Source organism: Amborella trichopoda, chromosome 9 (assembly GCF_054954075.1).
Source record: "Amborella trichopoda isolate Santa Cruz 75 chromosome 9, AtrichopodaSantaCruz75HAP2 v2.0, whole genome shotgun sequence".
Taxonomy (NCBI): Eukaryota; Viridiplantae; Streptophyta; class Magnoliopsida; order Amborellales; family Amborellaceae; genus Amborella; species Amborella trichopoda.
The window spans coordinates 28203654-28275742 of NC_142344.1; the positions used below are offsets into that span (position 1 = coordinate 28203654).

The 72089-nt window shown below is 35.2% G+C and overlaps 3 protein-coding genes across 18 annotated transcripts in view; 1 reads left to right on the top strand and 2 right to left on the bottom strand.

Annotated features, from left to right (window-relative positions):
* Positions 1–2026: 2026 nt before the first annotated feature.
* Positions 2027–52151, bottom strand: LOC18430406 (ATP binding microtubule motor family protein). 16 transcript variants are annotated; one of them, XM_088848462.1, is made up of 19 exons: positions 51967–52009; positions 51558–51649; positions 51259–51412; positions 51061–51163; positions 50850–50893; positions 48871–48900; positions 48595–48717; positions 48480–48505; positions 48193–48274; positions 47885–47926; positions 47723–47756; positions 47525–47591; positions 35369–35514; positions 35162–35223; positions 34481–34572; positions 34268–34397; positions 33238–33420; positions 3688–3781; positions 2027–2588 (listed from the first exon to the last, which is right to left on the bottom strand). In XM_088848462.1, coding segments are annotated over exons 2-19 (1575 nt in total). In that variant the 5' UTR covers positions 51560–51649; positions 51967–52009; the 3' UTR covers positions 2027–2427. The 16 variants fall into 16 exon arrangements, 9 of the variants coding, with proteins under 9 accessions (XP_088704588.1, XP_088704589.1, XP_020520650.1 ...); XR_016041704.1 differs by lacking the exons at positions 51558–51649; positions 51967–52009 and adding an exon at positions 52017–52151 and having other exon boundaries at positions 47525–47598; XR_016041701.1 differs by lacking the exons at positions 51558–51649; positions 51967–52009 and adding an exon at positions 52017–52145 and having other exon boundaries at positions 34481–34609; positions 35182–35223.
* Positions 52152–67978: 15827 nt separating this feature from the next.
* The window catches only part of LOC18430405 (tubulin beta-7 chain), a 4740-nt gene continuing 629 nt past the window's right edge, over positions 67979–72089 (top strand). The window contains exons 1-3 of the mRNA XM_006840560.4: positions 67979–68842; positions 70117–70386; positions 71759–72089. The exon at positions 71759–72089 is cut by the window's right edge and continues 629 nt beyond it. Of these exons, the coding sequence (XP_006840623.1) occupies positions 68449–68842; positions 70117–70386; positions 71759–72089 (995 nt within the window). The 5' untranslated portion in view covers positions 67979–68448. The remainder of the gene's footprint in view (positions 68843–70116; positions 70387–71758) is intronic.
* LOC18430404 (pentatricopeptide repeat-containing protein At3g16610) overlaps positions 71635–72089 on the bottom strand; it is a 4563-nt gene continuing 4108 nt past the window's right edge. The window contains exon 1 of the mRNA XM_006840559.4: positions 71635–72089. This exon is cut by the window's right edge and continues 4108 nt beyond it. The gene's annotated coding sequence lies outside the window, so the exon portion shown is untranslated.

Here is a 72089-nt window from a genome sequence, read left to right on the forward strand (position 1 = left end):
CAAAAAAAGCAAAAAACAAAAAATTCAATCATGGATTACAAAAAAAAAAACAAACATTTCGATCATGGATTACAAAAAAAAAACAAACATTTCGATCATGTATTACAAAACATTCGATCATGGATTACAAAAAATTCTATCATGGGTTACAAAAAAAAAAACAAAAAAACAAAAAAAGCGATCATGGATTACAAGAAAAGAAAACAAACATTTCGATCATGGATTACAAAAAATTCTATTATGGGTTACAAAAAACCAAAAAATTCGATCATGGATTACAAAAAAACAAAAACAATTCGATCATGGATTACAAAAAAATCGATCAAGTATTACAAAAAAATCTATCATGGATTACAAAAAAAAAAAAAAAAAAAATCCGTACGACTCGCCGATTCACTGTTCGGACTCGCCGATTCACTGTTCGGACTCGCCGATTCCGTACAGTGAATCGGCGAGTCACTGTGCGGAATCGCCCGGTTCTCTCTAGAACCGCACGATTTCCGATTTTTCAACCGATCCGGTCCCTTTTCGCGAATTCCGAGTCGAACCGGGCGAGTCCGGTTCGACTCGGCGTATTTTAAAACGCTGATTTAAACTTAGCAAGTCATTTCAAATTTGCGTGGTAATCGGGTAAAATGCTACTAGACTTGCCTAACTACTGTACAGGGTAGAATAACATGGTCCCAAATAATATTATTTTACAGCTTTAGTGCTTGCTTAAAGAGTTCGAATCTGTTTATCTTACAAAATCGTTGTTTGGGAGACAAAAAGTAATGGAGTGTTTACAGTAAAATCTGCATATCAAAGGGACCCGGTGTTAAAAGAGATTTGGAAGCGGCTAATTCTGTAAACATTCAAGCTTTTCTTTAGGTAGCTATTTAAAGTAAAGTTTTCACTATTGATAATTTGAAGAAGATACGAAATATTTTGTTGATCGTGTGCTTAATGTGCAAGGAGGATAAAGAAATAGGAGATCATCTTTTGTTGTTGAATACTATTTTGCTTCTCAACTTTGGAAATGACCATTCATTAAGATAGGTTGTTCCTTGATGCTTCCAAGTAGTCATAAATATATTTGCAGCATCTACATATTTCAGTACATAATACAGGTGTTGTTATTTGGAAGATTTACCAAACTGCAATCCTTTGAGAGATATAGAAAAAGAGGAATGGGCGACTTTTGATGAGATGCAATTGGATGTCGAGAGAGTAAGAGCCAAAATCACTCATTCTTTGTGGATGAAGTTATCTGATACAAAGGGATGGAAAATTTCTCATTCTAAAATTGTTTGTGATCTGAAAGACATTTTTATTTAGTATTGCCATAAAAGCAAAGCAGTTGGAAGGCAGTTTCCACCATCAATGGGTAATGTTTAGCTTAGTTGATGGGAGTTCTCTAAGCATCCCTGGTCCAGCAGGTATTGGCAGCACTCTAAGGGATGATAAAAGATTTGAGAATTTTAGTTATGCCGGCCTTTGTGGGGTAAATACAACTAATATTGCCAAGCTTAAGGCTCTTTTACAGGTCTACTGATTATCCAAGAGAAGGAAACCACCGAATTGCTGATGGTGGAAGGGAATTATATGAATGTTATTAGATGGTGCAATAATGAGCAAGATGTGCCTTGGAATTTAAAGTTTTAGTGGCTGCACATAATGAATCTTAGCTCTTCTTCTCTTGTACTTGTTTCACATGTATATAAAGAGGTAAACTTTGTGGCAGGTGGGTTAGCGAAAAGGGGGTGTCTCTACTTGCCTTATTGCTTCTGATGTTTCTCTCTTTGATCCGTAAAATGTAACTCCCTGACCATCATTACTAAAAACTTTTAACATGTCAAAAAAAAATACCATAGACACTCAAACTACCAATTTTCTTTTTTGTAAAAAAAAAAAAAAGAAGTTCAAAAGGCTAAACCAATAATACGGATTGGACCGCCTATTGAGCTAGTAACGGTTTTAGTCCAGTCAAAACAAGTCAACCGCCACTTGGACTGAATTTTAGAGAAAAGAAAAATAAAAGTAGTTAGAATATTTAAATAACATAATTCTACCAACTTCGTTTAGCTCATCGAACAAGCTAGAACCGACTGGGCCAACCGCCCAAAATCAGTCATTGATTTTGTCCAACTTTTTACCAAATGAGTTTTTTGCTTTGGACCAAACCAAACCAGTCAATAGTCTGACCATCCGATATTAATAACTATGGGCTGAACTTGCTAAACACAAAGGAGACCTTCAAGGAAAAATAGAAAAGAAAAGCCAATTTCAAAAGAAAATAAGGAAAGCAAGGCTACATGAGAACCATCAACTAACAGACTATGGTCCTACATAACAATTGAGCAGAAGAACCTACAACGATCGTCAGCCCTGAAAATGATATTTATTTATTTACATCAAATCCAGGAGATGACATTGATGCCCTTTTCATCACGCAAAGAGGAGCCAAAATCTAGTGGGAGCAATGCATCGCCGCCATAATGCAATCAACTTCCACACCACCATGCGCCAAATATATATCCCATTAGAAACAAGTCCTCCAATCCTCAATATAGAAACACTGAATTTGTTTCCCCTCTCCATATTAGAATCTGCAAAAGTGAATCTAACACTCAAATTTAAGATTCGCAAGAGAAAAGAGGAAAAAGGAAAAAAAAACAAAACTTATCTTAGTAATTTAGATGTTTGAAGACAATTTCTATGAGTCCTCGGACTCAGAAATGCGGCCCCCATTAGTAATCTACTCTCGATATAGATTTTGACCCTAATTTTTAAGGAACATTGAATTCCTAACATGGAAATCAGTCATGGTTAAAAATATTAAATTTTAAGAACTTAAATAATATTTTTGAAGGAATTTATTTAAACATTGATTGTTAACTCTCTTTCTTTTTTTTTGAGCAACATCATTTACATCCATCTTTGGATGAATGGTTTATGCCTCAGGTGGAAGTAAATGTAGGAATGCATCCCCCAACGCATATAACACTTTTCCTTTTACAGGAAGGGCATACACTGAGACATTAGAACTCCAGAAAAGACCAAAACATCAGGGATGTCAACAAGCCAACCAGCTCACAGGGGGCTTCGGCTTGGCTCATGATGAACCAAGCATAAGCAATACTCTTCATTCTATAAGATAGGCGAAGCATAGCTCACTAGCTCATTTATTAAACAATTCACCTCTCAAGTTTAGAAAAGCTCCGAAGCTTGTCTAGGATATATTATACATAAAGCGAATTATCCATCTACGTCTATTTTATTAGCCTCTACTCAAATTTAATTTAATACTTTTTTTGTGCTTGACTTCTTGATAGAGTTGCAATTCAGCATTTTTACAGCTTGATGGGGTTCATTCATGAGTTTTTTAAGTAAAATGAGTCAAGCCAATCGAAGCTCAGGCTTGAAGGTTCAAGCTCAAGCTAGTCCACCCATGCAAGCCAAATTTGAATATGTCCATGTTGGACACAGCTCACCTAGTTGACAGTTGACACCCCTACCAAAAGAAGCAATATCATTCTACTCAAGAGAGAGAGAGATTGTTTGTAGGGGATTTTGATTCTTTTTTAGAAAACCGGGCTACTTTTGTGCCTTGATCACCCTTCTGTAATATCAGATTGTATTTCTAAATCATTATTTGAATCTCTCTGCAATTACTATGACCTCAAAATCAGTGGCACCAATCAATACCTGAGCAATGCAAATTTGATGAACCGATAGCATTTGCCTTCAAATAAGTAGTGGTATACACTTTGCTCTTGAGAGCTATGTTCTCCATTGTCAACTGCAACCATGGGCATCAGAAAACAAAGGGAAAAAAACAATAATCACAGATTAGCAGTCCTACATGAAAATGCAGGACCAAAATTCCACAAGTGAAAAGTCCAAGGACAATGCGCAATAAATAAATCAGTTACACAGTTTGTTCATATATGTATCATGGACAGGTAATCAACCAGTCACTTTTAAGCTATGTAACAATAACACATGTATTGTATGCTTTTTCAACATGCCAACCCACTAGACATGTTTCCACATACAAGACACACAGGAAATCCTTGTTCACATGAATATTCAGAATTTTCATTATTTGGATTTGCAGATAAGACATATCTACTTTGGATTCACAAATGCAACTTATCTGCTCTATGGATACATAGGTCCACAGATTAGGCACGCAACACAGTTTCTCCGTTTTATAAAACATGCGTGTCCTAATTGTAAGACAAGCATGTCCTTTCACAAGACACTGTGCCCACACCATCAGGCATACATGTATATGATTTACCCACATGGTTAATAAAAAATCACAGAGTATATATACGTGAGGGTTGATTCCATGCAATGGTTTACAGAAATACAATGAAAGACACCTTCAAAATCATGTTAGGAGTATTTGTTTGACATCAATTTTTAAACACGCACTTTGCATTCTAATATACAATTTCAAAAAATAAAATTTGATAGCAAAAAAACTGTTTTTTTCCCTTAATGAACATAACCCATCCATTTGATGGGGCAATTAGATCTAATAAGCCTTAAAAGGAACTTTTTTGTTTATTAAAATTTTTATAGATGGCCATCGTCATTAGATGAACTTTAAGGAATAAAATTTTACTTAATGGCCAAGACCTCAATATCTACAAATGGATGGCCCAGATTTAACGTTTGAGGGGGAGTCATTTGACTTTTTCTAAGGTGAACAATCATTTTTTATTGTTGAGATGAAAGTGGTCATACAAATGCAACAAACTTGGTTTTTTAAACGAACGGTTTCATGATATTATTGAAGTGCCAACACTAAAGCACTCCCCTAAAAGAGGATCAAAATTCAAACAGTAACATACACTCTAAGTCTCAATTGTCCAAAGATCTTATGATTAGGAATATAACTGAAATTACAATCATTTTGGGTGACAATCTAGCGGTAGCTTTTTTGATGTGTGTAATGTTCAGACTTGTCGTACTAGAGTTGGCAACATATAGGTAGGTGAGTCAGATTCTTTGAATCCAAATTAGACATGCATCTTATATCAATAGCTTTTAATGTCAAACAAAATTTATTATCTAATATGTAACAGAGACTAAACATTACTTGTAATAAACAGTTAATAAATGGCTAGATTTGTTAGACCATTGAGCAGTAGTAATTCAACCATAGTACCTCATATTGTGGTAAAAGCAAAACACAATAACCTTGCTTGACTAACTACAGAAACACCTCATCAAAGTCGCTATCTCCAATTTATGAAACAATAATTCATATTTCTATTATAGTACAATACAAGAATAAAAAATGGAAACACTAGAACTCCCTGATATACCAATGCTAGGATCATGTCTCATCACCTCTAGCCTCAATGTATGTGGAAATATTCGAGAGACCCTTGTGGGAATATTAGAACCAAGTGCAAACTAACTAGGGCTCCTGTTACAAAAAAAGTTTCTTGCTTTCCGAAACCAATTAGAATCAATGTTCAAAAAGGCAGAGGTAGCAGCCTAGGGGGACTCCCCCAGGGAAGGTGGAGGGTGGAGGCATATGCAACTGTGCAAGGCCTTACATCAAACAGGTAAAGGTCATCTTCTTTTTTCTTATCTTATAAATGGAGTGTGAGAGAGCATTGTTTTAAAATGCAGCTGCATAATGCGCTAGGTGCCCCAAAGTGCATCGCATACAAACACTTATGCGCTTTGGTGGGATACACCCACATATACGTCGCATCCCACCGCAATATGCGATCGCATAGCGCATATGCACCGCATAGCTCATAGCCAAAAAATTATCAATTTGTTCTAGGTGTTGGTTGGGTTTTTTATTGGGATTAGCTTGGGCAATGTTTTGAAGAAGTTTGAGCAAAGATTCGTCAACGTACCGAGGGTTTCAAGGCCCGATAAGACGTCTTCTAAGTTCTAATGTGATGTGTTTTCAGATGTTTATGAATTATGATAATTTGATTTTTTCTAAGTTCTAATGTCTTTTATAAAGTTAGTTTCAAGCTTCTTGTTTTTACTTTCTATTTCAAATATCTTCTATCGGGGGATTCAGAATCTCCAACTGCTGATAATACTGGAGTTAATGAAGAAATTAAATACCTACTATCACATAAATTACCTCCATATATTTTTCCATACCTTAACCTATTTGTTGATATTTTTTTGAATTCTTTTATATTTATTGACTGCATTGGAATGATGCACCCACATTTGGACCGTATAGAGCCGATCGTCATCCCCCGTTATCGCATTGGGACTGCATCCTGCATTTTATAACATTGTGAGAGAGAGTATATGGGCTCATATTTGAAAGTGAGGTCTCCTATCGAACACTTGGACATGTTCAACTTTGACTTCTGGGAAGGAGAGGGAGATAATATGAGTCTATGGGAGGGGGCCCTTGAATCAAACACTTGGAGGTTATCATCTCCATTTTCTTCCTCTTATATATAGAGAAAGCATATGGATCCACATGTGTGTGTGTATGTGAGAGAGAGAGAGAGAGAGCACATGTGCCCATGAGCAAGAGAAGAATGGCCTTAACTATTTTTATAGTCCTTAACTATTCTTTTATTTTTTAAGACGCATACTTTTTTAAAAAAAGGGGGGTGGCACTAGGCACATAGGGTTTGGAGGGGCTAGAATGACCCCAATTCCCCCCTTTCTAGGTGGGAAGAGTACTTTTTCTCCTTGGGCCGAGGGCGTTTTTTCTGCCCTTGCCAAGTTGCATCCAGGCTCTACCTAGGTGCCCGCCTCTTTGGTGCCTAGACAGGCTCCTAGGAGGACATCTGCCTAGGGTACCGCCAAGGCCCCGCCTTAAGGCTAAGGCCTAGGAGCACATCCGCAACACCCACCTAGGGCACGCCCAAGCGGCCGAATTTTTCAATCTTGACTACAATATCCCCGTTTAAATCTGATTCGTACAATTTATCATCCGTTAAAACAGGAGGTATTGACCTTCAATAGCTTCATGATGACAGCTTCGTTTTCAATCTCTTATCTTCATATTTTCCTCTAAATTTTTTTTACTATAAATATATGTATTTCCAATGATTTTGTTATTGATTTCAACCATAATTTTACTTTTGTCTTGACAATTGACATTTGACATGACCAAATACTTTAAGACAACGCCACTCTAAAACTCTCATGCATCAAAAACTAATTCTCTTGCATGGCCAAACTACAAAAAATTGGATCACCTGAAGGGATAGGGTTCACCAACAACTCTTATTATGGAATTTGATCTTCGTCGCATTCGAGGTTTTTATAAACCAAGCTTCAGAACGCTTTCTTTTTTTTTATAAGAAAAACTGTGCATTTCCTTTTTGATCTATGCAGCAAACACATGAACTTATAAAGATCTATTGCATCTTCTCTTACAATAAACATGGATCCCTTTAGAAATTTATTTTCAAAGCTCTGGAGAACAACACAACAGGACTTCATCCTCCTATTTCCAGATAACTAACTTTGCATTCTGAAAAATTCACATAATGACTACCAACTACAGTCAATTGAAACCTATTAGTTTCTAGTTATGCCCAAATATTTTGTCTCCATGATTTCATGTTTGAGCAAGTGATGCACCTAACTTCTCCAAATTGTTTGGTCAACTCTTCAAACCAACAATGGATTCCGAATTACAAACTTCTCAAAAGTGTGCACATAATTGATCAAACATGCTCATATATTCAGTAAATCAACATTGCAATGTTTGGAAATAAATGATATGGTTCACAGAAGAAACACTAGATTCTGCAGGGGGAACACTTTGGAACAAATCAAACAATATTGAAACTAATAGAAACTCATATCAAGAAGTCTAGTTTAATGCAACACCTAAAATATGCAAAGGGCCACCACTTCAGATTCCTTATCAAAAAAAAATAAACCTACATAGCCCTATGGAGACTAGATTGCAAGAATCATAAGTGCAATCTACCAAGATCATCAAGAACTTTTATCATCTTCTACCCTAATCTAAAAGGAAACATTTGAAAAATTCTGGATAGCAATAAGATGCCAAAGCAACTGTGTTAAGAGTTCAAACTAAGACACATACAGAACCCCATGCCTATCAACAATCATTGTATTGTTCCAACATACTCCAATAAGGTGGTACCACCCTTGGGTAGGATACAAACTACAAACAAAAGGAGATGGCATTATCTTGCTCCTACAACAAGCTGACAATGGTCCAGATTGCTCCCTTAAAAAAGGATGGTATTGGAATAGTCCAGATTGCTCCCTCAAAAGATTTGATCACTTTGATAGCAAACCAGTTTCAACTCCTTTTGATGCTCACATCAAACTCAAAAAGAAGCGCGATGGTCTTGTTTCCCAATTGCATTATGCTAGAGTCATTAGATGTATAATTTATTCAGTGTCATGTACTAGACCTGATATAGCCAAGTAAACTGAGTAGATAGACTAGTAACCTAAGTCAAGAGCATTGAAATGCGGTCTATAGGGTTCTGAGATATCTTGATAGAACTATAGACTGTGGCTTACACGATGTGGGTGAGCCGGCTCTATTGGAAGAGTACATTGAGGCAAACTAGATTACAGATTCAGATGAATCTATGTCTGCTAGCATATGGATATTCATTTCTGTTGGGGGTGTTGTTGCTTGGGGTTCTAAGAACACTAATAAATGTTGGCATTTTGTAGCCATTTAAAGGCCTTATGAGAGCATGTACTAAAAACATTATAGTAAAATGTTGGCTCCAGTGGGAGTGTAGTCCACTTTGGACTATGAGACACTGTTAGTGCCACGACTCATCTGAGCTTGGACTGGATATGGCCCATAAGTGATGTCTAAACCCGTAGTCCAGGGCATTGTGTAGGCACAACCAATGAGGGTTTCAATGTGAGATTATCCCTTGATGAGGTCGGAGTTAAGCCTAAGACAATTTGGTTAGGGGACTCGATGAGACCCCTATGTGTGATGGATGGCCGGAGAGTACAAAGGCCTAAATCCTCATCATTACCATCACACGGCATGTACACTAGATAGTCGTCTGGAAAGCGGCCCTTTTCGATAAGGGTGTATGATGGGTACATGTGCGGAAGAGATAACTCCCTATAACATTAGACTGTGTTGGAAGGACCCACAAAACATAATGCTGAAATGAGCCCGCACTTGTCATCAGGGAGGGACCTGTAATCCATGGACTAATATCGTGTCTCCTTCACTTATTGGCTGCTTTTTGACAGCCCAATCATGAACCCCTCCGAAGGATTGTGGGTCATGAGAACTATTGAGTCAATTTAAGGGTACAGTGAGATACGGTCTCTAGAAATGATGGAGTCCTCAGTATATTTGTTGTAATCATAACCCTATGGATCATATTCTCATCAAATCTCTTTGAATATGTTTTAATATGATTTAATTGTTTTTAGATAATTAACAATAAATTTTTGGACCTCTCTAGGTATTTTATTTATTGAAATATGATTTCTAGATAGAGAAAAATCAATTTCTAGATATATTTTAATCAGAAACAAAATAAATTATTTAATAACACTATAATTTTTTTTGGTTATCTGAAAATTAATTTTAATATATGGGCGGCCCATTGGATTTTATTGGACCCACCAATTAGTGGGGAGTGGGCCACATGGCCAACCATGGGGTGGGGTGTCCCACTTCCTCTTATTCTTTCCTAAATTAGTTTATTTTAACTAAGCCACATGTTAACTTGAGAATTTTAAGAAACTGTGGTCTAAAGACTTTAATTGATTTCAAACAGGGAAAGTGTAAGAATTAATTGATATTGATTTAGTACTTTCTCTACATTATATTGTGATGGGAATCGAATTATGGAAACTAAGGAATAATTGTTCCACCTCATTCATTTAATCATGATGGCTGAGCTAAGGAATGAATGGATGAGATCTCTTCATCCCACAGATCTCCAAGATCAAAGGTCAAGATTAAGTCTCACAAAGATGGAAAAACCCGAACTTTGAAAACCCTAGCCTTTATTCTATATAAACTAGCTATGGAGGCTCATTCTCAAGACACTTGATAACTCAATCTCTTTCTCTCTCTGAGCCTAGAGAGTGGCGCCCCCCTCTAATCTTTCTATCTCTCTCACTCTCTAAATTAGGGTTTAGGAAGCATAAGAAACCCTAAGGAGTGGCACACCCAAGTCACAACACCTTAGCCTTCTAGTTTTAGCCTTGTGCTCATGCGTTGAGATATGGTCTATGTTATCCCATGTCATGCTCTCTGCTGGTTTTGCCTTGGTTTCCCAAGTTGTGTGACAAGTACTTGAGCCTAGATCTCATGCACCATTGGTGGAGGTAAGGTATACTGTAATTTTCTAGTTTATGCTCTTTTGATTTAATTGCATCTTTTATGTAATTTTCAGATCTATGCTGTGAATGTAATTTTGTAACCTGAGTCCTGTTTTTTATTTGTTTCATTTATTGCACTTGGACACTTGTGAGTGATTCAGGTGGCAATACAAAAGAAAAGATAGAAAAATTATAATCGGAATTGACTTGCCCGGTCACATAGTCAACCTTTCAATAAAGAGGCTGAGTAAATAAGAAATGTATTGGTAGACACGCCAATTGCTCAAGGGCCAATGCTTGTAGTTTCAATTTATTGTGACGGTGAAGCACCAATGTACCCCAAGAGGTATGGTCAATTGAGACTGCTGCTCGAAGATGGTGCGGTTTCAACACTCCATGTACATTCTAACCAGGCCTTGGCAGATCCACTAAACAAAGGCCTTGCAACGGACCAAGTCAGGAAGATGGCTAGAGGGATGGGATTGAAGCCCATATGTAACATACCACAAGTTGATGGGAACCCTACCTAAGGACAAGGAGACTAAATCCAAGGTTCAAAGGGAAAAACAAGCCATTCATGTGATGTCTAATGTATGCATGGATCACAATATTATTGAATGAAAATTTGTAAAAAATTTGCCCCATCCCTGACTGTTTGTACAATTTATTGCAATGAATGGAGAGGTTGAGCTTTACTCTTAACGAGTCTATTTGCCTAGATGATGTGAAACCTAGGTTGGTGTGTTGTACTGATGAACATCCTCCATGAATTCACTTATATGAGTATGGAAGTGGAGGCCGCTTCCTATGAGAATTGGGCATTCTCTAGAGCACTCATGGAAACTAGGACTAGCACAGGGCCTATAAAATGCATAAGCCTTTAAAGAAAGCCACACTTTTGAAACAAAATGTGCAATATGTGGGAGGCCTATCTATAATGGACATAGTACAATGTTCGTCAACTCACTATCCTGATAAGTGTTTTGCATAACACTACGTAAAGGTTCAAGTATGAAGGACACCTTCACTTATGTATTTTCTTTTCTGATTTGCTTTATAGAGTCTAATTGTTTTGACACAAGAGAGGATTATTAGCTTTAGTTTATTTAAATGTGTTTCAAAACAACCTTTTTTGTTAATTATGGACCTTAGTGTGCATTTCCTATGATCATGAGACCCTGGAACCTATTTAGTTATGTCACCACCTTCAATAGACCATACGATTATTTTGGTCCATAAGGACCACTTTCTTTTTATCCCATCTTTTCTACCTACATTTTTTATGTGGAAAGGTAAACCATTAATAATTTCTTAAACATAGGTTGAAATGTCGCAGCCACATGTCTCACTTCATTTATTATATGAGGGCACCTTGACGCATCTCTACAATGTGTTACCTTCTCATGCATATGTGAAATACCTTGACACATCTCCTATGATGTGTTATTTTCACATGAAGTTATGGTTTGCATGTAACGATGATCTTCATGCCATATATATATTCCATCATTCCTCCGTTTGGGAAGTAAGTTCTAGTGTGAAATATGGTGTGATTGATTTAAATAGCTCTCTCTCTCTCTCTAAATGTGAGCAACCTCTCTCTACGAGAAAAGAGACATCTTACAAGCTTCGCTAGTTTGCAGCTAATAAAACGATTATCATCCAAGTACACTCGTTTCCGAAGATGAATCTGAGCTAACTTCCTATTCACCACACATTTTACTAGAAGAATTTTCTTAAATTTATTGTTTTCTCTATGTTGTGATTGGGTTTAGCTATTTCCAATCGAAGTCTATTGATGTTATGCTGATTGGAAAATAAGTTCATACATGGAGCTGTGGTTTTGGATGAGTTACTGAGAGTGCAACTCAGTAACCCAACAAGTTGTATATTGACCTGGTTGTATAATGGGAGTGTATCCACGGATACCAATTACTTTCCGAAACCTTGCAGAGTTGGGGGCGTTTAACACTTCAAAAAAAGTAAGACAATCTCGTGCCTCCAGGCGTTGCTTAATATTTTGTTTTGACTCTTATTCTCCTTAAAACCTCCCAAACGGTACAGGTTAGCAAATATTAAGAATTTCATACAACTCTAATCAAGGGGAGACTCTCTTAAATTATGTAACAAGGGGGTCTAGAGACACCCACTAAAACAAAAAATCATTGTGAAAAAACTGAACAAATCCCTCTATCACCTAAAGCAAGCCTCACAACAATGGTAAATCAAATTTTATGAGACCTTGCAAAGCCACGGATTATAATCCAATGAGGTGGACCATTGTGTGTACCTAAAGGTCAGTGGGAGTGACATTGTGTTCCTATATCCTCTGTGAATGACATTCTAATTGTCAATAATTCAATGATCCTAGTGAGGGTGAAACTTATTAAGGTTAGGTCAGCCCCCACTATTCAACTATCTCAAGCCACGTATTGCAAAAAGATATTGAAGAAGTTTTCTTGGATGGACGGGTAAGCCAATTGAAAAGATAACAAAATTAAGCTTTGACATGTGCCCTAGGACCGGAAGTGAAAAGAGAGAAATGGAGAGAACATCATATCATAGTGCCATGAGTTCTCTCATGTACACAACGTTGAGTTGAACACCGGACTTAGCTATTGCCAAAAGCTTAAATATGGCAATTCCAAAGTAACCTAGGAATGGAGCACTGGAAAGCAGTCAAGCGAATCTTAAGATATTTAAAAGGGGCGATTTATTGTGCCCTAACAAGTGTGAATGCCCCAGGATGAACTTAAGTCCACGTTGGCTCACCTATTTATCATGGATGGTGGGATTCTTTCTTGGTGCTTGAAGAAACGAACCACAAAGGCTAAAATCGACCACGAAAGCTCGCGTATGTCGCTTGTTACATGGCCTCTTACAAAAATGTATTGATTAAGAAGTTCCTAAACCGATTGAGATTTGACCCCCATTATGTGTAATTCCAAGCGGCAATCTATATGGCAAAGGCACCAAGATTCCATATCCAATACAAGCGCATTAAGGAAAAGTTTTACCATATATGCAATGAGATCGTGGATGGCAAGGTTGATCTAGCAGACATTCCTTATGAGGCAATGCATGCAAATCCCCTTACAAAGGAGCTTTGTGGCTAATATATTTTCAAAGTATGTGCATGGGATAGGCCTAGGGATTTGTCATGCTTAAGAGAGTGTGGATATGGTTTATAGGTATTGAGTGATGCAATAAGACACAATATATATATCTTAAGGCCTCAAAAGCCTATGTGGGAGTTGTTGGGATTATGTGGCCTTTCAAGGCCTTGTGACCGTGTAACTCATATGCTTTATTGATTTTGGCTCCAATGGGAGCTCGATCCCTAAAAGGGGATAATAATCATTGTGGCTCACCGGGCCAAGGCAGTCTAGGGCCTGGGAGGGAGATCTCTAAATCACGAAAAACTCTTGACCACAGGGTTTGGCTAAGGCCCGATTGTTGTGGTAAAGGTTTAAGGGCAATCCCTTAGTCAGCCAGGAAAATGGGTTCCTGGGCAGAAGAGGCCGCCTACGAGGACAAGGGTCAAATCCTTGACATGTCCTCCTCTGTGGCATGTGCATATGACAGTTGCATTATATGAGAAGCCACCTTCCTACTCGGTGAAGGATGTGCACACGTACATAAAAAGGAATCCCTGCACCCTAATTTATAAGTAAATAACATACTTGTCCTTCAAGGTGCACTTGTAGTCCACTAAGTCCTAGAATCACATTGTCTATTAGTTGACTTTGATGGGCCAATCATGAGCCTCTGTCAAAGACTGTTGGTCACATAATTGTTGGAAACGTCTGAGATTCCGAATCGTTTTACGAATTAGAATCACAGAATAGCATCTAGCTAAAAGATTCTTATTTTCAGGATCGACAGTTATGCAAGGGGAATTGTGGGAAACGAGACTTCTACATTATAGGAATCAGGATTCGACCCAAATGAAATCGAGATCCTTAGAAATATGGAATTCAGATTCTTTCCTCTTTGGAATCGAGTTTCTAACCTATTTGGAATCTACCCATATGGAATCGAGATTCTTTCATATATGGAATTGGGATTTTAATAGCTTTAGAATCGAGTTTCTAGTTTGATGTTTCTCATAGGTTCTGAATTGTTTATTTTCTAGTTCATGGCCCTATGTTTATGTTTCTAATTTGATGGAGAGAGTATCATTATATGTGGAATCCAGATTCAAGAAATATAAAATTGAGATTCACCAATTGCAGAATCAAGAATCTATAAATATTAGAAATATTTTATAAGTATTGGAATTCGAGATTCCTAATTTATGGAAATGAATTCCGTAAAAACTCCTTGTAAGAATCGCTGAATCAGGATTACGTAATCGAAATCATGACCTTGGGTAAAAGATTATGGTATTGTGGTGGGTCATAGGTCCCGTTAGGTTGATATGAGAAAACGGTAGTGGGTATCGAGGTGATCCAAGTGCAGTGCCATAATTCAGTGATTCCAAACCCAAGGTGCCTAATTCCCTTTGATGATTTTTCTAGGAGCCCAAAACTATTAAATTTTGTTAACTCTAAAGAAAAATGATTTTTAATACTTTTTTAAAAAATTGAGAAATTTTTAGAGAGAAAAACCAGCCATAAGTGACAAATTCAAGGGTGACACAAAAGAGCCAAGCATGTGGAAAACATGGCACATGTCGAGTCCAAATGGCCAATGAATTTTACATAGACCTTTGGGGCCTACACATGGCCCCTAAGTGGATCCACATGGGGTTGACGTGATTGCCTAGCAAAGCCTTAGGCCTTCTTGGCCATGCTTGCACTTGTTGCGGACCAATATAGTAATATGCATTTTAGTTATATATGATGGGATTTGAGGGGCAACTTCTTGGTCATTTGTTTCTTAGGTGAAAGGACATCTTAGGCTTTGGTTAAAGGCCCATCTTATGCGTAAAGTTACTTACATGCTCCATTTTGATTTCCCACATATGTGAGGTGGTTAAAGGTAAAAAGGAAAATAACATGGAATCCTTTCTCTCTCCTCTCATGTGAACAGAGAAAGGGGGAGAGAGAGAGAGAGAAAAGGCCTCCCTATGTAGCAGGCCCCTCATTTCTCTTTCTACCTTTTTGATTTTCATGGACTCATTGCATAATTAAACTAGTATAGTGTATGGTCTGAAATCAAAGGAAATTAGGTCATGGAAACCTAGGGGATAAGGAGTTATATCCCAATCTTATGATAGCTCATCAGTGGATGGATGGCTTAGATGAAGCTGCTGTTAGATTTCCTAGATCAATGGCCCACAATTGTCCATCTTAAGAAGAAGCTTGTAGGCCCTTATGAGACTGCTCTCCATCTATAAATAGAGGCCATGAGAAAATTCATTTTCTATCAAGTTTTGAGATAGTGTTATGCTGCCAAAATTTTATGAGAATGTATAACTAGCTTTCATTCTCTCCTTGTGTAGAGAAAGCGCCATAGCTTTGCACCTTGTGCTCCATAACCGCACAACACATTACTCCTACACCACTGGACCAATGCCCTTAGCTTCTTCTAGGTCTCCAACGAACCTATCTTGGACTGCAATCAGCACCATTAGAAACCCAAAAAAGCCACCAATCATGACCATTTGATCATTCATAGGCACTCATGCTTAAGGCCACATTTTGGTGGTGCATTGTTTAGTGCAAAGCACATTGTCTAGACCATTTTGGAGTGCCTTTGGAGCATTTTTCTCACTGATTTATAGCAGCCTTTCTTGCTTCATATCAGGCCCCATTTCATCCTTTTTGGTGAGAATTCAAAGCTTCTTTAGTTTCCCAAATGTGGGAGATCGATGGGCCTCATACCTTGTTGCTATCAATGGTGGAAATCCAGCATGGGGTCTGCTAGTCCCTTGAGCTAATCTTAGGCAACTTCTGACTTATGATGTTAAGGCTTCCAATGGTCCATTTATGCTCTATTTGACTTCAAAGACATATAACATGATTTTTATGATAATGGTGATTTCCTTCTAAGTATTTGTATTGGTGTTTGTGTAAGAATCGTGCATTGTTTTTGTCATACTTGTGCAGAATTTTGTTTAAGGGTTAATTTTTTTGTCATTGCCAATCTCATATTCAAGAGAAGACTTCAGACTTTTTTTATTTAATATAAAAAATTAGATATATATATATATATATATAATGAAAAAATTATAATAAAAATTGCAGAAAAATAAAAAAACTACTTATATATAAATATTTATTTGCCCGAATTGGCCCAAAGCGGCCCGAATCTGACCATAGCAGCAGCACCAGGCTTCACTTCGCTTTGGTCTAGGCCTAAAATCGAGCGAATTTGACAACACTGATTTTTACAGTCAAAGTTAGGCTATTAAAAGACTTTTGGGGTGATTTTGAACTTGTTAGACATCCAAAACATTGAAGATTACAAATTGAGCAAAAAGGTTGTTAAACAATCTTATATTGGAGATTTCTTTCCAAGATTCAAAATGTCTCCTTCGAGGTCTACCAAGAGTGGGGATCCAGGATGAAAATATTGTGTTAACTTGGACAAAAAGATAAAAACAAAATAGCGTGCAACTTTTGTGGTGATGCTTCAAATGTTGGGAGAATAGGTTCAAAAAATATCTTGCCATTATTAGGGGGGACGTTGACCCATGTAAAGAAATTCCTAAGCTCGTGAAGAAAGCGATTCTTGAATATTTATACATCAAAAAAATAAAAAGTAACAAAGGAGATGGACAAAGGAAATTTGGACGCAGGGGTAAATGTTTTTGTGATGATAATGAGGATGATGATGAAGGGGATGATGAGGTGGCCAGATGGCATTCTCTCAAAGTTCTACATGGGGTTTTGGTCTAAAAGAACCTCTAAGAAGGGGTCCATTTGTGCTTTTTTTTTCCACCGAACTGAGAGGCCACAATTGAGAAAGGGGAAGGCAAAGGGAATTGAAAACATATTAAAGAATGAAGACGAACATTGAGTAAATCAATTCATTAATGGTGGTTTTATCAGGATGGTATTACATTTAATATTGCTCACCTAAGCAGCTTTTATACAATGTTAAAAGCAATTCATAAATTTAAGCTAGGGTTGAAAGGCCCAACCGCATATGAACTTTAAGAGCCACTATTAAAGAAAGAGTTAGAATACACTAAGGAGTACCTCAAGCCCCATAAGGATGGGTGGTTTAGCTTGGAGAGCCCACTATGACATATTCATATAACATGAGGAGTGTCATGAACCTGGTGGTGAACTGTCCTTTAGTTACAGTATTGTTAAGATCTATTGATGCTTCTGAAGATGTTCATGATGCACATTACATTTTCTCTTTGATTGATAAGGGCATTGAGGAGGTTCGAGAAGAGCATGTAATCCAAGTTGTCACAGATAATGTTGCCCCAATTTAGTTGATGCGCAACTGCTTCCCCATAAGAGACCTCATATGTATTGGTAAACTTGCATGGCACATTGCATAAACCTCATGCTGAGGTTATTGGTAAGATTCCAAGTGTAAAAGGGACAATTCGTAATGTAGCGTTTTGTAGCCTTTATAGGCCTAGAGATCTTGTAAAAATGATATGTATAGTGAAATATGAACTTTAATGGGAATGTGTGTGTTGACTAACCATGGGTTGGACGGTTTATGGCCCTGGTCATATCCAAAACCCTTGGCCCTGAGAATGTAGCACTATCAAGAAGGGTTTGTAGTGGGGTCATCTCTTGTTGAGGTCAAAGAGAAGCCCAGGGATCATGTTTGTAGGCTAGGAGAACTTTGTGGTCTCATGTGTGCTGTTGAGGCCTGTGAGAGCAAGGTCAAATCTTCAACAAACTTTCGCACGGCATGTACACATGACAACCGTATGGGAAGCAGCCCTTTCTAGAAGGACATGTGTACATGTGCATTGAGAGAACTCCCTTTGCACTGTAGTAACAAGCACTAGACTTGCTCTTAAAGGGGGGAACTGAAATCCACATACCAGGATCACAGTCCCACTGTTTATTATCCAACTTTGACAAACCAATCATGAACCCCTGGAAAGAGACTGTGGGTCATAGGACTTTGTTGGATTGCATAAAAGAACAGTTGTTGATCATGGTTTCTGGAGCGAGTGGAGTACCCTTATTGTTGCTTATTTTGACCCAATGGTACCAGTCCATTCCTAGTATATTGTATTTTGGTATTATAAATTTTTTTTTGTTTTTAAAATATTTTTTTAGAATTTTAAAATATTATTTCTGCTGTAAATTTTCATAAAAGGGTATTTCTGAAAATTTCATAACTTCAAATAACACATGTGGGACCAAGGATCCAGCCCCACATGTAAAGCAAAAGTGGCAAGCCACTTTTTGTGGCAAAAGGAGCACGTCATATTTTAAAAGTTTAAATTTGTCATTAAAGAAAGGGGGCACGCCACTATTTAAGAGAAATAGTGGCCACAACAATTTTTAAGGAAAATAGCGGCACCCTTTTTTTACTAAAAAAAAATTAAAATGAAAAAGGAGGCCACGCCACTTTACGAGGAGAAAGGGGGCACGCCTCACTGATTTGATGTTCAATTTAAATATTATGGAAAATCCAATTGACTTTAAATTAGATTTGGTTCCCAATATTGTGAGAAATCTAGATAATATTTATCAAAATAATATTTACGTTTGATTTCAAACTTAAATGAGAAATCTAGATAAATTTTAAATTTGATTGGATTATATTCTAAATAGGAGTGGATTGGAAAGTGAGGATAAGTTTTCTAATCTTTCCAACCAAAATCATGATGGCTGATTTTTGGGATGGATGGCTCCCACAGATTTCCTATTTATCCTAAAAAGGGTTAGCTGGAAATTAATGGATGGCCTTGATTAATCTCTCATCCAACAGATTTCCTATTTATCCTAAAAAGGTTTAGCTAGAATTAGTTAAAGCAAATCGTAGTCAAACTAGAAGATAAGTTTTCTTCTAAATTACCTTCTATTTAAAGACCAAGATTGAACCTATTTGAGATTTACCACACGATCTTTTCTCTCTCTCCCAAATATCCTCTCTCTCCCTCACACACCAAATTGGGGGATCTCTCTCTCTCACGCACCAAATTGGGGGAATCTTTCTCTCTCTCCATCACGCCACTCTCTCTCCACCTTCTCTCTCGGGTCTCTCTCTCTTAACCAAAGAGAGGCATGCCACCTCTCTCTCTCTCCTCTATATTTTTGTCTTAGAAGAAAAATAGACGTGGTCTTTTCTTGGAGAAACCGTAGACAAAGGGTTTGTTGTATTTTAAGGAAGAAGAGAGAAGCTTACCTTAGAGAGAGATCAACTCCCAAGATCAGTCATATTTTGTTCACAAAGGGTTTGTATAAACCATAGTTTATTTTTAAGCTCTCTACAACCCTAGAGGAAGAAGGATATCCTACAAAGCTTCCATATCTTAGAATTTCCAATAACACCTTAAGGAGGAAAAGTGAACCATTGGTCAGGAAATCGGGTGGGTAACTTCAAGCATCTTCCAGTAAGTCTTTCCATTAGTTCTTATTTGTTTTCAATTTTATTTTCTATTTTCTGTAAATTTCTAGGAACTTATATTGTATTAAAAATTGTAATAAAAGTTAGTTTAAAGTTTCTGCATAATTTCTATTTCTCTTGACAGTAAAAATAAAGATCCTAGGTGGTATCAAGGGCATTGTTTTAATTTTTCAGCAACATATTGTGGCTAATGTAAGTGGAATTCAGATATTTGAAATAAAAGTAAAAGAAAAAATTTTGAATTTAATATTTTGAATTCCACATAACCACACCTTTCACATAAGGATGTCACAATTTCATATGCAGCCATATCATTTCTCTTAACATGATGCGCAAGTTCACAAAAAAGAGGGATCTAGTGAGGCCCGGGGTCACCATATTTACTACTGCTTATTTGCATCTACATGCATATATAACAAGAAGACCGCATTGATATCTATGTTCACTCCAAAGGGCTGGAGCAAATGCAAATGGTCTAAAGATCCCAAAGGAAAGAGGGCATGTGATAATATTCTCTCTAAGATATTTTAGCGTAGGTAAGGTACACATTAAGAGTATTTGTACCCTAAGTCAAGGTCTTGCTCTTTGTGGATAATGACAAGCCCTCTATAGGCTCTATATATGATGCTTTAGATAGAGATAAGAAAAAGAAAACAAATGATTTGGGTAATGATGGGGCAAGTATGGCCAAATTTGGGAGATTAAAGATGGAAAATGGGATAGGCAACTTCATAGACCATTACATGCAGCGGGTACTATTTGGACCCAAATTGTTTTATGCTGCCCATGAAATTGAGAGTAGAGAGACAATTATGGATGGATTTGATGAGTGCCTTGAGAGACTTGTCCTTGAGTCAAATATCCAACATATGATATCTATTGAGGAATTGATCTTGTTTAAGTGTGCATTGGAGTTATTTGGGAAGGAAATGGTGATGAGGCAAAGAACCAAAACCAATCTAGCTTATATATTTCATTTGAAAATTTTCTTTCAAGTTTCAAGTTACTTAAACCTTACAAAGTTTTTAACTTTCATAATTTCTAATTTTTAAATTTCTAAATTCAAATATATAGTTTAAATATTCTAATAGATATAGAAATGATTTATGATAGAGTTAAATTAATTTCAAGGATTGCATCCAATTTGCAACCCAACGGTGGAGTTAACATGGGAGTACTACTCCAAACCTAGGATAGCTATTCGGTTCTCGAGTTAACTAATAGCTATTACGGTTGTGACCGAAATTGGGGGTTGTTTGGGATGGTATTTTTAGTTGTTTTCTTGTTTACTAGTTACATTATTATTCTATTATAAAACATAGGAGTGGTGCTCAAAACCTTAATTTTTGGCTTATTAGAAAAAAACTCATACTTTTTCAAACCTCGTCCATACCCTTTTTTTCACTTTTCACTTTTTTTTTACCAAAATAGTCTTTCACTATAGTCGTATGACCGTGAAGGCATCACAGTACTTAAAATACCGTGATGATCATGAGAGATATCATAGTACTTAAAATACCGTGATGACCACAAGGTGTAGTATTTTAACTATCGTGATGGTCTCAATGTTTTGAGGAGGTATATTATCACGGAATTTTAACTCCTGTGATGGTCTCAAGCCATCATCGAAGGTGCATTTTATCACGGCATTTTTGAGGAGGTCTTTTATCACAGTATTTTCATGGTATTCCTATAGAGCAAAGAGTCCCTCCATTTCAAGCCCCTTTTCACCCTCCTCCATTGATGCAAGAACCACCTCCATTGGAGCCACCAAGTTATAGTCTTCCACCAATTCAAAACCCACCTGGAATTAAGGCACCATCTCCTACTTTTGCACCCCCACCTATGCAAAAACCACTTCCTATATAGGTATCATTGCTTGCTTATAGCCCTGCACCAGAGCAAAAGCCACCTTTGGTTCAGCCACCTAGTTATGCCCCACTTCCACAGTTAACCCAAAAGCCGCCTATCATTCACACACCGCAACCTATTCACAGAACCCCACCACTGCAAAGCCAGCCATCTATTTACAGCCCCCCATAAATGCAAAAACCGCCTCCTGTTCAGGCAACACCACCTATTTATGCACCCCCACCTATGCAAAATGCACCTCCAATGATAAAATACCTCCTCAAAAATACCGTGATAAAATGCACCTCTAATGATGGCTTGAGACCATCACAGTAGTTAAAATGTCGTGATAAAATACCTCCTCAAAACATTGAGACCATCACGGTAGTTAAAATACTACACCTTGTGGTCATCACGCTCTTTTAAGTACCGTGATAACTCTCATGATCATCACGGTATTTTAAATATCGTGATGCCTTCATGGCCATATGACTACCGTGAAGGCTATTATGGTCAAAAGAAGGCAAAAAGTCAAAAAAAAAAAAAGAATATGGACGAGGTTTAGAAAAGTATGGGGTTTTTTCTAATAAGCGAAAAATTAAGGTATATTTCTTACAAATTCCCTAGAATACATGGTCTTAAATAGACTTTTAAATTTTTAGTTCTCTAAATCTAAATTTAATATTCTAAATGGTTCATGTAGTAGTCATGTATGTTTTTTTCTTATATAGGTGCATAAAAAGAGAAGGAATAGGCTTGAGCCAAGGAGGCTCACTAGTTTAGTATTTATTAGATATAATTAAAGGTATAATGAGAAGTTCAACAGCTTGAGAAGAATATTATCGCCTCTAAGGATGTGGAGAATGTCAGTGAGTGGTAGTTTGGAGATGTTGGGACTGACGAGGTCTCCCCTGGGGAGGGTCTAACCTAAGATACGGTTAAAGAGACTTCAGATCCAACTTATGACATTAGGAGGGCCACAAAATCAACAACTATTATTGATACTTTACAGAGGAGGAGAAAGATAGAGGAGGAGGAGGAGACAGCTTCAAAAGAAACTAATAAGGATTAATATGTTGAAGAGGATGATAATTTCAATGATGAAGGCCTTGAGTTAGATTGAGGGGCCAGGGATGAAGATTCTAAAGAATGAAGATGATGATTGAAATTTGTAGTCAATGATAGAAAGAATTGAATATCTCCTCTTTCTTTTCTTTTGTATTGCATCATTTTGTACTGGTCATTTAGTCTTATTGAAGACCTACAGTATGAGTATGATTGTATGAAGCAGTGGTATAAAAAACGGATCGGTGCCCCGGATCGAACACCCCCAAAACCAGGGTTTGAAAACTCAACGAGATGAACCAGACTCGCCCGGTTCGACTCGAGAATCGGCAGACCCCGTGCCGGTTCCACTACAATACCGGGAATCGCCCGTGTCTAGAGAGAACTGGGCGATTCCCAATAGTGAATCACCGAGTCACTGTTGAGACTTGTCCAAGAACAAGGGCTGCACAGTGTTCTTCACAATTTTCATGGTTTTTTGTCATTTTCTTATCATTTTTCATCTTTTTCAGCTTTATAATCGAATCTTGCAGGCTTTATTTTAAATTTTTCAGTCATTTCGGTCAATAAAAGGTAGTAAAAATCATTGATTTTGATCAAAAAAAATTGGATCTGTGAAGAACTCTAAAAACGTTTTAGGGTTCCGCCATTTCTTTGATTTCAAGCAAAAAAGGGGATCATTTTTTGTAAAATCTGAGGGTTATTGATCATAAGAGTATCGTTCAGAAGTTTTTGTTCATAATTTATGAGTATTTTGGACGAATGCATATCAAATTTGAATTTGAAGCCACGGGTGCACAAAAAACAGGTAAGAACTACGTTTTTTTTTTTTTTTCCACCATTCTATAAAATTCACTCAATATTTTACAAATAATATGTTAAATTTATAGACTTTTGATTCGTTATAGTGTTGTTTATCATCACATTATTCAATTTGAGTTTGATTTTTTAGAACAAAAGACAGATGTCTATGAAGAAAAATTGGACTGCGTTTTTTTTTTTTTTTTCAGCCATTCTATCAATTTCACTCAATATTTTGCAAATAATGTGTTAAATTTATAGGGTTTTGATTCGTTATAGTGTTTTTTATCACCACATGTATTCAATTTGATTTTATTTATTCAATTTGAGCTTGATTTTTGAGAAAAAAAGACCAATATCAGTGAAGAAAACATGGACTGCGGCTTTTTTTTTTTTTTTTCTGCCATTTTATAAATTTTACTCAATATTTTACAAATAATGTGTTAAATTTATAGGGTTTTGATTCGTTATAGTGTTTTTTATTATCACATGTATTCAATTTGATTTTATTTATTCAATTTGAGCTTGATTTTAAAAAAAAAAAAACTGATGTCTATGAAGAAAAAATGGACTGGGGTTTTTTGTTTTTTTTCCGCCATTCTATAAATTTTACTCAATATTTTATAAATAATGTGTTAAATTTATAAGGTTTTGATTCATTATAGTGTTGTTTATCATCACATGTATTCAATTTGATCTGATTTATTCAATTTGAGCTTGATATTATTCAATTTATTCAATTTATTCAATTTATTCAATTTATTCAATTTGATCTGATTTATTCAATTTGATCTGATTTATTCAATCGATTTTATTTAATATTTTGATAATAATGTGTTAATATTATAGGGGTTTGATTCTTTATAGTGCTGTTTATCAAAACATGTATTCAATTTGATGTAATTTATTCAATTTGAGGCTGATTTTTAAGTTGGAATGACTGATGTTAATTGGGTCTGTGAAGAACTGCGTTTTTTTTTTTTTTTTAATTCATGATCAATTTTTTTGAAAAATCATGATTTTTCGAAAAATTGTGACAAGTTTTTTATTATCATGAGGAATTAAACAATATTTTTAATTTTTATTGTTAAATTTTTAGTTCAAAAAATTGCATGTTGATATATTAATTATGCAAAAAAATACATGTTATTATATTTTTAATGCAAAACTGTATTTTTTAATTTGTTGTTAATACAAAAAAATACATTAACAAATACGTGTTGTTAAACTGTATTATATTTTTCATGCAGTTTGCATTAAAAATGTATTTTTAAATTTTTAATGTAAAAAATGCATGTTGTTAAATTGTATCATCATGAGGAATTAAAGTGAATATCATTGTAAAAAAATCGTGGCATGTATGATAATTATATTATCCTGCATTTTTCAATTTTATTATTAAATTTCTAATACAAAAAATGTATGTTCTTGATAATTGAGTTGTAGCCATGTTTGGAGCTTGCATTTTTTATTATATTATCTTGCATATTTGTAATTGAGATGTACGACTATTTGTGATCATTTCAACTGAGTTGGGATTGTGCCCACTATATCATTGTAAATTTTATTTATAGCATTGTGAATGACTATATCATTGTAAATGTTTTTTGTGTCAAATATACGTGTAGTGGCATTACGAATGACTATGTTATTGTAATTTTTTTCTTGATTCTAGGTTTGACTTAATAAGACTTTTTTATCTTTAGTGTTGCATAAATTTTTTTTTTTCTCAGTAGGAACTAATTCATGATTGTCGAGATGAAGATTTGTGACAAGTCCATATGTATTGGCATTGTGAATTACTAGACCATTGTAAATATATTTTTTATTGATACTATATCAATGTAAATTTTTTGTTCCATATGTAGTGGCTGATATAGGCTATTTTTATCTATAATGTTGCATAAATAAATTATTTTTCCCAGTAGGAACTAAAATATTTTTATCAATAGAAATATTTTGCATTAACAACAATTATAACTTCATGAACTACCCCTACATATTATCACTATAGATGGTGATTATTTTTCATGTTAAACTGTCAAGTTAATTTTTAACCATTTACATATTAAAACAGTTGAACCACGGCAAGATCTGCGGAAGACCCTGCATGGCAACATGGGGTCAGACTTGATCCCAACAAAAAAGACAATTATTTGTAATTACTGCCAAGAGTGATAAGTAGTGGGGTACGTAGGTTCAAGCAACACTTAGCAGGGGATAAGGGAGATGTTTCTACGTGCAATAGTGTCCCCAATAATGTAAGAAAGCAGATGGCGGCATTTCTCAAGGCTACCAAACGTAAAAAAATTGTAAAGCAGAGGATGGATGAGGAGATAGCTAGTTTATATACGCCATCAAGCGAGAATGATCCAGAAGAGCAATATAATAATGATTTGGAGATGGCCACAAAAATGAGTTTACAGGAAACATGCCAAAGGGAACGCGGGTTTAGAATGCCTTGTGGTTGTGAGATGGGCATGCATGGTGGGCCTAGCTCAAACATGCATGGCGCGTCTAGCTCAAGCATGTATGGCAGGCCCAGCTCAAATATGTATGGAGGGGTTGTTGGCAATATGTATCAAGAAGAATCAGGCGTTGAAAAAATTGTTTCTAGCTTATCTAGGAGTGCTAGTATTGCAGGTCATGGTCGTATAGACCCATTTCTCTCAAACTTAAGTCAGAACAGATGACCCTCAAAGGCATGGCGAAAGGTACAAGAAACATGTTGGGCAGATATGTTGGTAAATGGTTCTACGATAAAGGGATCCCCTTTGATGCAGCCAATAGCCCATATTTTCCACCTATGGTCAACGCAATCTAGAGAGCCGGGTCGGGATAAAACCCCCTACGGCATATGAGCTCAATGGGCCAATATTGGATGAAAAGGTGGAGGAAGTTAGAAAGTGGATTGAAGAATATAAATAGAGTTGGCCAAGAACAAGTATTACTCTCATGAGTGATGGTTGGTTGAATAAAGTTAACAAAAATGAGTTTTTAAACTTCTTGGCCCATTCCCTAAAAGGTACAGCTTTTTTGTCTAGCAAAGGCATATCAGGGACAAAAAAGGATGCAAACTTCTACGTACGACTATATGATCAGATAGTAGAGGAGGTAGGAGATAAGCATGTAGTCCAGTTTATTACGGACAATGCGCGTGCATGTGTTTCTGCGGGCAGCAAGTTGATGGATAAGAGGAAGCATCTAGTATGGATCCCGTGTGCTGCACACAGCATCGATCTTATGTTAGAGGAGATCAATGAGATCAAAATTGTGAAGGAGACTCTACAGGATGCGAGGTTTGTGTCAAGATTTTATTTTTGTTCAGAGAACAGTCTAAGAAAAAAGAGATAATCAGGCCTCCCATAACCCGCTTTGCGACAGATTACTTGGTTGTGGACTCCATTCGAGAATCTGAAGGTGCAACAATGAGATTGTTTACCAGTGAAGAGTGGTTAAATGACCACCTCTCGAAGTCCAGTACCGGGCTAAAAGTGGACAACATAGTCTCAAATAAGAGGTTCTGGTCTCGATGTTTCAGTATCGTAGAGGCCACTGCCCCTTTGGTCATGGTGTTAAGAATGGTGGATGCTGAGAAGAAAGCTACCATAGGCATCCTTTATGAAGGTATCGAGAGGTCAAATCAGCTATTGGGGAGAAGTGTAGTTTTGCTAGTAAAATGATCGAGATTATAGAAAGAAGGTGGAACACCAAATTTGGACGTCCAATTCATTATGCAAGTAAATATATATTTATATCATTAGAATGTTTCATTCTAAATTATTTTTTTATGAAATTTTAAATGATATTTCTCTATCTATATATTTTCTAGGTTACTACTTCAACCCAAAATTTTTCTATTTGACACCTGAACATCCTCACAAGATTATGGAAGGGGTCAGATACATTATTGTCAAGTTGGAGAGAAGCCATCAAAACCAAGTAGCAGCAATACAAGAGGTATTATTTAATATTTGGGTAAGAACTTGATTGAATTGTTATATTTGTGAGGAATAATGCACTAAAATGAAATATTTTATTTTAGCTTGCTATGTATAGGGATGGTATAGGATCCTTCGGAACTAGACTTGCCAGAAATTCTCGAACTAAGATGGATCCAAGTTATCCCCTAACTAATATTTTATTGATTCATATATTTAATCTTATGAATTGTTCTTGCCCTTACATTGCTTTTTGCATTTTAATCCAGCTGAATAGTAGGAGATATATGGTAGTGATGCACCTCACCTAAAGAGGATAGCAATTAAGGTCCTCTCCCAAACATGTTCTGCTACTGGCTGTGAGCGAAACTGGAGTACATTCCTATGTATTATTTTTCTTATAATTGTAAATAAGATTTTTTAAATTTGATGACATTACATGATATTTTAGATTTGTTCTTATCTGTATAGTAAAATAATTATAAAATATGAACAACAATTTCAATTTCATTACATAATATTTTTAATATCATAACATTGTGAATTATATTTAATTGATTGTCAATTTATAATTATCATGTGAAAATAACTTGTATTGTTCAACTTTCTTGTCAATTATTTGATGCAAATACATAATGTAAAATTTTAGGGTTCTTTGACTAATTAAATTTTAAAACAATTTGTTGATAAAAACTGTGAATTAATCTCCTGTGCCCAGCAATTTAGATGATTTGTTCCTAGATTGAGTCAATGAATTGTCACGCGAATTCAATCAATGGCACAAGCGTGACCAAGATGAAGAATAACATCGTCTTTTATTTTAGTATTAGGTCATATTTTACTAATTATATGCTTTATTGTAGTCCATATATTATTATATACTTCATCCATGATAATTCTATGTTTCTCCTTTTGTATGATGTAAATTTAATGGTTAACAATAGTTCATATAGGGAAAGAACATCTCAATATTCGCATATTGATGCAAAAAAAATGAAAATTATTAATGTAGTACCCTTATTTCGTATTGGATTTCTAAAAAGCAACATTTATACTGATTTTTAATAATTTTTTAGATTTTTTTAAAGGCCGAATTCTACCGATTTGGTCGATTCTCAATCCGAAACACCGATTCGCAAATCCGGATGGGTTTTTGGGGTGCCCGATCAGGGGCACCGATCCGTTTTTTAAACCACTGGTTTCAACATTAAGTTAGAATACATACAAATGTATATATACATATTTGACACATATATGTGTGTTTGGGCAGCACATATATGCATATATGTGTATATTTGACACCTCAAGGTGCCTAAGGTTCTAGGTGCCAGCCCAGGCACTGGGAGCCCTAGGCACCCTCAGGCCCTAGGGCCTACTAGCATTTCTTGGAACCTTGTATGTCCATGTTGTCGCGTGTTATAACCAGCATATCCTTGTATTCCACGTGCTGTGAATCGACCGCTCCCACTTCCACAATTGTTTTTTCCTCTTTCACGGCCTTTACTAGCCATATTGGTGTTTTAAGAGTCAACATTTAAGATATCATGAACATGTTCTTTCAACGAGTTTTCTTATACAAAACTTCATGCTGCAATAGGAGAGGGCAAAGTTCATTGAAGCCAACTGTAAAAGAACTAAACATGACTGATGTGATGAGCATTTCATATTCTTCACCTAATCCCCAAACAGGTAGAGCACTTTATCATCATCAATGACCAATAGTAATGGAAGGCAAAATTATTCTTATTTTTTATTTTTATTCAATTTCAAATGACATATATTATAGTTTTAGTTTTAGAGTTTATTTCTAAGATTTTTTTAAGTTTTTAGGGTTCTAAGGATTTTATTTTATTATTTATTTCATGAGAATTATTCACAATTACTGTTCAAGAGTATTGTTCATAGAGGTAAAACTTTCATTACAAATTTTAAGTTAAGTTAGGATGTATAGGTCAATGTATTATTTGTTTAGATACTTTTTGTAGTTGAAACATTAAATTATAATATCTAAGAGCTGTGTGGGGCCTTGAGGGGGGTCATTCCACATAATTTTAGAACTTGAAAGAGAAAGAAAAGCTCAAGATTTTGGAACCCTAACTTGGGTGTAGAGAAGAAACCCTAAGTTTATATGAATTGTGCTTGTACTTGGCTTTTGTTCTTGTTGTTTTTATTGTTTCTCAAAGTTCTCTACATCAAATTGGTATCAGAGCCTGCGACCTACATAGAAGGGGCTGTAGCAGTGTATGAAAGTACCGTAGCACTTACGGAAGTTATTGTAACGTCAATTTGTGGTGCCCTAGATCAACAACAAAGAACAAGAAAGTTGAAGAAGGTGGTTTTGATGCTGAATTCATCTTGGGAAACTTTGAAACTCGAGGACGAGATTTTTCCAACCAGGGGAGAATGATGGAGAGCAAAATTATTCTTATTTTTATTTTTATTTTTTATTTTTTATTTTTTATTTTTACTTAATTTCAAAGGATGTATATTATAGTTTTAATTTTAAGATTTATATCTAGGGGTTTTTAGTTTTTTAAGAATTCTTAGTTTTTTGCTTATTTATTTCATGAGTACTATTCATAATTACTGTTTATGGGTATTGTTCATAAGGGTAAAACTGTCATTATGAATTTTAAGTTAGGATTTATGGGTCAATGTATCATTTGTTTGGACATTTTTTGTATTTGGAACATTAAATTACAATATATAAGAGGTGTGAGGGGCCTTGAGAGGGTCATTCCACATGATTTTTAGAAACCTAAGTTTCTTTGAATTGTGTGTGTGTTTGGCTTTTGTTCTTGTTGTTCTTATTGTTTCTCAAAGTTCTCTACATCAAGGAGCCACTAACTTTTCGCAAAGTCCTTTCACTTTAATTTAAGACACTCACTAATGGAAGTGCTCTCTTGCACCACTGGAGATGATGAATATGCATTAAACTAGCCTTAGATGTTGAAAGTAAGCTCCTGAAGAAGATCCCACAATTCTTTGGCCAAACAAGAGATACAATGGAAAGCGTGGAATTGCGAAGCCTAATAATGGCTGGTTTATGACAAGTTCTCATATTAAAAAATGAAGACTAGCTTCATCTCATATATGCCCTCTTTGAGGTTAATCTCTTTCTCAATAAGTTTTAGAGGAGGAGATTAGGTTCCATCAAGATATCCCATCAATCTTAAGAGGATATAGGATTGGACCAACTTGACTTTCCATATTATGAAGTGCGCAAAGTCCAATAATAAAGATCATATGTAGGAGCATGTTAGGAGTCAAAGGAACGCCTATAGATGAGGAAGCCATGTAAGGAGGAATGAAGAGAAAATAGGATTCACAAGATTTTTCAGATTTGAAGCACAATTTTCGGAGGTTTTTGGGTTCCGAGATCATCAGAAATTAGTGTTCAAAACTTTAGAACCCTAAATATGAAACTTGCAGAAAAAAAATACGATCAAATCTAAACATTCAGATCTGATTTTAGGGTTTTAGATCTGATTTTAAGGCTCATACAGAAATTGTTTTAGAGGTTCAGATCTGATTTTAGGGTTCAGCCAGATCTGTTTTGAAATTTTGGGTCCGATTTAAGAAAGAAGGGAAGATTTCTGATATGATTTTTTAAGAGAGGAGAGAGAAGAATATTGATTGAGAGAAGAAAGAGGTTAAGATCAGCTATGCAAGATTAGGGTTTATAGTGAAAGAAAGAGTTGGAATCAAGAAGGACAAGAAATAGAATTAGGGTTCAGATCCGAGAGGGTTTGTAGGGAACAAAAGAATTAGGGCTTAGATTTGAGAGGGTTATAGTGAAAGAAAGTGTTAGGGTTTAGATTTGAGAAGAGAAAAGGTCAGAATCAAAAAGGGAAAGAATAGAATTAGGGTTAAATGTCATCTTTCGATGAGCCTCGTAGACTGATTTGCAACCATCAAGTTAATACCATGAAAGATACAAGAAGCTAGAGGCTATGCACAAGTGTAGGAAAGTAGTTGAATATGCAATGGATTGTTCAAGACTAACCATGATGTTCTAGGACCACCTTATATTTATAAATATTCATAAATAGTTAGCAATATCAACTATTACATATCCAATGCAAAATAAATGAAACGAAACGTAAGAACTATATATATATATATATATATATATAAAGAGAGAGAGAGAGAGAGATTATCTACAAAAGGGACCATTTACATTTTGTACAAGGAGGTCACAACTATTTCCACTCATTAGATGTGAAATTGGATGCTTTGGGGTGAGTTACAAAGTTGGAGACTTTTCTTTGTGGAACTTTGTGTCTAATCAATGACACTCTTACAACCACTCCTTTTGAAATCTAAGGGATAAGAATGATTATGACCTCCTTGTACAAAAGTAAATAGTCTCTTTGTAGACAATCCCATATATATATATATATATAGGTGCCATTTATATAGAGCCAAGGCTCTAAACAATCAAATTAGAGCTTACCTTCAAATAGTGTCAAGAAATGTGGTTTCAATATTGAAAATCTTTGTAATAGCCTTAAAATATATTTTGATCTTATAAAATTTAAAGTTTCAAAAATAGAGTAGATCGAGCGGATCTATGAACACTTGAACATCTTACAAATTGACGGTCCAAAAATGCGTCACAAGATGCACTATTTCCAAAACTTGAAATCCATTTTTTTCTCATGTCTATGCATCTTGATGTCGAGATGATCAATTTGAGGAAAGTTGGACATCAAAACAACATCTTCTAGTAAAATTTTTGAGGTGGGCTCTAATTTGATTGTTTAGAGCCTCGGCTCTATATAAACTTTTCCATATATATATATGCACACATATATATTGTAGCAATATTAATATTCTATATCAGTACAAAATAAATAAAACCAAACATAAATGTCTTGTTTACAAGCTTGACCGTGCACATCATATCCTTACATATCATACCAAGCCCTGATCACTATACAAAACTATGGCTCCCCACCTACCTGTCTCTTCTATAATCCTATACCTATGAGTATATAATTGTCATTGTTATAGTGAACTATTAAAATGAGAATTTGCTATCTTCAATACACCTGACATAAGTTCTCTTTTTTCTATTTCGAGAACAAAATCAGTACTAAAGAACCGATCATTTGTTCGCTTATATCTTGTTAGCAAATCCATTATTATACACACATTGATAAAGTCTAGGACCTCTGCAGAAAGTAAATACAACCACCTTATAAGCATCCATCACATTTCACTATCCCATGCATTTGAACCATATCCATCTCATTTTCCCCTAAATTACAGGAAATTAAGGCTAACTTGAAAATAAAAATATAAATATGAAGTAAACTAATTTCTAATCATAAAAGGAAGTTAAATATAAGTGTTGTAATGAATTATGATATCATTTGGTGACGATGAATACATGGGATTATCCCGAGAAAGCATTCATTGTCATCTAAAACATAAGAATGAAAATTAAATGACGAGGTATGCATCGATGATGGGCGTTAAATGATGCGAGACAGATGATTAGATTAAAGATGTGCAAGGAGTGCCAGAAATCCAAAAAAAATCAAACGTGCAACAAGTGCCAGAAATCAAAAAAATGTGACTGAGAAAACATCAAAAAAGTACACTATATACTAAAGATCAGTGGTTTCACATATATATAATAACAAGAGTGATATTTAAATTTGACCAAATAAGGAGTATAAGATACACCTATCTAGCCAATGAGTGTGTGTGTGTGTGTATGTGTGTGTGTATGTGAGAGAGAGAGAGAGAGAGAGAGAGAGATTACAGAGATCACCTGCTCAACTGCCTTTGAAAGCACCTCTACAGTTTGGTGCAATGACAAGAGAGTTTGATTGATCGCTTCATCAGCAGCCAATGCTAAGTCCTCAAACTGTTCAGGAGGATCAAAGATAATGCCTCCCATTGTGAATAGCTCTTTCAACGTATTCACAACTTCAACATTAAGATTCTCTTTCAACTATCAACACATAGAAAAACCACATTAATAACTCTTTTGAAATGATAAAAACAACTCCAATAATTGGAATTCAGAAGAATGTAGCCAAACAGCATCTTAATGTTGTAATATTTTGAAATGGGCCCTTTTTTCAGTAAAATACACCTTCTCGATGCCATTGCATTCTTTCAGTAGTATACAAATTGAAATAACCTTCAAATTGTGTCACTAGAATGGCCATAGGGGAATGGTGGATTATGGGGAATGCTTAGACATTTAAACATGTGATATTATTTTAGTTGATAACCATACAATTGAATATCCATATGCGCTAACAGTCAAAGGCTCACTATGTCGAATATCTAAACATTTTCAGCTAGTTGATGTATCCAGAAAAACAGTAATCCAAGTGAGTTCTACTTTAAATTTATTTTGTTTAGAAATACTATTAATTTATAAGGCAGGAACAATAGTCACCACATCAACATAACTTTGGAATCAATTTCAGAAAGACAAGGCCTGGATCTATAGAAAAAGTACTTTTTTGAATTCGGACCAGTCCAAGCATATATTGGGTTTGTAACGTCCACCATATTGATTCCAAACTTTAGCCTAGCATGATTAGTCTAATGCCTTGAACCAAACAAGTACCTACCAAACTTTTTTTTTCCCGAGAAATCGCAAATACCTACCAAACTTCTAGCAAAATCTAAAGAAATGTGCCAGCAAATAGCTATCCCCATGCCTAATATCTAAAAAGATTCCATCAAATGTTTCCTCCTCACCAGGTTTGTAGGCAACTGGGTGCATAAAAAGATAAAGCATAACAAATTAGGACAATAAACTTGTTTATAATAGTTATCACAACCTTATGCAGAATTATGTTCGACAACTCAGAGCTGCTATGACAATTGGTCTCATACTTGAGAATTTCTTGTTTGACTTTAACTTTGTCTTCATTACAGTTAAATCGTGGAGAGATCCGCACCTGCTTTGTCCTACAAAACAATCAATAGAAGCAATTAATTTTAAAAATTGATCATAATGCTAGTGAATTTTAATTTCCTCGATCTAGACTTGCCTTGCCCCAAAACGAAGAGTAGACAAGCTTTCTGATGCATTTAAGAAGCTTGGTGAGCAGCAACATAGAAGAGCCGTTCGAGAGTTACCACCCTGTTCTCATGAATGATGGCAATGTAGCCAATTAGAACTTAAAGGATTAAGGTCTCGGCCTCTTCAGAATCAAATTTTCAAATTTTAGTTCACATTTGTGAAGCAATACGGAAGAGATGTTATTTTTTATTCAAAATTGAAAAAAGCCGAATATGGAATTTGACTGAGATTTATTGAACTGTAGAACCTACCATTGTGAAAAAAATGTTAAAAAATAAAATTATGATTCCCATATGCATTGGAGTTAATTTAGAAGACCACATTTTTTCTAACAGTGATTCAGTGATATGTGTGTATATGCAGATATGTATTACACACATGCAAACACTCAGACATAAGCATTTGACTTAAAAAACAAAGTGTAGTATTTGTAGTTTGTGCTGAGTTTTATTCTAATTACAAACAGGAGAAATCGACACTAAATTTAAAATTAAATCAATAGCTTTCAATCTACTTAGGTCAGAACCCAACTGAAATTCATCCCATAATAACCACCATACGGAGGGCACTCAGTTTATGCCTTAGCTTAGTTAAAAATAAAAAAATAAAAATTTCCATCAAAATCTTAGTCAATGATGTGAAATAATACCAAAGAGTCTTGTAGGATACGAGTAAGCTTTGAGTCACGAAATGGAACATGGTTTGTCTTGTCTGCAACATAACAATGGAGAAAGTGCATAGAAAAACGTACAAGTAGTGACTTTATTGCCAAGTTCTAGCTAGGAAGTACCAACCAAAGTAACATGTTGAAGAAAGAATCAATGTTCATTCTAACTATGAAGTGAGGTACATGTACCACTTGTTAGAGCTTTAATAACATTTCCAAGAGCTGAGAGGGACTTGTTGATGTTCTTTGCTTCTTCGAGTACTCGTCCTTCAGCACCTGTTTTCTCAACCTTCTCATTACCAGCCAAGTCCACCAGAATCAGCTTCCCTCTCACCCTTACAAAAAGATTCCACGAGGGGTAAAGATAGATGAATTGCTAAGAATGAAGCTTACATAATCTGATCAATTATTTCTGGATCTACTGTCTAGAATCATGAAGGTCCTGAACTGTCGAGTAAAGTAAAATTATTCAACTATAGGAGAGCCTGAAGTCGAGAGCAATCACATGCACGTACCAACAAATACATTATTCTATTATAATGCATAGAAAAAATTGTTCATTCATTAAAAATTTTACAGTATCCACATATAATTTACAGTATCCACATATAATGATAGCAAGACAGACTGCAGGAGTTGGATGCTGATAAACAGTCCTATGGTGATGTTAGGATGGAACCACCAACTGAAAGAAAGTTGCAAAAAAGACCCACCCAACCACCCCTACGAGTATACCTCAAAAGAGCCACTAGAAAGCAACTTGCATTGAGGAACCTTACAATGTTCCAAGTAGTTGCTCTCTCCTGTTAATGGGCTCAAGGAGGATTCTTCACAATCACTAAATAGCCTCTTATATTTTTCTTTCATTAACATGGAAAAGAGCTTATGACGATATATTTATGCTTTGGAGATGAGAGAACAAGAGTCAATCATCTCTCTAAGCCATCCGTAGCCCACCCATCAACCCCACCCGCTACCTGCCCACCATTGCATTCCATCACAAAGCCCCATCCAGAAACCTATAGTCTCACCAGCAGCAGCCCATCACCTCCCATCATCACCTTCCGTAACCTGTTCTCAAAGATCCCCCACATCTGTCTCTCCCCATCCCCCCATCCCATCAAACTGCACCAGGTCGACCAGATCTGTCAGGCCTCTACCCTCTCACCTCTCTCATACTTCCCTCTACCCAGCAAACCATATAAGCTCCTCTCATCCCCTCCATCAACCTTTCACTGTATCACTGTATCCAAGAACAGACACAGCTATCCCCTACAGTATACCATAAAAATCTCACTCCCAGAATTTTATGCACACTACTTGAACATTATCCTCAAGATAACACCAATTGATGGAAGTACCCAAACTCATCTTGATGGCAAACCCAAAGAACCTCGAAAACAGCAAATTGAGGCACTACTCCCTGTTGCTAATGACCATGACCGACACCCTCGAGAGCACACCTCTTTCTCCAACCCCATATTCTCAAAACTATTTCTTTTAAGAGAAGGAACCATTTATCCAGGTTGGGGAAAATATACGAAGCAAGAGCGAGAGAGAGAGAGAGAGAGAGAGAGAGTACATAGGTAAAAAGAATCTAGGGCAACTCACAAAGTAAAAGAAAGAAGGGGATTAGGAATAAGAGGAATAAAGGAGGTAAATATTGCCCTTCGGGACAAGTCGATGTGTGGCTAACCACAGAGGAGGCGGTGGCAGTAATTAATGCTCAATATATATCATTTGGACCCATCAAGCTGGTTGCCTAGTGGCACTAACAGTGCGAGAGCCACGGGAGCCTGCAAGGGCATACCCTCTGCATGATTTGATTTTCCTCTAACATGAGATTTAGGGACAGCTGTGAGACCAACTTTGTTTTATGGGGTTGAATGTTAGGCGGTCAAGAAACAGCATCCTCATAAGATGAGTGTGGTTGAGATGAGGATGTTGAGATGGATGAGTGGCAAGACAACAGATAGAATTCGATATGAATATGTTCGGGAGAACTTGGGTATGGCTCCAATAGGTGATAAGATGATGAAGAGTAGACTTAGGTGGGCTGACCATGCTCAGCACAGACCTTGTTAGGAGGTGCAAGTTGGTTCACGTGAAGGGCTCGAAAAGGGCAAGGGGTAGGCCTAATAGGACATGGTTGGAAATAGTGATAAAAGATATGGTGACTTATGGCTTCACTGATGGTATGGCCCTTGACAAAGCAGAATGGCGTACTAGGATTCGTGTAGCCAACCCTAAATAATTGAGAAAAAGCTTTGATGATGATGATGAGATATAAGGAAAGAACAAGTGACAAAATCATCTTGTGGCTAGCTTTGTATTCATTCTATCCAAGACTTTACTGTGTCACTCTAAACCAAGAAGCTACAGCGGCAAAAAGCTATGAAATCATTACCTCACAGATGGTTTAATTCCCAAAATTTAGAAGGGGTCCAATGGAGGAAGAGATACAAGACTTCTTGGAGCTCTTAGAAATCCTAAATGCAACTCATGTATCTCAAAACATTATGACCATCTCCATATGGGATCTTCATCAACAGCTCCCACACCTGATCTACAGGGCCCATAAGTATGTGATCGAAGATACAAAGCTTCGATTGAGTGGTCCTTTCAATGGCATTGATGTGTAACACATTGCAGTGAAGGGGGATCCCTCTGCATAACAGGTGCATCACATGCAAGGAGGAGGAGATTATAAACCATCTATTCCTAAACTATTTGGAAGATAAGAAAATTTTGGCGCCACTACTCAAATGCTTTGATTGGTAACTGGGCACATCAAGATCAATTGAACAATTAGTCATGGTGTTCTTTCCCCCTCCATACCCTATCTTGGGTTATTCTCTTGAAAGTTATAATACTTGCCACCTTTTGGTGCATTTACACCAACCACACAGCAAAATCTTCAAAACTTGAGAGGCCTGATCAAAGAAGCTACTGGAACAGATTTTGGCAAGGGCAGTTTTTGGGCAAAAATACAGGAGTAGTTCAAATTACTCTCGATGTAGAGTTTTTGATGTAGGGAAAAATTGTTCTAATTTTTAATATTCTTTTAAATTTCAAAGGATGTATATTTTAATTTTAATTTTAGATGCTCACGGATTGCTAGTCCCCACCTTGTGTTATAATAGTGGAAGGGGCACTGATGTCGCTAGAAAGCAACAAGAGTAACAGCTAACAGCCAATAACTCCAGAGTTCATGAAGTACCAAAGGCGACCGCCCCCCCCCCCCCCCCCCTTTCAAATCTTCGTTTCTACCGGCTCGGCAAATAGAACGCTGTTTCCTTTTAAAATAAGATTTTTGAGCGATTATATGTGTTTATATTTTTATTTACTATTCATTTATTACTATTCATGGTTGTTGTTCATGGGCATTGTTCATGCGTTAATGTTCAAATTGGTATGTTTGGAATTCTTAATATTGTTTAAGGGTATTTTGGACTTCCATATTTAAATTAGGACATGGGTGTCAATTTCTTAATTGCATGGACAATTAATGTGCTTTGAACATTAAATAAATTTAAGAGGTGTGTGGGTGCCTAAGGAGGCTAGCACGTGTGTTTGGCATAAATTAACTAGAGAAGACAAAGCTTAGGCTTTGAACCCTAGCTTAGGTGGGGAGGAAACCTTAGGGTTTCTCCAAGTTTTTGCAAGTGTTTGGCTTGAAAATATTGTTGTTTTTGCTGTTTTTTAAATTCCCCTACATCAATATGGTATCAGAGCTCAGGCTTTCTTCAACAACTAGGCCAGGAGACTACATTCAAAGTCTAAGGTTTGCTGATTTCGAGCCAAGTTTTGCAAAATTCAACCTAGATCTTACTAATTTCAATGAGAGTTTGTTGATTCTCTCCTTGGGATTTGTGATATCGACGAACCCATGGCAACAAGAAGCAATCACGAAAAGGGGGTTTTCGTAGACCCACTTCGTGATCCTAGAGATGAAGGAATCGAGGCCCTTAAAAATTAAGACCCAGTTCGCAAGTATCTATCATAGGCAAGACATTGATCTTTATGCCCAAGAAGATGCCGAGTATAACCCTTTTCACCTCTATGCTCTGCATGAACAATCGAGTTAAGAGGAGAGTGATAGAATACCTAAATGTAAGGATAATCACTCTGGGGTTTTCTACTTGAAGGTGGACTTTTTTTTATTTTGGCACAGGTTGAATCTAGAATCAGAGGGATATAGAATGAGATTTGCCTCAAATATTCAATACATACTTAGATGAAGAATAAGATCGTCTAAGAGATTTGATTTATGATGATGAACAAGATTTCCATGTTAAACTGACCTTTGACGAAGGAAAAATGAATGACTCCAAGGAGAATCAATACGTAAAGTTGTTAGTTCAGTCACCAAAGCCAATGTTCATATGAAAGATGCACACATGGTATGTTTTAGGGCTGAGCCTAAGCACTTTCAACAGGGTTATATGGATGAACTTATGCAATATAAACTAGTTTATGTGAATGAACCAAGCGTATATATTATGGTCATTGTTTAAGAAAACGTAGGCGCCCGCCCAGGAACAGGGTTCCTTCACAATCCTCACAAAAATTGAAACCCCCCCCCCCCCCCCCCAACAAAAAAAAAAAAACCAAAACAACAAAAGAGTTGTTAGGGTAGGTTTTTAAGCCTTAAGGAGTTTTTAGCATAATTTTAGAGCCCCAAAATCCTCATGAAAACCTTCTTTCAAATATGATAGTAGTTTAAAAATATCAAAATCAAATCGATGTCGGTGCAAACCTTGTCTATTGGGTTGCCAAAAATCCTCAAAATCAACTACTACAAGCTCCAAATTCACCCATGAACTATTGACTTTGTTTAGGGAAGAAATCGAAAAAAAAAAAAAAAAAAAATTTATCAATCTTTTGATAACTCTCAAAAGAGTGGTTTTTGGGGAGTTTACCATAAAAGCCATGGTTTTTGTTTTGGGATTTAAAATACCGCCGAAAACCTTTTTCCCTAATTTTTATGGGGTAAAATTTATATTTTTTGACCTTGCCAAGATCCATTTGAAAGGTGTGGCTATGTGGAACTCAAGGTATTAAATTCAAAATTCTTTCTTTTATTTTCATTCCAAATACCTGAATTCCACTTACATGGACCACAATATATTGCTGAAAAATTAAAACAATGCCCTAGATACAACCTAGGATCTTTATTTTTACTGTCAAGAGAAATATAAACTATTCAGGAACTTTAAACTAACTTTTATTAAAAATTTTGGCACAAAATAAGTTCTTAAAAATTTATAGAAAATAAAACTATAAATAAATAAAAATTAATGAAAAGACTTATTGGAAGATACCTGGAGTTGCCCAATCAGGACTTGGTACACCCCATCCCCAATTCTCTGACCAATGGCACACTTTTGCTTCTTAAAGTGTTGCTGGAAATTCTATGATAGAAAAGCTTTGTAGGAAATCATTCTTCCTCCAGGGTTTTAGTGAGCTCAAACTAGGGTTTATACAAACCCTATGGGAACAAAATAGGGATTATCTTGAGAGTTGATCTCTCTCTAAGGTAAGCTTCTCTCTCCTACAGCCCACATCTATTTTTCTTCTAAGATAAAAATATATAGGAGAGAGAGAGGTGGTGTGGCTCTCTTTAGTTAAGAGAGAGAATTGGGAGAGAAAAGGCATGATAGAGAGAGAAGAATCCCCCCAATTTGGGGTGTGTGGGAGAGAGAGATGCCCCCCCCCCTTCCCTTTTGGTGCGTGAGGGAAAGAGAGAAGATCTTTGAGAGAGAGAGAAAATATATTGTGATGGATCTCAAATAGGTTCAAACTTGGTCTTTAAGTAAAAGAAAACCTAACTCCTAGTTTGAATAGAATTTGCCTTATCTAATTTCCAACTAAACCTTTTAGAATAAGTAAGAAATCTATGGGGTGAGCGATAAATCAGAGTTATCCATCCCAAAAATCTGCCATCATGATTTTGGAGGTGGAAAAATTAGGAACCTTATCCCCTTACACCTTGACCCAATCCACTTCTATTTAAAATATATCCAATAAAATTTAAACTTTATCTTTTTAAATTTGAGATCAACTTAAATATTTTCTAGATAAATATTATCTAGATCACTAGATCTCCTATAAGATATAAGAAACCAAATCTTATTAGATTTCCCATCTTAGTTTACATTTACCAAATCAAAAACATATTTAAAAAAGTGGGATGTGCCCCCCTTTCTCCTAAAATAAATGTGTGCCCCTTTTTGTTAACATATTTGGGCATACCACCCCTTTCTCCTAAAAATAGGGCGTAGGCGTAGCCCTTTTTTGTTTCAAATATTTGGGCGTGCCACCGTTTTGCTAAAAAAGGTAGCATGGTCCCCCTTTAGCAAGAAAATAGGGTGTGCCAAATATGCTGTACAAAAATAGGGTGTGATCCCTAGTGTGCACGGGGTGCTACATGTGAGACTAGATCCTTGATCCTACATGTGAGATTTAAAGTTCTGAAATTTTCAAAAATACCCTTTTATAAAAATTTACAGCAGAAATAATATTTTAAAATTCTAAAAAAATATTTAAAAAACAAAAAAACATTTATAATACCAAAATAAAATATGTTAGGAGTGGACTGGTACTAATGGGTCAAAATAAACGACAATAAGGGCTCTTCACTCGTCCCAAAAACTATGATCCACACCTGTTCTCTCATCCAACCCAACAAAATCCCATGACCCACAATCTCTTTGCATTGCAGGGGCTCATGATTGGCTTGTCAAAGTTGGATAATAAATAATGGGACCATGACCTTGGAATGTGGATTTCAGTTCCCCCCTTTAAGAGCAAGCCTAGCACTTGTCACTACGATGCAAAGGGGGATCTCTCGATGCACATGTACACATATCCCTAAATAGGGTTTCTTCCCATACGGCTATAATGTGTACATGTCATGCGAAAGTTTGTTGCACTTGCTCTCGTAAGCCTACAACAGCATACAAGAGACCACACAATTCTCCTGACCTACAAACATGATCCCTGAGAATCTCTCCGACCTCAAAAAGGAATGACCCACCCACTTCAAGCCCTTCTCGGTTATGTCACATGCCCAAAACCAAGGGTTTTTGACATAACCAAGGCCATATAAAATGCCCAACCCTTGGTAAGTCAATACACACACTCCCACTAAAATGCATATTCCACTATACATATCATTTTTACAAGCTCTCCAAGCCTTTAAAGGGCACAAAAACCCAACATCATTTTCCACCCTTTAGCAACTTGTAACGAAGCGATGCCTAGACACAGGACACCTTATGACCCCGCCTTGGTAGCGCCTTGTCGATTTGTGAAATTTTTCGCTTAGGCGGTTGGGAGGGCAAATTTTCTAACATTGATTACGGTTATTCCATTGATATATAATGAACCTCCAGGGTTTCCTAAAAGTATCTATGGATAAATCAATTGATTGTAAAGATACTATTTCAATGCACAATCATTGTGTTTTGATTAGTGCAATAACCTACAAGTCCCAAGATCGTATTTACTATATACGGGGTTGAAGAAGGTTGTAAGACTAACGCAAAATTCATCGTAGCATACATCAAAACTCAAAAACGAGTTTTTTCCAACCAAGGGAGAATGATGCAATGTAAAATTATTTTTATTATAATATTTATTTAATTTCAAAGGATGTGTATTTTAATTTTCATTTTAGGGTGTATTTTTAAGTTTTCTTAATGATTATAGAATTTTTTATATTATTATTTACTATGCACTAGTTACTATTCATAGGTACTAATAATGGGTCCTATTCGTGGGTTATTGTTCGTATTTTTGAAATTTTTTAATATTATTAAAGCGTATTTTGGTTTATGACGAGCGTTGTGCACGATGCACCACACAAATCACTCAATGTGCATTATGCACATGCAAAGTGTAACAATGTTGCCCGCACTTGTGACGAGCATTGTTCCGTGCACCATGAAATTTGCGCATTCTACAAAACACATGCACACGAAGCACTACATAAGTTCACTTAGTATTCGGTCTTGTGTACTGTTCACTGTGCACAACACAAATCATCACTCAATGTGCACTATTCGTATGCAAATTATAGGCACGTTGCCCATACTTCTGCACGAGCATTGTGCAGCCATGCACCATGCAATTTGCACTGCATTCCTAAAAACACATGCACATGAAGCACTTATGTTTAAGTTATGATGTGGTGTCAATTTCTTAATCATATGGATAATTAATGTCCGCTTTATTATTATTGTCAAAGACTTTACCCAACTAATGGGATTAGCTATACGAATCCTAATCTGTCATTCTGTTCTATTACGATTCATAGCCTAAGTGAGGCCACAAGTCCCTATATCTTTTCTCACTACTTCCAACCATATCCTTTTATGCTTACCCCTTGCCCTTTTTGAGCCTTCCACTTGAACTAACTCGTACCTCCAAAGAGGTGTTGTACTGGATCTACGTCACATATGGCCAGCCCACCTAACTCGCACCTCGAATGTCTTTATTTCAAATTCTTTCCCTACTTGCTTTGCCACTCATCCATCTCAACATCCCCATCTCTGCTACACTCATTCTATAGGTATAATGTTTTTTGACTGGCCAACATTCCGCTGCATAGAGCAACGCCGATCTTGAAGTTGTCCTACAGAACTTTCTATTCAGCCTCATTAGTATGCAGCGATCACATAAAATTCCAGTTGCACATCTCTACTTCACCCACTAAGCTCTAATTCTATGTACGACATCTTCCTCAATCTCTCCATTTTTCTGGATGATCAACCCAAGATATCCAAAATTCACTTTTTTTGGTATTTCCTGGCCGTTGATCTTAACTACTTCCTCGTCTCTACTCCTATTATTACTAAACTTGCATTCTATTTACTATGTCTTAGTATGACTAGTTTTAAAACCTTTAGATTCTAGAGCATCCCTCTAAAGTTATAATTTTATGTGGACGTTGTTTTGGGTCTCACCGATCAAAACTGTGTCATCTGCAAACAACATGCACTACGGTACGTCATCTTGTAGGTACCTAGCTAGTAGTTCACAACTAAGACCAAGAGGTATGGGCTCAATGCTGGCCTCTGATGTAGACCTATTGTCATTGAAAACTCACGTGTCCCTCCACTAGTTGTCCATACACTAGTTATTTCTCCATCTTACATATCTCTTACCAAGTCAATGTAGTGTCTAGACATTCATTTCTTTTCCAACACCCACCAAATCAAATCTCGAGGTACTCTATCATAAGCTTTTTTTATAACAATAAAGACAATGTGGTGGTATTTTCCTTTATCAATCAGTTGCTTAAGTAAGAAAATAGCTTCAGTTGTTGACCTCCCTGGCATAAAACCGAATTGGCTTTTGATACACTTGTTTTATGCCTTAGTCAGTGCTCAATCACTCTCTCCCAGAGCTTCACAGTGTGGCTCATTCCTCCATTTATCTGGCATTTTCTTTATTCTCAATACCTTGTTGAATAGCTTATTCAGCCAGTCAATGCCAATCTCACCCATGCACTTCCAAACCTCTATCGGGATACCATCTGGTCCTACAGCCTTTCCTATCTTCATGCTCTTCAAAGCTTCTTTCACTTCCGATATCTTAATCCTACGAATGCATCTATGACCTTCGCGCTCATTTGTGTCAACGGTTCCTTCTACTGTTGTGATCCCATTGTGTTCATCATTTAATAATTTTTTAACTCTCCACCTTTCATTGACCTCTTTATCCTTCACCAAGACCCTTTGATCATCACTCTTAATGTATTTAATATGGTCTAGATCTTTACAGTTTTTCTCTCTCTCATTTTTGCTAATTTGAAAACATCTTTTTCACATTTTCTTGTTCCCAGTTTTCTATATCGATTATCATATGCCTTAAGTTTAGCCTTACTTACTATTTGTTTAGCATTTTTCTTAGCATTTTTATATTCTTCTAAGATTTTATCATTTCTATTACACTGCAAAGTTTTATAACATGACCGTTTTTCGCTAATAGCCTTCTGAACCTCATCACTCCACCACCAAGTTTTCTTATTGAAATTTTTTCCCTCTAGATTCTTTTAAAACTTCTTTTGTCACTTTCTTAATACAGACAGTCATCTCATTCCGCATAACATTGAGCTCAGGTTCAAAGTTTCATCTTCCTTCATTACCCTTCTCTTCCATGTCCTTATGCAGATGTCCATAACTATGAGTCTATGTTGGGTAGTCAAACTCTCTCCTAGAATAACCTTGCAGCCTTTACATAATAGTCGATCTACCTTCTTAACTAGGAAGAAGTCCATTTGGCTTTTATGTGATCCACTCTTATAGGTTACACCAAATGTTCATCTTGCTTTTTAAAGGAAGTGTTTGCTATTTCTAAGTCATAGGCCATAGCAAAATCTAGAATAGCCTCACCAATCTCATTTCTTTCCTCAAACCCATATCCCCCATGTATCCCTTCATATCCTCAACTATTCTTCCCTACATGACCATTTAAGTCCCCTTCTAAGTTCTCTCTCCATTTGGTAGGTCTACCCATGTCCTCCCAAATTCGTCTCTTGATTCTATCATTTAATCCTACTTGTGGTGCATATGCACTAATTACGTTAATATCATTTCTCCTAATACAAGTTTAATTAATAAGAGCCTATCACCTAAATTAATGTACCCTTGGACATTAATTAAATATTATTTAAGAGATGGTGGGAGCCCTAGGAGGCTAGCACGTGATGTTTTACATCAATTAACCTGTGAAGACAAAGCTTAGGCTTTGAACCCTAGCTTTCGGTGGGGAGGAAACCTTAGGGTTTCTCCAAGTTTTTGCTTGTGTTTAGCTTGAAAACCTCTTTACTTTTAGTGTTCTTCAAATTGCCCTATTTCAATTTTTTGTGGCAAAGTGGTAACAAATTCTTAGCCTTAAACCTAAGCACAAGGCCACTGTCCACACTCCCCCCCTTCCCCCAACCAAAGCAAGAAGTAGTGAAGCTAAACCTTAATTGTTGCTCTCTTGGTCACCCTAGGCCCACACAGACTAGGGATGTTATGCAATAGTGCTACTCTTTTTTCAGGCCCTATTCAGGTTGCAAATTGAGCTACTTCTAAAGCAAGGGTGCCGCTAGAAGGCCTAAGACATTTCTGTGATGGTTGGAACCACTCTTTAAGTGGAAGGGGACTAACAAAATGTCACTATTCGGGCTATCAACAAGAATTCGGCACAATGGAAACTACTTCATATCTTTGGCCAAATTCAAGAATTTAAGAGGCTACTGGGAATCTCCTTCAAGCATGTGGAGGGAAGCAAACATGTAGGGGAATACGCTGCTTGTAGTCCTAAGGCCTAACATGGAGAACAATTTTCAGGTTCCCCCTCATGCTTACATCTCCGTCTCCTTTCCCCCCCTCTTCATCTTTACCTTCTCTATTTCTAGTCCTTTTACCTTTTAAGTACCAATTTTGGAAGCAGAATTTTACACTTAATACAATACACTCAACTTCTTCCAAAAAAAGGGACATGATCTTATGAAATCCAATTTTATATAAAACAGGCAGTAATCAGATCTCCATCATCATTGGAATACAACAAAGTGTGAAGAGGATAGGCAACAAGTTCAAACATTGCCTATCAACATCCTTGGTAAGACACCATCGTGAAGATTAGAGTCCTATACACGTCTTGCACGACCAGTTCCTATAGGATCATTGCATAAACATTAAAACCATAAGATCACTATCTCTAATAATGTTGCCACTTTATGACTCATTTCAAGTGCCGTGATTATAAGCAAGATAGCTGCACTTCTTAATCCTTTTTATTTTGTCATTATATTTTCATGGTCCATTCATATCAAGGATTTATAATTTCAAAACCACATATACATGATTGAAATATTCCTCTGTAAAACTACAAGCCCATCATTATAGTTATTGAATACATTCTTCAGTATCAAGCTAACAATAAAGGATCCATACATAAATTAAAATGTTTAAACTAGTAGATTATCATCAATTGGTACCACTTTCATAGTGAAGCTATATTTCCTTTTGGAATTTGTCTGGCAAATATCCCACATTTTCATGATCTTAAGTATCTAAAAGTGCAAGCGAATGCAGAGATATATGAATGAGATGAACATAAAAAGTGAGAAAAAGAAGTACATTCCCCCAGGCAACTAAATTCTCAAAAAAAAGATAATATAACCGCATGCATTATATTTGGCCCATATAAGTACTTCGTCAGTAAAATACTATCCTGTACAAATCATCTATATCAATCCACAAGTAAAGGTTGTTAAAATGTCCAAATTCATTTTCCTATTGTGCATAACAAAACTGTTGAAAAGGAAAATAAAGTAAATGTTACCTCTGATCTGTTTCTTGAATAGAAATAACGAAGATGCAGTGACTTCGGCTACTAGCCATGTTCATTTCTGTCTGCTGTTAAAGTGGCATCAAGTATCAAGATTTTTTTTTCCCCCTTGTGTATTCAGGTAAGTTGAGGCAAAAGCAAATCTCCACAAAACAGTTTGCTTCTAAGCATGAATCAGAAATATATGGATACGTGTCTCCCCAACAGCTCTATTAGCGATTCCCTCCTATATCATGAATCGTCCAAAGAAAAATAGTAATATCAATGACCATACTGCTGAATATAAAATCATAGTATTCAATTGCCAAACTATTGATCTAAGAACAAAAAGAAACTAATATAAAATTATCTTACAGAAAGATAGCTCAATGCTTCCTCTGGGTTGATAATACAAATCTGGCAAGCAATGGAGAAGTTACAAGCTATAAAACTTTAAGGTTTTAATGCACATATGTGTTAATAGAAATATAGCATTCCATTTCTTAATTTCACCAACAGTAGCCCCAAATTACATTCTGTTTAAGAAGAAAGGGAACAACATTCAATATTTACAACTTACCGATCCCAAGTCCACTACATGTTAATCACTTAATCGAATAACCTTACAAAACCAGTTGTAACAAGAGCAACAATAACTTGAGTGGCTTGGAAAGTGAACCTACTTCAGTGGTTCCCAAAAGAAAGATTCCTTGTCCCTTGATTTCCTTCACTTGCACATAGTCGTTTGATGTGTCAAAAAGGTCTCTACAAGATGGAGATCAATGTCTAATTTGTGCTTACCTCTCAAGAAAATATGAGTTAAGACTCTCAAAACATGCTTTTATTAATAGTAAGAGAAATAGTCAAAAGAAAATGAAGTGCAGAGAAATCACATATTGCATTTGAGTTCAAATATGTGCAACATAGAAAGGTGTGAATAGATTAAACACCCTCTGAGAAAGATTCTGACCTTATTTTCTCCATGTAGATTTCCACCTAAGGAACCTCATGTAATTTAGTCAGAGTAACCAGATATTCTGCTAGAGTAAATGATAACATACATCTTGTTGTCAAGAACATCTTACCATGGATAACTTGACTGTGTATTTGGCCACTCCATCAACACACTTGATGGACTCAAAAAGTCCTTCAAATACTCGTGGAAGTATTCCCTTTTGTTGCTCATCACACCCTAGTATACTTGGACCCTGCTTCAAGAGAATCACTAATGCATCTTATATAAAGGTATTTAGAACAAACTAAACTATTCATACTCTTTCCTATATTTAAATATTATTTAGGTCATCATTTCACATAACTTTTACTTTTATGGAGTTTACTCAGGAGTGAAATGACTTCACCTCCATACTGTAGGTCTTCCCAGCTCCAGTCTGTTACAAAAACATATGGAAGGTAGAAAATCGATCAACAAAATATTTGTAAGCCATTAAACTATATTTTCAAAGGAGAGGTTGTTAGACAGACAGAGAGATTGACTGATTGCTAAACAGATAGATAGATTGAGAGGGAGATGTTGATTTGTCGAAACTCTGTCAAAAACTTGTCAAAACTAGAGAGGAAGAGAATGTTCGACAAATTTGAGACTTTTATCAAAGAAATAAAGGAGGGGGTTGTCAAAAGTTCAGTCAACTTGGCAAGTCAGTCCTAGCTATGAATTCCAAGCCTTTTACTTCTTAGATGGCAAGATGAGTCAACCTATGTGTCATTGTAAACTAACAGAAACTTGGTAAAACCCAGTCAACTCAGCAAGTCAGTACAAGTGTTGGATGTTAAAATGGTCCTCAAGATGACAAGATCAGTTGAGTCAGCAACAATAAAAGCAATACATGCATACCGGATAAACTCACTTGCATACATTTATTTAATGTCCAGTGTGCAAATGGGCAGTTGATGCCCACATCCTAACGAGATAATTTCAATCATTACTTGCATTTTTCCTTTAGTAAAAGTTCTTTACACGATTCCACAAAAAAACAAATTATATATAATATGATCAACAGATGCATGCTTTATATAGAGATCTCAATACGTCTCCCCTTGATGTTTAGTTTTTAGACCAAAACATGGTACTGGTGGATGGAATTTTAGAACCCATACTTTAGGAAGCAATCTTCTTTAGTAGTAGCAGTTGTTCATGTTTGTGGATAGCACTGCTATTCCCAGAAGTGATTTCTTTGCTGTTAAAGAACTTAATTTCAGTAAAAGAGTCCAATAAGAAAGATATCAATATTAATCCTTTGTTGCCCTAACCTAGAATAGAAGAATATCATGACAGATCAATGCCCTTATGCATGTGTTAAACACATTTTGCATGCGTCAAGTGCTTTCCAGTGCAAATTAGTTGAAGACAAACATAAATAGAGCCAAGTCAGAAGTTGTAACCATCTCAAAGATCCCATGATCCCACTCAATAAGGAAAATGTAATATCTTATCATCAATCATATAAAGATTATTATTATTGGGTCTAGCGGGCTCCAAATAAACCTCAAAATTCACACTTTTGTACAGTATACAGAACCCCAAAAATGATTTATAACAGCAAGGTGAAATTTTTATCACCATGCTCATTCTTTAATATACCAATGCTGATTATTCAGGTATCAAGAATAAAGATAAATATATATATATATATATATATATATATATCTTAGGGTACTCACACTATGGAGTAATTTATCATTGTACTCAATAATTTTGGACACTTCTATACCCTTGTTTTGTACATGGAGTATTTTTTTAGTAAGGGAATTTTTGGTCATTAGGAGGGGCGTGACGTCATCCACATGGGGTATGGGGTGTGACATCACCCCATGTGGATGACGTCATACCCCTCTTAATGACCAAAAATGCCCTTACTAAAAAGACTCCATATATAAAACAAAGTTATATGTGTCCAAATTTTGTTGAATACAATGACAAATTACTCTATAATGTGAGCGACCTAACATAACCCTATATATATATATTTATATATATATGGTAGAAATGTAAAAGAGTACTTTGAAGTAAGCCAATTGAAACACTAATAAATTCATATACATGGCTGTGAAATAAATATCCATCCATATAAGAGATAGTAATACGATTACCATCAAAAGATCAATCTACAAATCATACCAGCTATAAATTCTTTGGGAATCATCTGATGCTAAAGTCCTAACATCAATGCTAAATTGCTAATATCGAGCTAATCTATGTATCATATCATGTTCAATAAGCAAAACTGGGTAAATGACTACAACACAGCAATCAATAAATGATTGACGAGGCTCAGCATCACAAACCAATGCATAAAGCACTAGAAAACTACAGCTTAACCTGTCCATAAGTAATGATTGTTCCATTAATTCCATTTACAGCATCTGCTCAAGACAAACCACAAGCATGAAAATAATCAGGCCTCTGAATATTCCATACCGTATAATTTGCATATACAAGGTTAGTAAAATTACAAAGCATATCAATATCTAAAATGTATTTCGTCTTTATATAATTTTCTGTAGATTTCAATTTTTTTTCCATGGCAGACCTTTGACTATGGGCTTTGCCATGAAGTTGTACACATCAGCCTGCGTTGATCTCTGATAGAATACTCTATCAAAGGAAAATGCATGCTCTTCCTCCTTTTCGTCCTACCAAAGACAAAAACAAGTCTATTTGATCCATTTCCGGAAACATTTTAGGATGATGCCTACCTGATAAGAGATCTTAGCAATAACAAGTCAACCTTGAATAGAAATGACTCTTCATCCATGATTTGGAAGCAAACAGAATCACTTCCCTCTCGCTTCTCCCTTGAATTAAATGGTCGAAATCGCACAGAAACAGTCACATTTGACATCTTGACAAGATTGCTTCTCTTATGAAAAGAATTTTCAATCCTGCAACAAAGTTTGCTTGAAAATCAATTTATCAGTAAAACTTGAAAATCAGTTTATTATTAAAAAATATCATTCATGAGACGTGAAAAACTGAAAAACCAGAGTTCTTATCAAAATAACTTTAATTCTGAAACAGGAACCATACATAAACCGCAAAATCTTAGCTGCAGAAGCTCTCTGTTTCTGTAATCTGGATCAAGCTAATGATTTTCAAAACGATCACTTCAAAATCGATTTCTGTCAAGATACATTTAATCCTCTAACAAATTAACAGCGAAACAGATTTCCTATAAAAATGACTTTCATTTTGCAACAACAGTGAGCATCAGCAGTAACAAACATTTCTGCTTCCGTTAACAAAGGATCAATGAAATAATTTCGAAGCAATTTCTTCAAAACCAATTTCCTATCAAAATCTGGAAAAATTCAATGACGGACCCAGACTGTCTACTTTAATAACTCCTATTTTGCAACAAAAGGTTAAGATCTTATACGTGAAGGTGGGGAAATCAAACTCGGAAATGATCCTAGGGTTTCAGATTGAGCTTGCATACCTTGGAATCTTGGTATACAGACGATATCAAGGAAGCAGGACGAACCTTACCCGTCAGATAATGTCTGATAAAACATGAACGATGCAAATGACCTATTTATAGGATTTTGAAGCTTACTCCCGCCCTTTTCAAATCCAGATTTAAACAAGCGAAAAAGAAAAGGGTGGTTATATTATGTTTGGTATAAGGAAGTTTCAGTCGTTAAATTTAAAAGCAGATGGTTAGAAATGCACTATAGACCAAGCTCAATATTCTAAAAAAAATTAATCAAACTTTGTACATCACCCAAAGCTGTTGGATTATGCTTTTTTTGTACTAAAAATAAATGGTTTTAAGATATAATATTTAAAGTTTATACAATATGCAAACAGTTCGGTTGAAGAGATTATTTCAACTTTCGTTGTCGAAAGACTGCCCTATCCTCGCAATCATGTGCAGGAAAAAAGACTTTTAATTTCTAAATGTAGATCGTAATAAGTCAGTATTTTAAGAGTTTCAAGCGCTCATCGATCTACTCAATCTATAAATGTAGATCGTAATAAGTCATTATTTTAATATTTTCAAGTGGCTCATAGATCTAATCAATCTATAGTATGCTTAGATTTTAAAATTTTATGAATAAAGATAAAAAAGATTTGCAAATTATCGTAAGGTCTTGGACACACGTTTCTAATCAAACTATATCTTCAGCCAAAATTTAGAGGTAGTGTAAATAAGATGTCATAAATGCACTTTTCAAAAAGCGGACCATTACGCATAATTGGTCACCAGCCAATTCTGAGTTGAATCCAACAAGTTAATGACTCGGCTTGACCAACTTAAAAAATTAAAAATATATAAATAAAAATAAATATTAATTTATGCAACATCCCCAATATTTTTAAAATTTAAAAATATCGTCAATCTTTTATATTTAATTCCATATTCTATTTTTTAAGAGCATATCTAGCATTTTATTTTTTATTTTTCTATATATCATTGACCTAAAATTTTGTACGCTCACCACACATACATAAAAATTAAATTTAATTAAATAAAATAACCAAAAAACTTCATACAATTTTGAGAGGTATGCTAGTCATTTCATTTAGTTAAAATATTACTTTAATTTTTTTACATATGGTGAGAAGTAGAGGCACTCAAAATTCAAGCATAATCCAATTTGTAAAAGAAACTAAAAATAAAAATAATACACACTCTAAAAAAGTCGGGTATGAGCGTAAAATATGAAATAGTAAGCGTAATTTTTTAACTTAGGAAAATATAAATTATTTGTAAATTTCCCTAATAAAGATTAAACAATGGTTAAATAGTGTCTAGGAACCTTACGTCATTTTAAAAATAATGATTTTATAATTAAATAATGATAATATAATTTTATAGTCCATTTTAAGGACTCCTAGGTTATGATAAAATTAGACCGGGGAGGCAGCCAGTCTAATTTTAAGGACTGACCAATTTTTGGGACTATCCATCTGATTATGTTCGGACTGAGATCATTTGAGATCTCATTGAGTACAAAAGATTTGGAATCATTACTTAGTCGACTGTTAACACTGCTGATGGCTTTGCCAAAAGTGGTGTTCTCAATTGTTTTTTGTACTATTGTATTTCTGTCTAAGAATGCCTAGATGTAAAATTTTGTACCCATCTATTTATTAATAATATTGCTTACCTTTGGCAAAAAAAAAAAAGACCGGCTGCCTCCCCGTCCCTTTTAGACTCCAGTTTTCCCGAGAGACTTTTGGATACTGACTAAAGGAAAGGTTTGAAAACGGACTAAAGGAAAGGTATAATATTATACTCTTTCATTTTGAATCAATTTGTGTAAATAATATTAACCCAAACACGGATTCTATACCTCCTATACTCATATTTAGAAATGAGTTCTCTCTTACCAAGAAAAAATTATTTTCCATATATGTTTTGGACCTAATATTTGAGTCTTTTGTTGGGTTTATGTGGTATTTAAAGGCTTTATGAGTGCTTGTAAAATGAAATGATATAGTGGAATATGAACTCAGTGGGAGTGTGGTCCCTCGTAGGCCATACTAAACAAACAATATTTGCAGATACCGAACTATGCTTGATGATCTAGGCCAGTCAGTTGGGAAAACCCATGTTACTTGGGCATGAAGAACAAACCGATGATGGTTTATGGTTAGCCCTTGATGAGGTCGGAGAACATGCCCAGATGAGTGAGCCGAGGGACTATGTGACCCTTGTGTGTGATGATGTTGTACAGAGACAGTGGTCAAAACCTTATCTACGTACCATCACACGGCATGCATATCGATAGAACGTTCGGAAAAGCCAGAAATGCACTTTTTAGGGTTAAGCGTATACATATGCGAGAGATACCCCTATGCGCCATAGAGTTGTGGTCGTATAAGGTCTTGATGACCTTGACTTGTCTCTAGGAGAGGACCTGAAATCCACAGACTGAGATTGTGATCCCTTGGCTCATCGGCCGGACTTTAGTGACCTGCTAATGAGCCCCTGCTTGGACTGTGGGTCATGAGAAATACTAGGTCGATCTGATAAAGCAAGTGTGGTCTTTAGTCTACAGTTGAAAGTGGAGTGCCCCATGATTGTTGATTCTTAAACCATATGGATCATTTTCCCATCAAATTAATTTAATTACGTTTGTTTTATGATGGAAAATATTTTAAGATTATTATTTGAATTTTTATGAACCCCTGGATATTTTATTTATAATTTTTGGATTTATAAAATTAAATATATTGATTTTAAAAGTGTTTAAATATTCAAATAATATTCTAAAATCTTTTTATTAATTTTAAATATATAAAATATCATGAGGGCCGATTGTGCACATGGGCCCATCATATTTTTAGAAGGTGGGGCCCATGAGTGCCTCCCTTGGGTGGCACACCCACCCTTATTCTATTCCCTCTTTTTTGGTGATACGGCATGTGGACATATGGTTGGAAGATATTGACTAAATATTGACTTGATATATTTTTGAAAGATTTTGTGGAAAGATTGAGTAGACTTGTGCTATTGTATGGTATGCACAATATTTTTTATTAGATTTAATTTATTTAATTTCTATTGATGGGAAAATGGTTTAGGAAAGGGGGATAATGCTTCATGCACCTTCCATAATGTTGATCGCCCATCTATAGAATGAATGACTCAGATCTCTCACCCCACAAGTCACATTTGATCGACGGTCTATGTTCAATATCACAAAAAGATGCAAGCCAAAGAAAACCCTAAGAAACCCTAATTTATTCAAAGCCTATAAAAATGGATTGTCTCTACCTAAAATCTCTACACCTTATCTTTCTACTTCTCTCTCTTAAGAAAGTTTATCTCTCTCATGTTTGATCTCTCTTTCTCCCACATTGTGAAAGAACCTAAGGGTTTAGGTTATGGAATTCTTCTCTCCTATCTCTCAAATATGGATTTATGGCTAAGGGTTTTAAGGTTTAGCAAAGAAATAATCAATCTCTCTCAAACTAGGTTGCTAAGATAATTCACCTAAGGTTTGAGTTTGTGATCAAAGGCGTTCATGTTCCATGGGTGTGGCTTAACCGAAATTTTTTTTCTCGGTTCAAGATTGAACCTAGACCTTTGATCCCGCGCCATCGGATGGTGGTGACTCAGTGTGGGGTGTAATAAGCCCGGTTGAGGTAATCTCTGGCACTCTTCCTTTTATTTCTTGCAATCTTATCTTTTATTCTCAATCATAATGCATAGTTGTTTCAATGGCATCAAGTTGTTAAGATCTTGGTTTTATTGTTATATTGATTTTATTTTGAAATTTATCTTATTATAATAGATACCACATGTAAGCGATCTTTTGCCAAAAAAAAGGGGTGAAGAAAAAAAAAATAAAAAAAATGTATTCCCCTGTAAAAGATCACATAGGTTTTTCTTTCATCTTTAATAAAGAGATCGTGAATATACAAATCATAAATAAATTTTAGAAACTGAAAATAATTTTTTTTACATAAAAGACTAACTTTTGTTAAAGGACCACCAAGTTGCATCCATCTTTAAAATAGATATATTATGCCTCACGGACGTTATGCATGCAACAATTTTGCTACTAGCTATCCCATGTCAACATTTCTTCCAGTTATTCATAAGAGTTCGAATAAGAGTTGGGAAAAGTTTACATAGAGCCGCTCTAAACAATCAAATTTGAGCCTATCTCAAAAAGTTCACTAGTAGAGGTTATTTTGATGTCCAAATATCTTCAAATTGATCATCTTGACATCAAGATGCATGGACATGAGAAAAAATAGATTTCAAGTTTTGAAAGTAGTGTATTTTGTAATTTTTAGACCGTCAATTTTCAAGATTTTCAAGTTTTCATAGATCTGTTGATCTATACTATTTTTGAAACTTTGAACTTTATAAATAAATATAAAAATATATTTTAAGGCTGTCACAAAAATTTCCAATAAGAAAACCATATTTCTTGATACTATTTGAAGGTAGGCTCTGATTTGATTGTTTAGAGCCTAGGTTCTATACAAACCGCACCTAGCAATATTACTGTTTGAGCAACAATCATGCACTAGCATTTAAGGAACTTTCATGTGAGACGATGGAGATGAGATGCCCTTACTTGAAGGCTTTCCTCGAGAAAAATATTTTTCTATGTAAACACATTCCATGAAAAAATTTTGCAAATTTTATTTTCACCATGTTTGTTAACACCTTTAAAAAGCATTACATAATTTGTGTATATGAAGAAATTTACGTACAAACACTATTGCGGGGTTAATCATGTTTATCCCAAAGTACGAGTGGCACCCCCCTCTTGCGGCTTTTCTTTTTCCCAAGTTGCCCCTATCCGACAATGGCAACACCGGTCAGGGTTTTTTTTTCCCAAGTTCGTTCCAATATTGTCCGGCACTCTCATTGTCGGATAGCAACTCTCATTTGTAAAAAAAAAAAAGACCAAATCAATTTCTCTCTATAAAAAAACCCAAATCACTTCCACTCCTCTTTATCATCGTCTCCGCTCCTCTCTCTATCTCTTTGTATGCACATCCCCCCTCACTCTGTGTAGCTCTTTCTCTCTTAGTTGTTTCGATTTTGTAAGAAGAAAATATGAGCAGTAGTTGCACTGAAATGGCTGAGAGCTCCGCCAATTGGACCGAGAAACTTGCATGGATTGTAATTGCCGATGATGATACCTCCAAAGGCCTCCCACTAAAAGATGGGCCCTCTAGGTTACAGCGAATGGGAAGCGGCATGAGCACGGTGTTCAATTGAGAGGCTGGCTTGGGCTGAGTTGAGGTAGAGCCCTGCAAGCCCCCTTCGTCCCAATACAAGGGGGTGGTGCGGCAACCTAATGGCCATAAACCGAGCTTTATTTCCTACCTCTTATCTTCTCATTATGCTTATTCCTTTTAAAGCCTAAATAATCATATTGAAAGAAAGACTGATACGATCTTGCTTGGGAATATATTTTTTTATTTTTCTTCTTTTCACTAATTTTCTTTTTTTTTGGCAAAGATCATTTACAATAAGTCTTATTACAATAACTTTTACTTCAAAGAAAATTAAATTAACAAATCCAAGATCTTAAAAACATTGATGTCATTAAACCAATTTTCTTTAAACAAAGAAAATATCCACAATTCTTATGCTTGGAAATATAAATACAATATAATTAAATATAGAAATAAACAAGAAAATAGTATCGAATATTACCTCAACCAGGCTTATTACACCCCATATCGAGTCACCACCATCCGATGGCGTGGGATCAATAATCAACTTTCAATCTCAACCGGAAAAACAAGTTTAGGTCATGCCACACCAATGGAACATGAACCCCTGTAATCACAAAATCAAACCCTATATGAATTCCCTTAAAAATTTAATTTGAGAGAGATGGATTCTCTTTTTGCTACAACCTAAAACCCTTAGTCATAAATCCATAGTTGAGGGATGGGAGAGAGAAGACCCCATGGCTTAAACCCTTAGCCCTTTTTCACAATGTGGGAGAGAGAGATCAAAGGTGAGAGAGTGGAGCGTGCCCCCTTTAGGCTTTCATGAAAGAGAGAAAAACTTTTTTAGGAGAGAGATATAAAGATAAGATGTAGAGATTTTGGGTGGAGACAATCAATTTTTATAAGTTTTTAAGAAGATTAAGGTCTTTTAGGGTTTTCCTCGGCTTATCTTTTATGTGAGATTGAATATGAACCATTGACCATGGGTAACTTGTGGGGTGAGAGATTTGAGTCCTTCATTCTATAGATGGACCATCAACATTAGGGAATGTGCTAGAACATTTATCCTCTTTTCTTAAACCATTTTTCTACTAATAAAAATTAAATAAAATAATTCAAAATATAATATTTAGCATACCAAAATAATGCATAAGCCTTCTCATGCTTTCTAAAAATTCATTCGAAGTTTCTTCAAGCCAATACCTTTCCAAAACACATACCAACTTGGCCTATAAGCCAAAATCACTTATCAAAAACATAGAAAGCTTCTAAACGAGTGGAGCGTGCCACCCATGAGAGGATCTCATGGGGCCCACCATCTAGGCCATGGTGGGCCCATGTGCACAATGGGCCTTTTATGTAATTTTAAATATTTTAAAACTCAATAAAATAATTTTAGAATTTATTTGAATATTTAAATCAATGTAAAATCAATATATTTGATTTTATAAATCCAAAATTGATAAATAAAATATCTAGAGATCTAGAAAAATTCAAATAATAATTCTAAAATCATATATATCATAAAAAAAACATAATTAAATTCATTAGATGGGCAAATGATCAATATGGTCTAAGAATTAAATCAATCAGACACTAGGGCACTCTACCTTTAACTGTGGACTACAGGTCATACTTGCTTTATCAAACCGACCTAGTGTTTTTTATGACTCACAGTCCATGCAGGGGCTTATTAGTGGGTCACCAAAGTCTGGTCAATGAGCCAAGGAGTCGCAATCCCAATATGTAGATTTCAACTTCTCCCCCAAAGACGGGCCAAGGTCATTAAGACCTGATGCGACCACAACTTCTGTGGCACATAGGGGTAATTCTTGCACATGCATACACTGCACCCTGAAATGTGGCTTGCTTTTTCGAAACGGTCTATCAATATGCATGCCCATGTGAAGGTAAATGGATGAGGCTTTGGCCCTCGTCTCTGAAGGTCACTATCACACACAAAGGTCACACAGTTCCTCAACTCACTCATTCGGGCATACTCCGACCTTATCAAGGGATAACCTATTAGAACTCTTAACAGTTTATACTCTATGCCCAGGTAACATAGGTTTTTCAGCATAAACCATCAAGCACAGTCCGGTATCAGCAAACATCGTTTGCTTAGTGTGGTCCACGAGGGACCACACTCTTATTAAGTTCATGTTCCACTATATCATTTCATTTTACAAGTACTCATAAGACCTTTAATGACCACATTCACCCAACATATATATATAAAGAGAGAGTGGAGCTTGGTGTTAGAGAGAAAAAAATAGTAGACTTTGGCTCTAAAAATATGATGCATGTCATGCGACTCTTGTCTCGGAGAGGGAGAGTCTCTCTGAAATCTAGAGAGAGAGATATTGGTTCTAAACATCTAAAGAGAGAGAGAGGGAGAGCTTGGCTTTGAACAACTGACATGGGTTTGACGTAGACAAAGAGAGACGCTTCATTTTGAAACCCAAAAGGAGAAAGTGAGCTGATAGGATCCTACCAACAACAAAAAAAAACCCCCTCTCTCTCTAAAACTCCTCTCAAGCTCCAACCTCTCTCTGTCTCTACACGTTTTCCTCTCTCTCAAGCTTTTCTACACTATGATTCCCCTCTCTTTGTCGCATGACTTCTCAATCTCCCAAGTACCAACCTCTTTATTTCTCTCACTCTCTCCTAAACTTTTCTTCTATGGTTTAGCCTCAATCCTCCAGAGAACTGTCTGGTAATTCAAATGCAAAACAACTCTTTTATTTTGAAAAAAATTAGGCCTCCTCATCTCCGATATTGGCATTTTCGGACAGGGGGCAATTTATGAAAAAAAAAAACCTGTGGGAGGGAGAGTGCCACCTGTAATTTGAGACAAACGTGATCCCATTTTATAATTGACCCCCCTCCCAATAGTGTCCTTACATAAATTTCTCTTATATATATTTGATAACTTGTTTGGTATTTAAATATAACTAAGAATATATAACTATATTTATTTGAATATTATCAAAATAGTATATATTAAATAATACTTAAATATTTTTTATATTAAATATATAAAATATTGTATAATATTATATATTTATATACAATATAATATATATGATATTCGTGTATAATATATATAATATAATAAATACATTATATATAATATAATATATGATATTTATGTGTTATATATAATATTAATGTATGATATAATAAATATATGTAATATATATAATATATGTACTATATACAGGGTGTGGTTTGCATCAGGTTGCAACCTTAAACAATCCAGGCACACTTCTAAATTTTATTATAAATGTAATTTTGATATAAACAATTCTAGGATGGCTTAAGAATCTATTTTCACATTTAGTTATAAATTTTTAAACTCTAAAATGGTTCCAATCAAATAGATCTAAAAATACATGAAAATCTTGAAAATGGACGGTCTAGATAATGTGTTGAAAGATACACTCTTTTGCCTACTCAATTTTTTTTTTTTTTCCATAGTCATACATCTCGACGTCAAGATGTTAATTAGAGGGTTTTACAACATCCAAACAACCTTTGATGATGGATTTTTGAGGTGAACTTTTAATTCTACATTTTAAAGTTGCAACCTTATATAAACTTTTCCCTTATATATAATATAATATATGATATCTATATATTATATACATAATATAATACGCACACACACATACACACACACACACACACACACACATATATATATATATATATTGTCACACCTCAAGAAATTACAATACAGATATTCTTGAGATGTGACAGTCCAAAACATATATAGATCTCTTGATAGAACAAATTTACAGTGGCGAGGTCTTACAAAGTAACAAAAGAAAGCTAGCACAACAACAATATCTTCCAAGGTTGATTTTGACTAGCACTCAAAATGAATCTGTAGTTATCCTGAAAAAAATGTTTACCATAGTTTGATGAGTTTGGCTACTCAGTAAGTGATCATCATAATCCGAAAAATAATCATCGATGAAAGATATAAACAAACTTTCAAAATGGAAGTCAATAAAAAATAATGCGAGCACTAACATTTATAGATAACAATTTCACCTTCAGAAATGCACAATTAAACACAATCCAAATTATTGAAATGCATATAACACTTTAACGGCAGTGCATAATTCAAAGGATTTCACAAAATACCCTACTGACGTCCCAAGTAGGTCACCTATATACCCCATCAGCGTCCTGATAGGTCCACTTAATCCCTATCGACGTCTCAGATAGGTCCACTTAATCCCTGCAGGTCCACTTATACCTCACCGGCATACCGGATGAGTCCACTTAATCCCTACCGGCGTCCCAGATAGGTCCACTTATACCTCACCGGCGAACCGGATGAGTCCACTTGTATACTTAAAGTATTTCTAAATCTCTTTAAACATTCGAAAGCAGCAATATCATGTACTCAATATATCACTAAAATCATTAATATGAATTTCACTGAAACCATTAATAACAGTCACTTCAATAACATTTTAAAAATAACCAATTAAATATTTGGGCTCAAATTTAGAAAGGTAGCAGTTCGTAAAGATATTCTAGCATAATTGCCAATCTAATATGTATAGAAAAACTCTTATAGAAATTCAAGAATACGGAATTATCACAATTTATGGGATGTTAATTTGTAAATAAACATTTCACAACAATGCTATAATCAAATGCAAAAATATCAATTTTCAGATAATAAGGCAGTCATTTGCACATGAAATTTACAATGTCTAAATATTTAAAAACAGTAGAAAGAAATCTCACAATTTTACTAAAAGCAGAAATATCACATTTATTTCTAATAATTTGATAGTATCTAAAATTTTCTAACAAAAGACAAGAAAAATAAATAAATTTATTTTTCTAAGAATTTACAGCATTTAAAATTTCTAACATAGATAAAATATCACAAATTTTATTAAAAAGATTATTTTTCAAGATAATGAGGTCGCGTGTGCATAAAATTTATCTCGCCTAAAATTCATGATAATAAGCAGAAATAATTATTTCATTTTATTTTTTAAAAAAATGGATTATTTTTTGAGACAATGAGATCACTTACACACAAAACTTATAAAATAAAGATCCTAGACGGAAATATCACTATTTATTAAAAACAGACTATTTTTCAGAAGACGATATCACTTACACACAATTATTTGTGAGGGAGCTTCCGATAAAAAATTCGGTTCGAGAGAGGAGTTCACTGTGTTTCGATCAGAGAGAGAGATCTCAAAATTTTCTAGGGTGGGAGTGCTCACCTTCCCTATTTAAATTCTTATAACGTATTATTATATTATTTTATTAGGCTCTACCTCATACCTGAGGTGTCGCGTTAAAAGTCTGTTTTTAACATATGAAAACCACGTCCATTAAAGGACGTGGCAAGCAGCAAGCAAGAGTTTAAACCAAGTAAAAAATTTAGAAAATAGTGATGGTCCCTAAGGATCATCATGCTCAAACGGACCATCACCTATTTAAAAGTATCGTTTCTCTTTTTTTTTTTTTTTTTTTTGAAATGTTAGGATTGTTACATATATATATATATATATATATATATATATATATATATATATATATATATATATATATAACGAGCTAATTTGCATCAAAATTTTATTTGAGAGGATACTTTTTTTTTATAGATTATCACATGTAAAAACGTTCACACAGTAAATTATGTGTGAAAAACCCCTTATGGGCATTTGGTTTAGTCTAAACCAACGGTTTAAAAAACGGATCGGTGCCCCGGATTAGGCACCCAAAAAACCCATCCGGATCGGTGAATCGGCAATTTGGATCGGGAATCGGCAGAATCGGTCAGATTAAGTTCTTTAAAAAAATAAAAAAATTATCAAAAATTATTATAAATATTGTTTTTTAGGATTCTAATAAAAAATAGAGGTACTACATTATAAACTTTCATTTTTTTCATCAATATGGAACTATTGAGATGTTCTTTCCCTCTATGAACTTATGTTAACTGTTAAATTTATATCACACAAAAGAAAAATAATAAAATTATCATGGATGAAGTATATAATTATCTTTGACTATATTAAATCGATGAAAAAATGGCCACCAAAATATCAAATTGACGAAAAACTTTACTCCGCTAAAAAAAAACCCAAATTATTACAACCTAAATATAGTATTATATACTAAAATTGAAATTATTGGTTTATATTTTATAGTTTATTTTATTATACAAATAATAACAAATCCAAAACATGTTATAATATCATTTAATTTAAAATGTATTATTGACAACTGGAAGAAAAAATAGTATATCATATAATTTATAATGTAAATAAATTAAAAAATAAAAAATAAAAGATTTGGTTATTAATGTATAAATAAGTTCTAAAGTGGTATGAGTTAGTGTTATTTTTCTCTCTTAAAATATCCTCTAAACTAATATTTTTTAATATTCAATAAACTAGAATTAGTATTATGTTTGTTTTTTAATATCCTATGAGCTAGTACTAATTTTTAATCTCAATTAACTACTTAATTAATTATTAAGTAATGATCCTACGAGACCCTCCCAGACGCATGTGTGTAGGACCCCAAATGATCACAATTAAATTTAGCACAAATTTCCATAAAAGTCAAGCCCCGCACCTATGTGATAGCTTTTCTAAAGATATGTGCCAAATTTAATAGTAACCCTTTGGGGTCCTATACACATGAGTGTGGGAGGGTGTCATAGGATCGTTACTCTTAACTATTAATCATATAATGAAATAATCTCGTGATATAATAGCCTAATACAATTTTTATGTTTTATTTGGGTAGGTAAATTTAGATTTGTTTAGTTGAAGATAGGGGTGATGTGCACCCAATCATTAATAATAATAATTTTTTTTATTTTTTATCATATAATGTAATTACCACCACCGAGTTGACTCGTTGTTTTTTAAATCCCTAATTATAACTATTAATTATAATATAGTATTATAATATTAAATCAAAATAATTTAAAAATATTAGTAAAAAACTTTCATATAATTTAAAAATAATTTAGTGTATGTAAAAATAAGTATATTGACAAAAATTTAACATAATTATATTTAAGTTATTCACATAAACAAACAATAATTTCATATAATTATGTTAAGTTTTGTAAATTATTATATAACATTTTATTTTTGTAATTATATGTAATTAAATATAGGAGTGGATTCAGTATGCCCACTAGCTAACCGCTACAGTAAACGCCAATGGCCTATAATGAATTTGGGCTGATCTGATGGTCACGACTTCTTTTCGTGTTTGAATTTTAATTTTTTTTCTATAAATTCAAATCATTTGAAATTTTTGGTATATGTTATTTTCATCAAGGCACACCCAAAAAAAATAATCCATAAAAAATAATTGACCAAAATACCCCTAAAAATTTACAGGGATATTTTGGTTATTTTTTCATGTAAAATATATTTTTTATATATTTTTCAAAGATTCGCCTATTTTTTATGTACACACGCTCCAAATTTCAGATCATTCCGATTTGTATAAAAAAAATTAAAACTCAAATACTATTGGACATCCATGAACGTTAGATCGGTCCATATTCAATTTGGGCCATTGGTGTTTTATGCCATTGGGCTGACATGATCTTTCACCATTAAATAAATAAATATATAATTAATATTTTTTAAGATTTAAATCTTAAAAATAAAAAAAAAGAATTATAGACTATTTCAGTTTGTCATAACTTTTATTTTTTTGTCAATGTAACTTTTTTGTGAAAATAAATTTTATTTTTTTTGCTAAAGTAACTTTTATTTTTTGACAAAAATTAATTATTTGTTAAAATGATTTTTATTTTTTTGTCATAAATTTTATTTTTTTGTCAATATAACTTTTATTTATTTACTTTCATAATTTTTATTTTTTTTATCAAAAGATAACTTTTTTTTTATTTTTATAACTTCTTTTTTAATAATTTTTTATAACTTTTTTTTTTATATTTTAATAACTTTTTAATTTTTTAATTTTTTTATAAATTTCTTTTGACAAAAAATCCAATGCTTGTTTATTGACGAGACATTGGACTGTAATCGAGAGGGTTCGAAACTTACAACACCTAGCGAGGAAAATGAAAGAGCTACCAATCATACCACTCCAAAGTATTTGTCTACTTTTAGATAACAAAAATATATATATTGCTTTACCTTCTCAAGAACACGTAGTGTAACAAGTTGCGAGAATGTGGAAGGCAGGCGCTCCATAGATATTATTGCGATGTGTATTTATACGTGTATGTCCGACTCGATTCGTTCATCTACCCGTATTAATAACGTCATGAACCGATCCATATCGTAAAAATCGTTTGATTTGATTCCAGGTTAAATCCTTGGCTTAAACTTCATCTAGGATTAGTCTTTCAAGAAGGCATTGAGTGGATTCATTATACATATGAGTGTGATGGAGTGGGCCACGGTGTAATGATTAGTCTTCAGTTTACATCTGAGTTTGATGGAGTGGGCCACGGTGTAATGATTAGTCTTTCTAGAAAGGTGTTTGAGTGGATTCATTTTAAATATGAGTTTGATGGAGTGGGCCACGGTGTAATGATGTAGCTTTTGGGTAACTCATACAAGCGCTAAACAATCCTTCTTTGCATTGGAGTATCATGTTTCATAGTCCACCATTTTTTTGTTTATATAAATATATTATTATTAATTTTCTATATTCGCCGTATTGCGCCAACATGGCTCCCCATAATTTACCCAAAAAAGTACAATAAAATTGGATATCCATTGAAGCTCTCAAAAATAGAGTTTACGTAATTATTTATGCAAATGCTTATTGCATATGTTCGTACTATTTATTGTATATTTACGTGATTATTTGCATGGTTGCTTTATTCATTCCTATGTACAATGCACGAAATCCCACTAATGAATTAAAAAACAATAGTTTGGAACTAGGAATTGGAAATTTGTCTTCATCACTGGTTCAAAACAAGCTACTGTTTTCATGCATAAGACATGAAATATGAGCCACCTTCTCGGAGCTATAGTTTTGAGCTATCGATAAATATATTAGTTCCAAATTGCTAGTACTAAACTGGTGTTTGTGTACAAAAACATTGATCTAGTACCAGCAGTCGTGAAACAACGAGATAAAAGACATTGGCCCAGAGCTATTCGAACTTGAGACATTTGAGTCAAAAAAAACAAAAAAAAAAATGTAAATCTAAAATATAAAATATCAATGATATTTTTGTAAGGACCCGATTTTTGTGAGTTAGTTGACTCACCAAAATTTGTGCCTCTCCTTATGCATCAAACGTGGCCTTAAAAATGGGTGCCTCCTCTAATGCCAAAATGGATGGTGGAAACTATTTTATTTTCTGAAAGAAACCTAAATTCATTGTCATCATCTAGTTGAAATCAGCAAACCCTAAAATTCTAAAACAAAAATATGCCTTTAAGATGAATTTTAAAGGGACCACATGTCAACAAACGAGTCAACGTAAGAATGCGAATTGGGTCGGGTCGACGCATGGACCCAACTCAATCCAAGTCCACTTGACTTGGACCTGAAAGTCCATGTCTAAACTAAACCTCTTTTGGCCTGGTTCCACACTTTGAGCACACTTGTCAAATACTTCCCCTTTTCCGTTGATATTATCAATTTTTTATGTTATATTTTTCAAAGAACAATTGTTTCATGCGGGCTAGACCACATTTGTACAATACGCAGTCCAGAGGTATAAAGCATCCATCTTAAAGATGGATGCAAATAGGTAGCTCATCTAAAAACAATTGTAACGAACGATCTAAATGTTTTTTTAATATAATTATTATTTTTAGCATTCAAATTTTTTTTTTTTCATATTCATGATCTCCATCTTAAATTATCTAGGATAAAATTATATTTTAAAAATATATTTATTGCCAAGCATGCATTTCTACAATGTGCGGGCCTGCCGCATGCTAACCGCGTCCTTTTTCAAAGGACTCGGTTTATACGTGGCCAAGCCCGCATATGTAGAAATGCGAGTCTCTCAATAAATCTATTTTTGAGATGGATTTTAAGACTTAATTTTTAATGACATGCAATCTCTAACATGGAGATAATGAATATAAAAAAATAAATAAATTTTAAAAATTGAAAATAATAATTCTAGTTAATTTCCAGTATTGTTATATGGAACACCTGCCTGCATCCATTTTTAAGATGGATGCTTTACACTTTTTGGACCGCATATGTAGCCATACAGTTCAGCCCGTATAAAGCAATTTTCGTTATATATTCTCTAAAAATTAGGATGAAATTATATTTAAAAAATATATTTATTGACAAGCCCGCACTTCTACAATATGCGGGCTGGGAGCATGCTAACGGCGTCCTTTCTCAAAGGAGACGAGGAGAATTCTGGTGGATCAGAAAAAATTCCCGCGCATTCCCACTGAAATGAGTAAAACACACACACTCTCTCTCCAAACAAGTGGGCGGAGGTCTGCCTCACTCATCTCGCAATTGACCATCGAGCAACTCTCCCTCCCCCAATCAACGGTGCCGATGTGTTCTCCAATGCCCATAAGTTATCTTTAACCGTTGGATCAATGAGAACCAAGAAATCACTGACCATTCAATTTCCAAGTGGAGAAAGCTCGTCTTTTGCTATTTTGAGGGTCAGAGAAGCCAGCCATTCATGGCTCAGCCTTTTCCTCTCTCTCTCTCTCTCTCTTCTGGGGTTCCTTGCTTGCAAATTGGGTTTGCTGGTCCCCCATTATTTCATTTAAATGATTGTAGAGTTCGACTTTAGCCTCTGGCTTCTCCAGTTTTCTTGGGTTTAAGGTTTCAATTCAAGTGGAGGCTTCTTGAGTTAAGGTCCTGATTCAGTAATATCTCTGGCTTTTTACCGTTGAACTCCAGAAAAGTTTGGGTTTTAAGCTTTTAATTCTGAGATTTCTAGGTTTTAAGGCGACTGCTCTGGCGTGGAAGCTTCAAATTTGGAGTAGCCTCCTAAGTGTCCATTCGTGATTTCGAGAGATTTTCGAGGTCTTTGAACGTTTGAAATTCTAGGGTTGTAACATTCGACTCTGTTATTTATGCATTCAGTTAAAGGATTTCAAGGGTTTAAGGTTCCTGTTCTTCCGATTGAGCTATTTCTAAGGATTAATCTATTTCTAAGGATTAATCTTTGAGTTTAGTGGGATTTCTAGTGTTGAGCAGCTAGAATCGAGGATTTTATAGGGTCGATTGGTGTAGTTGTAGGGTTATAGGGTTTGAGGAGGAGAAAATGAGGGAAATTTTGCACATTCAAGGTGGTCAATGCGGCAACCAGATGGGAGCCAAGTTCTGGGAGGTTATATGCGATGAACATGGAATCGATGCCTCTGGTGTTTATCATGGAAACTCAGATGTTCAATTAGAGAGAATCAACGTTTATTACAACGAGGCAAGTGGGGGTAGATACGTTCCTAGAGCTGTTTTAATGGACCTCGAACCAGGAACCATGGATAGCCTGAGATCAGGCCCGTATGGCCGCATTTTCCGGCCTGATAACTTTGTTTTTGGCCAAAATGGAGCTGGAAACAACTGGGCAAAAGGGCACTGCACTGAAGGAGCGGAGCTAATCGATTCTGTTCTCGATGTTGTGAGGAAAGAAGCAGAGAACTGTGATTGCCTCCAAGGTAATGTTACGCTTTGTGTCTCTGAGCACAGTGTTTCTCTTGGTGTTTGCTGTCCATGTTGTTGTTGTGCCTTTATGTGGGGTCCGCTGGCGATGTGAAATTCACGTACATGAGAGAGAGAGAGAGTTGTGATAGTCCCTATTCATCTTGGCTTCATGGGTTATTTCATTTTGAATGGAATGGTTATTTTATTTTGAATGGAATGGACACAATTTTTTGGAAGGTTTTTCAGTGTCTTTTGCATTGTAACTTGTAAAGAAACAGTGACAAATACCCCTAAACTTTTGGCATTCTGGTTGTCGATCCTCATGAAATCAGTGATATCCTTTATTATTTTGTTCGTTTTTGTTCTGGAAATTTTACGAGCTATGTCGATTTACTTTGGAAGGTTTTTCAGTGTCTTTTGCATTGTAACTTGTAAAGAAACAGTGACAAATACCCCTAAACTTTTGGCATTCTGGTTGTCGATCCTCATGAAATCAGTGATATCCTTTATTATTTTGTTCGTTTTTGTTCTGGAAATTTTACGAGCTATGTGGATTTACTTTGATAATATTTATGGGAAGACCTTGTATTTGCAAACTTCTGGAATACCATCCCTTGTCAAAAGTACATGCATCTAAAATTCAAATCAGGAATATAGGCAGTCTTTTAGTTTGCTGTCTCTAAAGCAGCTGTTTATCTTGGAAAAGTGACCATGATTTACTTTATAAGTTGCTGAGAAACCTTAATTCTTTTGTGCCTTTTCCTTTTCTGGGAAGCAGAGCCATTGAAGTTCCTATGTTTACCCATTTTGTAAGTCATTAACTATTTAGAAAACCATGCAATTATTAACTAGAGGATCGGTTTCAAATGCATCATAGAGAATTTACTTTTTTTTTTTATTTTGGGTAGATCAGTGGGGAAAACAGGCCCCTACCTGTGTTTAGAAATAATTAGCGGTTTTCGAATGCATAAGTGGGAATGGGGTTGAGGTTGTGGTGGCAGCACCACTTGATCCTCAGCTAAATATTATTCAGCAACACAAATTATGAACCAATAATGTGCAGTGTATCAATTGTTACATGTTCTCTTCAATGAATTTGGCAAATGGGTTATTGAAATGTCGATAAGTTATTTAGTCCTTTTCATGCCTTGTAAGTATTGTTCCTTTTCGTACCTTTAAGTGGCTTGTCATGTAGTATTGAGAAACATATTGGTTTTGATAAAAAATTATCTTTATTTTCATGTGGTTTGTCAACGAAAATTTCACTCCCTGAAATTTTCACTCTCAGGTTTTCAGGTATGCCACTCATTAGGAGGAGGAACAGGGTCAGGGATGGGGACTCTATTAATCTCAAAGATCAGAGAGGAATACCCTGACAGAATGATGCTTACCTTCTCTGTATTCCCTTCACCAAAGGTCTCAGATACAGTGGTGGAACCATATAATGCTACTCTCTCTGTTCATCAGCTTGTTGAGAATGCTGATGAATGTATGGTTCTTGACAATGAAGCCCTCTACGACATTTGTTTCAGGACCCTGAAACTGACTACACCTACTTGTATGCGCACTTCCCTTCAAGTTTCCAATGATATGGTGCCTAAATTGTATAGATTGTTTTCCATATAATATCTTGCTTATATATGTTACGAGATTTTATTTGATATTATTAAATGCGATTTGTCTGTAGTAGCTATTCTAAACTTTATGAGTGCTTTATCCACATTGTGCATTGCATGTGTTTTTTGTTTATTTTATTGCAAGCTTGTTTGGACATATTAACCACCAACCTTACTGGGAAAAATACTTATTAACAACTAATTTAATATTAATTGCATATCATGTGTTCTTTTCTTAGTGCTTCACTGTGCCCCAGTTTTCTTTGCCATTGGTTATATTTTTTTCTTAAAACTATTATTGTTCAAGTCAAACTGTTAGTGGCCCGTGTATGCTTGCTTGCCACTGATGTTTTGCTTTAAAACCAATTGAGGTTGGTAATTCGAGTGAATATGCAATATTCTTGTTATTGTTTAGGACTATTCAATTCATATTATTGTAAAACTTATAGCCAGGGGTGACATGCTTATTCCAGCTCCCATATGCGACTTTGACTGGAAATTGGTGTGAGAAATTGTTGCAAGCTGGAGAAAATAAAATTCATCTAACATTTGAAAAATTGGTTGTAGGTTTGGATAAGTGCTTCAATGTTTACCAGTTCAATCAAATCATGAAAACAGAAAGCTAAATATTAATCAGTTTCACGAAAAAAAGAAAAAGAAGCTAAAAATACTCTATCAAACTTCATGTGATTTTGTTCTTAACCAAGTATTTGTCTCTCAGATATTTGCTATATATTTTTGTCTGCCAAGATTGGAAGTGTTTTTTAATCAAGATTTGTTGAGTTTTGAAAATGATTTTCTAGTTTGTGATATTCCATATGTGCTTCGTGTTCACTAAAGGGTCCTTACTGTATTAGGTTCTTCATGTCCTCTAATGCTGAGAATTTATTGTGCTACTACATTAATTTTGAAGGATAGAATAACCATTCAGTCTGTGATTGTTGATGAAACTGGGTAAAACAGACTAAATGTTTCCGATAAAGGTTAACCATTTCCTCAAAAAAAATGTTTCTGATAAAGGACCAGTTGCCCACATTTCATCAAAATGTCAAGAACTATCATTTCCTTTGTACCGAACTATTGTAACCCTTGAAGTGCCATTCTCCCCACCAAAAACACACCCACCCACCCACAAAAAAAAATAAAAAAAAAGTTCTGCATGACTTGTAATAATAAAACATACACACCTATAGCTTAGGATTTGATTCACCCTCCATTAATTAAAATAAAATTACACTTGCTTATATATCTTGCTTATATATCTTCCATGAATCAATCTTGAGTAATGGAAATAAATCTCTTCTTGTTTTGCAGTCGGAGACCTCAACCATCTAATCTCTGCAACAATGAGTGGGTGCACCTGTTGCCTAAGGTTCCCAGGCCAACTGAACTCAGACCTAAGAAAACTGGCTGTGAACTTGATCCCTTTCCCTCGCCTCCACTTCTTTATGGTCGGTTTCGCCCCTCTCACCTCTCGTGGCTCCCAAGTATACCGTTCTCTAACTGTCCCCGAACTCACCCAACAAATGTGGGATGCCAAGAATATGATGTGCGCTGCTGACCCACGCCATGGCCGCTATCTAACTGCCTCAGCTATGTTTAGAGGGAAGATGTCTACGAAAGAGGTTGATGAACAAATGCTCAA

Bases quoted from the DNA above. Each gene is read 5' to 3' on its own strand.
- LOC18430406 (XM_020664991.2), bottom strand. From the start codon at position 52,042: ATGTTTTATCAGACATTATCTGACGG. The intron at 47,757-47,884 runs GTAAGATAATTT...TTCATGATATAG, and splicing joins AAGCATTGAGCTATCTTTCT to GAGGGAATCGCTAATAGAGC. The intron at 47,592-47,722 runs GTATCCATATAT...AACAGCAGACAG, and splicing joins TAGAGCTGTTGGGGAGACAC to AAATGAACATGGCTAGTAGC.